The sequence below is a fragment of the Quercus suber genome, unplaced genomic scaffold, assembly GCF_002906115.3.
Source record: "Quercus suber isolate HL8 unplaced genomic scaffold, Cork oak 2.0 scaffold_315, whole genome shotgun sequence".
NCBI lineage: Eukaryota > Viridiplantae > Streptophyta > Magnoliopsida > Fagales > Fagaceae > Quercus > Quercus suber.
In genome coordinates, this window is record NW_027069770.1 from 235,371 (window position 1) to 296,318 (window position 60,948).

Here is a 60,948-nt window from a genome sequence, read left to right on the forward strand (position 1 = left end):
ATTGAATATTCATACCATATAGAAGAAACATAACCCCTAGCCCTAGCAAAGAGTTTAGGTTGCCATTAGAGAAAGGAAAATACAAGGTTTTCTCTGCCAAAATTCGTTCTACCCAGCCTCCCTTCCAAACCTCGCGTAAAAAGTGTCCAAAGAAAATAAAACTTTTACTATTTTAATTTCTCTCCAAGTTTACAGAAGTAACTTGTGAGTTAATTTCAGCCTTCAAAGTTGAGAATTTCGAAAAACTCAAAACTTGAAAGTTGTAGATATTTAAGTCACAGTTCCAACCGATCTAGCCTTGTATCAATTGGATTTTTGAGGAGAGAGATACGCCCAAAATGCTGATCAGTGCTCAAATCAGATTTTTTCTTTTCAGATTCTACCTCTTTGATTTCTTTCCTTATTTGAAACTTCAAATCATGGTAGATGATCCAAGCACTCCAGCTGCACCTCCTTAGACATTTAAGCATGGTCCTTTAGCTCTTTTCTCACAAATTCTTGTAAGCTCATCTTTCTCACATGATTTCTTAAAAGTAGAAAATTACACACAATGAATAGCATCTTATTCAAGAAATTATGTAAAGATAAATAATAGGGACTAATGCAAATCATGGCTTAATTATACAAATTAAGCATAGTAATAAGGAGATAATGCCCACATAAATATATAAAAAGTATACATTTTAAGGCATTATCACTGCTCGGGACGATGTCGATAGTTCAGTGAACCACTCCTTGGCTGCCCCTTTGAGGTTAGTTGGGAAAGAGCGGCATAGTGTTTCGTCAGGGGGCTGTTGGGGACCCAAAGTTGTCTTGAAAGTGTTGATATGATTCGAAGGATCCTTCAATTCGTCAAATGGCTCGAGCTGGGGCAAATGAAATTTTGAGGGTACTGGGCATTCCTAGACCACTAGGGTGAAGGGTGAGTCTGTCTTTTAGACCATTCTATCCAGACTCCAGTTCGTTTTCTCTTTAATAGTGCTTCTCAGCTCGTCTATCTCTTTTCTCATCTCCTTGAAGAGATCTGAGTTTACCCCTTTTGAAGTGCTTGGTTGTTTCCTTTGGCTGTCTCCTTTATCACCTCCGTTGGTCTTCAAGAGATTATCTTCTTGTTGTAGTCGCTGCCTCATCTCTTGGTTCTGCCTGGTAAGTTCTTCCACAGTGGCTGCGAGCATCTAAATTTGTAGGGCTAATGCTACTGGATCTTGGTTAGCGTTGGATTCCACCTATACTTGTAAGTTGAATGGAATAGTACTTTCGAACTAAGTGTAAAAAGCAGTTCCCCACAGATGGTGCCAAACTGATGATGCTCGAATCATCAGTCAAAACTATCATCCAGAGTGGTGTCATCCACAACCAACTTGATCTTGAGAAAATGGATTGGGAAAGGAAGAAGTGTGGGTCACTGGTGTGGTGCCCGCCACAAAGCCTCCGATGCTAAAGTTAGAATGGCTAGAATGAGAAGAGAAGTATTAGAATATTAGTGTGTGTGTGTGCTGGAATTTTTATTTTATTTTATTTTTTTGTACCCATGATCAGGCTTTATGGGTAGGTATATATAAGTGCTTGCTTCTTCCTTCTAGCCGTTGATGTTGCCTTAGCGGTGGTTTCATTTCCATATTAGTAACGCCTCTATAGGGTGTTAATGGTGAGATATATCTCCAACAGTACGGGAGCTCATCATTGTTTTGTAACTCTTCATCAATGATTGGGAACGGAAAGATTCGTCCTCGCCTGGTGGTCACCACTAGTTGGATGAATCTTGGAGTTACTCTTGTCCACTGCTTTCTCTATGGACGAGGATATGATCGAGACTATCAAGAATCATATTCCAAGGCACTTTACAATGTATAATTTCCCAAGAATGTTAGGCCAGTTTCAATCCACTTCAAATGGCAAACACATATTTCGAGGGTTCCTAAAGAATTTTAAATTGGGATCCGTGGACTCACTTTTAAAAAACAAAGCATATTATTAAAAAAGAAAGTGCCTTTCTTCAAAATTAATAAAAGTTTTTAATAATATTAATAGCTAGCTCAAGCAAATGAATACTCTAGACAAAGATAGGTTCATCTAGGGTAACAACTTTGCCAAGTTATGTTAAGTTTCAAATAGGAGTCTAATCTTTATTGGTAAAAGTTTATTTTAACAAGGAGATTGATGTTAACTGCGCTCCTACCAAGTGAAAAAGGGGTTGGATAAATTACCTTTAATTATGTCAATTGGAGATGACCCTACTAATTAGATTCAAATCAATGTTCTTGGGGGGTTTAGTTAAAGAAAAAAGGGACTCCTTTAAAAGTGTAGGGCATGGAAGTTAATAGTGGTTGATAACTAAACACTTTCTTTGCTTTGAGAAAGAGAGAGAGAGATTCACCTTCTTACCTAAATGTTTGGATGACTATAGGTCACTATATGCGAATATTGGGTTTTGATGTAATCATGAATGCTTGGATGGAAGATGTGTCGGAATTTTTAGCTTTAGTGCTTGTTTATAATAACTTATTTGTATTGATTTACTTTGCTTCAAAAAAAATTTGAAAAAAGTACAGTTGTACCTTATTTTGAAAAACTATACATTTTTTATTATAGTGGGAAAATAGAGAGATGTAACAAATAAAATACTTATTTGAGATGCGGTCATTTCTATTAGTGTGCTCATTTGGTATAACTTATTTTTATTGATTTTCTTTGTGTAGGGGTCTTTTCGTTGTGCGTTGGGCTGGGCTGCCTTCTGCGGTAGTAGGCCCAAGTATTCCGAGTAAGGGAGTTGAGACCAGTCTAACTGCAACTCAATTTGGTCCAGCTTGTGTGCAAACGTTGAGTCAAAGTCCAAGGGAAGACGCTGCAAAGTAGGCTTATCCTCTGTTTCTGCCGCAGAATCGCTTTTCTCCAGTTTCTGCCGCAAGATTGACTTTTCTATTTTTGCCACAGAAGAAACTTTTCTCTAGTTTTTGCAGTAAGATTGACGTTTCTGCCGAAGAAGGAACTTTTCTCCAGTTTCTGCCGCAGGATTGACTTTTCAACTATGCAGCAAAACTTTCTACCATGTAGTAAAACAGTCTGCCATGCAATAAAACCTTCTGCTATGTAGTGAAACTGTCTGCTGTGCAATAAAGCTTTCTGCTGTGCAGTAAAGCTTCCTGCCGTAAAGCCTTTTGCTATGTAATAGAGCTGTCTGTTGTGCTTTAAAGCTGTATGTTGTGTGAATGACTACTCTTCATTTTTACTGCAAAAATACTTTTACACTTCCTGCACATAAACAAATCTAAAACCCAAAGAAAATACTCATCAAACAAATGTTAGTTTAAATGGGTTAGTATATTCTCAAATATGTACACATATTCGTAAATAAAGATATATGTATATATATACTTATGGCAGGATGATGATTAGGACTAAATGGCTACTAGCTATTACTTTTGAAGACTTCAAAGAGTGGGTTTGCTAAGAGGGAGGGAAAAGATAGTCTATTGATGCATGCCCTTATTCCTGCCACGTTTTCTCTCTTCTTTTTCTTTCTCTGTGTTCTTTTTTATTTTTTTACTCTTAGTTTCTAACTACTATCTTACCGTGGGTTGTTTTTCTCACTTGGGTCTTTTCCCTTTTTCTGGGTTCCACTCTCTGGGTATTTACTACTCTCTTATCATGGGTTTCCTTCCTTAGGTGCTTTTCCCCCTCCCCTTGGGTGTTTTTCTTCTTCCCCTATTTTTTCCTCTACCTCTCTTCCCTTTTTTCTGCCGTGGTTACCTTCCTTTTATAGCAAACTGATTCAATGGGATTTCTCTCTTTTACCCCTACGGCTTCACCAACTATTTTTGATTTGTTGTGGCATCCTTTCAAGATTACCCACTCACCCATTGGTTGCCCTTGCCATTGCTCAATACATGTTTGCTACACAACAAAATTCTCTTTTGTTTATTCCTGCCGTATACCTCTACCTCTAGGTTCAAAGATCAGGATTGGGCTACCTCACCACCTAACTCTATGGCATGCATCAGATGGTCCCAACCATTTATTACTTCTTTTGGGTAAGATACCATCCCAGTAGGATATATTCCCAAAAGAAGTTATGGCAGGAAATCAAATATAGACCCCATTTCCTCCCACCACCAAACCACGCCCTCTGAATCTCTTTGACTGTGGGCCCACCTCTCTTGTATTGGCTGGGTACAGGTTGGTGGTGCCCTGGCCCTTCTGTTTTTGTCTTTTTTCGTTCCCACGCTGTTCCTACCGTAGCAAATTAGCTCTGTTTTGTCCTGCTGCAAGTCTTTCACACGTTTCTTGTTGTGTTTGTCATTTTCTTTAGTTTGGACTTTTCTTTCCTTCACGTGATTCCTGCTGCTGACACTTCCTGTTGCTCCTTGTTTCCTTTCATTGTTCTTTTTTATATCAGTTTTCATGCCTATCTTTTTTATACAAAAGGATTTTGGCCTTTGTGGGCCAAATAACGTTGACTAGATCAAAAGGGTCTTGGGCCCAATTTATCTTCATTTGCCGAAGCCATCCTGCTAGAGAACTGTATTCTGCGGTAGATTTGTATTCTACTGAAGAATTGTATTTTGTAGTAGATCTGTATTCTATCGCAGTAAAGCCTTCTGCTGAAGAATAGGGATTTGTGTCTTCATCTGCAAAAGCCATTCTGCTAAAGAACTATATTTTGTAGTAAAGCTATATTCTCCGGCAGATTTTTATTTTGCGGTAGATTTGTATTTTGCAGTAGATTTGCATTTTGCCATAGATTGCTTTCACTTGCCCTTCTTTCTTTAGACCTTTCTTGCTCTTCGTTCTTCTTGGTAGGTCTTTGAGCTTTGCTTCTCATTGGGCTTTCTTCCTCATGGGCCTTTGGGTACAGATTTGTAAAAATGGGCATCAACATTCAGCCCCCTGAGCATATGGATTGCTCCTGCAATTCGTATGCAAAAACTCATGCAGTTTTCTTTTGCGGGTTGTTTAACAACTCACATGCGAATGCTTCTCTTCTTTTCTTCGCGTGCCTGCTGTTTCAACATTTACTCTCCTTAGGCAAGTTGTTCTCTTTCTTTCTACAATTTTACGACCCTTTAAGGGTAGCCAAAAAGTTGTTGTTCATGAGGGTGGTGTTAGGTTTGCTGGGCCTCTTTGGGCCTGCTGTATGCTTTCCTTTTGCTCTTCATGACTTATGCCTGCTGGGCCTTTTTGGGCCTGCTATATGCTTTCCTTTTGCCCTTCATGACTTGTGCCTGCTGGGCCTCTTTAGGCCTGCTGTATGCTTTCCTTTTGCTAAATTCCATTAGCCTAGTACTATCATTGGGCTTGTACTATGCAATTTCAAGCTTTCTTGGCTTATTTCATTACTTTCAGGCTCCTTTGTCCCATTTTATTCTTTTGGGCATCCTCGGCCCGTTTCAGTTCTTTACTCCCATGGGCTTTTACTAATTTCATTGGGCTTCCCCAGTCCAATTACTGTATACTCATCCTTGGGGCTCATGGGCTTGCCATCAAATCCTTACTTTTTTTTGTTTGCATTACTTCAGGCCTGCTGTGGTCCATTCTCACTTTTACATATCATATATAGCTCATGGGTTTGGTTTCTCTCTTTCATGGTTCCTTTAAGCCTGTTTGTTTCCTCGAGGCCCATTTGTTTATTTCATGGACCTATGATTCATTATTCCTGCCATTCGGACTTAATGGTTTTCTTCTCACTTTACTAACTCTTTTCTTCCCATATGGTTTTCATTCAAAGGGATTGTTGATGATGATGATGATGTGTGTATCCTTCTCTTCATCATTTCTTCGCTTGTTTCTTGGTTTGCTTCTTAGAAATTCCTTGTGATCTTGGGCTTCTACAATGGTACTTGGTTCTTTATGTCTGCGGCAATTTGTATACTTATTTCTTCACGTTTTTGCAGTAGCACGTACTCATTTCTTTGCTTCTATAGGGATGAATACTCATTTTTGCTTCCGCTGAATATGTAGACACTTTCTGCTGCAATACATGCACTTATTTCTCTGTGTTAATGCACCTCTTACTCTGCTTCTGCTAGAGCATCATCTATACTGTAGGAAGTGAAGGTTATGACAGATTCTGCGGCAGAAAGATGTTGGGCCTTGTGGAAAGGCGAGTTTCTTTCAGTGATGATGTATTTATGGAAGGCCTCCTTATTCGAAGCTGCTACTGACATGGGCAAATGTATTGTTGCAATAGTAGAGGACCTTTTAGCCCCCAAGATCATCAATACTCTTGTACCTTTACTGTTTACATTGCGGACTATTTCTAATTCTGCCATAAATTCTGGTTCTGCTGCAAAATTGATCTTCCTGCAGAAGTGATTAAGTCTGCCACTCATTTTAAGGTGCCTACAAGTGGTGCCACTATAGATATTTTTCCAAGGGGAAATGAGGATACTTTCATGAGAAATCTTCACTTTCTAAACACTTTCTTTGCCATTCTGCCACAGCAACTATTGATTCCTTTCTTTTTTTTTTTTTCTTTTTTTTTTTCTTTAAGAAATTCTTCTTGTCATTCTGCCATAGCTGTTGTTGGTGAGGATATCATTGCCTCTTTGATGGAAAGGCATAAATGTTGTGAACTAAATCTCTTAACTTTGTTGTAGTCTTCTGCAGATCTTATTTCTCCCAATTCTTCTTTCTCATGTTGCTAAGCTTGGTAGTGTCTCTCCAATTCTTGTGGTCTGCCATTGAATGCGTTGCTCGAGAGATGTTTGGACTTCATCGTTGATTTCCACCTTTTGTTCCTATTGTGAGTTCCTTTGTCACTCAGCTTTTCTACAGAGCACTCTCAAAGTTTTAAAGTCTCACGAAGAGCATTTATTTTTTGCTGTAGTGCTTGTTGGTTCACCTTTACATATGTTTCTGTCATATCTTTCTTCATGGTAGGCCAGCAGTAGCCCATTTGCAGCAGGTATCTGTAAAGCTTTTTCTTCCTCTAGTGCTCCCCACACTCTCCTGAGTGTATTTCCTTTATCATTTCTTTTGCTTCTTCAGGGCCTAAACATCTTAAGGGGTCCCCATCACACCCTTTTTTGAAAAGGAACGTATTATGCAAAAAAATATCGTGTTGCCAACCTCTTAAGCTTGTATCTTTCACTGTGTTTTTGCGGTAGGACGTCTTCTGTCAGGTACTGCATGAATGGGCTTCTCTAGTCTTCGCTGATGAACACAGTGTAATTTTCCTCTCTATCTGCCACAAGTTGGTAGGTCCCACACTAGGTTTGGACTTGATCTGCATCTTTACCCATACTTGGCCAATAAAAGTATGCCCTCTGGAGTCTACAACAAAGGCTGGCTTCCCCGCAAGATCTGTAAGTCTTGTCATGTACTTCTTTCAACTTTCTTTGGGCCTCCTCCTAATTGGGTAGTAGAAGACCTATCAAATTTTTATTACCCATTGCTTTCTGACTTCTTTTGCCAAGGCTACTTCTCCTAGGACTTCATCATCTAGTGAGAATTCTTCCTTTCTTGGAAACTATGCCAATAAATCTGCTATAGTCTAGCTTTTCACCGCCCTAGGTGTCCCCATTCTCAAGTCGTATTTTGACAATTGTAACAACCACTGGGATATTCTGCCAGAGAGAATCAGTTGTCACAACAAGGCTTTGATGGCATGAGACTTGGTCATCATCCATACTTCGTAAGCCAAGAAATAATGGCGTAACATTTGTGAAGTATACATAATAGCTAAGCACGCCCTTTCTGCCCTTGGGTAACGAATTTTTGTATCTTTTAGAGTATGGCTAATGTAGTAAATTGGTTACTCTATGCCACCTCCATCTTCTTGGGCAATCAATGCATCTATGGCATACGAGTTAGTAGTTAGGTAAAGTAACAATGGTTTTTTGCAGATTGGGGCTTGCACAGTAGGAAGGTTCATCATGATCTGCTATAGCCTTTTGAAGGCTGCCTGCTGTACTTCTTTCCTCAAAACTTTGCCCCTTCTATCTCAGCATGGAATACCTTGACAGGTAGTGTGGAACACCCTAGCAAGCAGTGTGGAACACCCTGGCAGGCTAGGCCACTAGCTTGGAGCTGGGGTCCACATTCAATGTATGCACTATTAGCTCAAGATCTCATTCTGGCATTTTCACTGTAATCCCACGCAATGACATCTTTGAATTCTTTCAGCAATAGTATCAATTCTAATTTCTCCTTTTCTAAAAGTCTTGAGCTAATTGAGATGGGTCTTGGTTCCTGTGGGTCCGACCCCAGGTTAATTTCCTCCAATTTTTCTTTTGCCATAACCTATATGTACTTTTCTGCTATAACTTCTTTGTTTTTCCCTTCATTACTCTCCTCCTCCAAGCTTTCTTAAACCACGCGACACACCAAGCTTTTGTAGAAGATACATGATGTTGCTGCTTCATATTGATACTTTAAGCACTTTGCGGCAGGCTTTCTAAATTTACTGTAGAATGGGCCTTAGCCCCCCCAGCATGTGAGACAGCTGGACGAGTCTTTAGCTTTTTGAAGAAGACTTCCTAAATTTTGTTGTAGAATGGGACAGCCTTCAATATACTAGAATAAGCCCTTAGCTTTCAACATGAGGCTTCCTGTGTTTACCGTAGAATGAGCTTTAGCCCCTAGTGCGTGAGACAACTAGATGAGTCTTTAGCTTTTTGAAGAAGACTTCCTGAATTTTGTTGCAGAATGAGACAACCCTCAGTATATGAGAATAAGCCTTTATCTTTCAGCAAAAGGCTTCTCGTGTTTGCCGCAGAATGAACTTTAGCCCCCAGCATGTGAGATAACTGGATGAGCTTGATATCACCTTCTCTTGGTGTTGATTCTCCATCATGTGGTTCATGTATTCTTCAGTAAAAACAAATTAGATGCCATGGGTCTACAAGTTGCCATATTGTAGAAATTCTTCGTTGCTAGAGAATTTGGGAAAAAAGTTACTTCCCAAGCATGCTTTGACTTCGTTCCACTGCAAGCACAATTGCTTCCCATGTATTTTCTACTACATATGATTGTGTCTATAGCTCTTCTGCAAATTCTTTCCAAAGACTTGCGATCATGGCTCCTTTGCGGGTTTGATTAAGTGTAGCCTCCATTATGGGCTTTTGCCAAGAACTCACAACCATGGTTCCTTTGCTAGCTTTTAGCTAAGAAGTCATAACCACAACCCTTCTCTGGCTTTCGCTACTAAGACCCATAATTCGTAAGTTTCTTCTTTGCTTGCTTTGAGTATGGGAATATTTAGATGGAGCTTGCTATGTCTCTTGCTTCATGGTTGGCTAGTAATAGCCAAAAGTCAGCGGCTTCTAATATAGAATTTTCCCATGACGTACCCACATCTTTCTAGGACATCATGCTTCTTTATTCTTGTGGCAGAATGCCCTTGCAGCAGAATACCTTCAATAAAAAAACTACATAATAGTATCTAAGAATTTTCCCATTACCCACCTGCCACCTCAGACCCCTTCGCACCAGTGCTTGGGCTGCATGAATACTCCTCCAGGCATAAGATGGCTGTCCACCCAACTTTGCATCCACAAAATCACAACTAGGAAAATACTTGGCTTTATACACACAGTAAAACAGTGAAGATGAGTTTGTCTGTAACCGCCACCCTTGCTTTGCTAAGAAAGCAAGATTAAACGTTTTTAGATCTTTAAACCCCAGCCCGCCTCTCTCCTTAGGTAAGCACATCTTTTCCCAGCTCATCAAAGCTAGCTTCTTTTCATCCTTCACCTGTCCCCACCAGAATTGTCTCACCAGACCTGTCAGTTCATCACACAGCTTATTTGGGAGCCTAAAACAGCTCATGGTGTATGATGGCGCCGCTTGAGCCACTGCCTTGATCAGTACTTCCTTCCCGGCACTAGATAGAAGTTTTTCTTTCCAGCCCGAGACCTTATTTGCTAACCTTTGTTTCAACTGAGCAAATGTATTTCTTTTCGACTTGCCTACCAATGACGGGAGGCCTAGGTAGGCTTTATGTGCTCGAATAACCTGTGCGCCAAACATGGCTTTAATTGATTCCTTCGTGCTCATTTCCGTGTTGGGGCTGAAGAACAACGATGTCTTACTCCGATTCAGTTGCTGGCCAGATGATGTCTCGTAGACTTGCAGTATCCTTTGTATCTCATTACACTCCATTTTAGTGGCTCTTCCAAAGATGAGGCTATTGTCGGCGAAGAATAAGTGTGATATTCTTGGGCCCCTTGTTGAAGTTGCAACACCCCTCAACTTCTTTTCTCAGATGGCTTTGTGTAGTAATGCAGACAGACCTTTGGCAACAATAAGAAACAAGTAGGGTGACAGTGGATCCCCTTGACGCAGTCCACGTGTAGGTGAAATCTGTCCATATGGAACTCCGTTGACCGGTACCGCATATGTTACCGAGGACACATAGCTCATGACCAACCGAATCCATTTATCATGAAAACCAAGCTTCCTCATTACTTGTTGTAGGCATTCCCACTCCACCCGGTCATATGCTTTACTCATGTCTAGTTTCAACGCCATTTCACCTATCTTCCCCTTCCTTTTCCTGTTGACATGGTTCATTAGTTCATGAGCTACCAACACATTGTCCGTGATAAGTCTCTCCACAATGAAAGCACTCTGGCTCTCACCTACAATGTCCTGTAAGACCACCTTTAACCTATTGGCCACTGCCTTGGATGCTAACTTATAAACCACATTACACAAACTTATTGGTCTGTAGTCAGTAACACGTGCTGGGTCCTTGATCTTTGGTATGAGCACAATGTGCGTTTCATGAAATTTAGGAGGTGCTATTCCATGGTTAAGGAAACCAAGAACAATTTGAATAACAATAGAGTTTACAGTAGGCCAAAAATGTTGATAAAATAATGGGGGCATACCGTCGGGTCCCGACGCCTTTATTGGATGCATCTATTTTAATGCTTTCTCTACTTCGTGGGCTTGAAAGTCTTGGATGAGCATGGAGTTCATTCTATCCGTCACCTTAGTATGTAAAACATCAAGCATCTCATTGCTCACCACCTGTTGCGACGACGTGAAGAGCTTCTCAAAATACTCTACAAAAATACTGCCTATCCTCACCTCTTCATCTTGCCAAGCACCATTAGAGTCCATGATTTTTGAGATCATGTTTCTTTGATTTCTATTCGATGCTTTGGTGTGAAAAAAGGATGTATTACGGTCCCCTGACTTCAGCCAGCAATTCCTCGACCTTTGGTGCCTCATGTCCTCCTCTGCCATTAGCATTTTGTTCAATTCCATCTTTGTTCCTTGGATTTCCTCCATGACTGTATTGTTGCTTCTCCTCTCCTCTAGGTATTGAAGCTTTTTCTGTAAAGAGGATATTTGCCTCCTTACATGCCCAAACGTGTTTTTGTTCCAAGCCACTAAGGAAGTGCGGCACTCCTCTATGCAGTTTGAAAACAGCCATTCCGACCCCTCATGTATCCCTCTCTCCCAAGCCATTAATACTATCTCATCACACCTATCATCCCTCAGCCACATAGATTCAAACCTGAAGAGTTTTGGTCGCTGAACATTGCGTCGACCGGTACTGCCTATCTTGAGGACTAGCATGCAATGGTCTGATACCGACGTTGCCCCATGGAGAAGCCTTGTTTGTGGAAAACATAAAGCCCGGTTTGTGGACACAAAAGCTCTGTCAAGCCTCTCCCGAACCCAACCTCGCGATCCCAACCGCCTACTCCACGTAAAATTTGGGCCTATGTATCCCATATCCCTCAGGTTACACCTGTTTACCGCCTCATGAAAGTTTCTCATCTGTCCATCTGGACGTGCACTGCCACCTTCTTTTTCACCGGAGTGCATAATTTCATTGAAGTCCCCCATACATACCCATGGAAGATCACAAGACCTGCTCAGTTGTTCCAGCAGTTTCCATGACTCCTCTCTTTTGCTCGTTTTTGGATTGCCATAGAACCCTATGAACCGCCACTTCTTATTTCCTTGTTCTTCAATTACAATGGCATAAATCTGGTGTGGAGAGTATGTCTGAACGTCCACTTTTGTAGAACTTTTCCATAAAAGTGCCAAGCCACCCCCGCGTCGAACACTCGACACCACCAAACCCTGCTGCCGCTCCAATTTCCTTTTGATACTTGCCATCTCTGATACTTCAAACTTGGTCTCAATTAAAAAGACCAAAATGGGATCTTCCTCCAAAACTCTTCTGGAGAGTGTTAACTGTACAGGGGTTCCCAAGCCCCCGACAGTTCCAACATATCGAACTCATGGCTCCCGGCGGGGCTGTCCAACAGCCGCCGCCGCTCCAAGCTGCTGTGCCATTAGCTTGCTGAGAGTCAAAACCACTCCTTCTACCCTTGACCGTTTCCCGGTCATCCCATTGTCTAGTATTTCGTTCAACAGTGTCCTTACCCTTCTTTTCATTCCCACTCCATCCTCTTCAATCCCCATCACAACCTCCATTTCCATTGCCTCTCCCTGTATGTTGTTGCCACCCTCCTCCTTATTATTTTCCTTGTCCAGTGTAATTTGTTTCTGAGCCAAAACTTTGCTTTTTCTTGTTTTAACTCCTCCTTTGGGCCTTTGCGTACACAAGCCCATAGTGAATATATCACCAGATTTAATGGAACCCCAGTCCGATCCTCCCTTCTTAGGCGCTTGGTTTGTTTGGTCCGAAGACCCCTCACATTGGCCCTTATCACAAATGGGCTTCAAAACCAACCCACTACCATTTGCCTTGTCCATGTTATAGCTGGCATTTGTACCTTCCAGCTGGCTTATCTCCTTCAATGCTTCCTTCTCTCCCGCCACCCTTTTCGTATTTGTTTCCTTTTCTAAAACTTCTCCAAATATTGCATCATCAATCTCCTTTAACTGCTTCTCAAATCCTGGACATTGCGGATTGCACGGAATCCTCATTATCTCGTGCCCTTCTGGCTCGTTGGATGAAGCCACCTTTGCCCTACTTGTTGCCACGTCATCATCCCCATGTGCATTCTGTATGGCAGCCACCGTCGACTCCCTCCCCGTGTTAACCAACTGCCCCATCGTTGTGGACACCCCATCCGCTGCTACCTTATGTTCCTTCCTCCCCTCATTCTTTGATGCAACCACCAGTTGAGGCCGTTGAACCCGCTCTGGCATTGCTCGTAACCATGGTCCATATTGCTTGTCTTCTGCCTTGAGCGATTCTTTACTACGCATCCACTGCATGCAATCTTTTTCATGGTGATCAATCATCCCGCACCAATAATAGAAGATGGGTAATCGTTCATATCTAAAATCCACCCACGACAGTGATGGACCTCCCATTCGAACCAGTCGACCCCTGCAAAATGGCATGGATATATCTATCGACACCCGAATCCGAAGATAATTCCCCAGACAAAAACATTTGTTTTCCACATCCACCTTCTCCACTCTTCCCAAAGACTCACCGATGCGTAGACCGACCTCTTTCATTTGACTCATGGTAGGTAGGCCATGGATTTGGACCCAGAAGGACGCTCTGTTAAATTTCAGTTGGCTCACCACTTCCCCAACTTCTAGTTTGTGTAGTACTAGGAGGTATTTGTCAAAAGACCATGGACTAAGCATGAGAACTCTGTCCAAGTCCTCCTCCTGCTGAAAAAGGAACAAGACCTTATTTTCACCCACATCGCTAACTTCGAAATTCTTCTCTGTCCTCCATATTGTTCGCAAAACCCTCGCCACTGATTCTAAATTCACCCTCCTCTTCGTGCAAAACTTTCCTGCGATGACAAAACCCGCTCCATTCTCTGGTGGACTAAGGTCCACCTCACTCCCTTCCCTTCTTGATAGTCGTAACCCTGCGCAAATATTATTTAAGTAATAATAAAGAAATTATGATATTAAAATTATGATATTATTTAAGGAATAGATTTTGTTATAAAGAAATTATGATATTAAATACCATTTAAATATTATTTAAGTGATAATGAAAATGCTCTATTTAAATATATTGCCTCCAAAAATGTTGAGCCGCCGTTGCCCATTCATAACCAAAGCTTATTTAAATATTCTATATAATCAATCAAAAAGATTTTCCATTACTGATTTAATTAAAATTTCCCAGGTCGCCTAAAGTCTTTTGGGTAGGGTCCGCAATTTGCACGATATACATAAGGTTCAATCTTCACATTCTTATCAATAGCGTTTTCTCTGAGCTCTAAGCGCAGCAAAATCAAACCCTCTGCTTCGTTTCAACAAACTAAATCCCACTGGTTGCAAGCGCGACTTTGAATGGGGCTTTCCCAGATGAGTTTAGCTCCCCCACCTTCACAAACCTATTCCTTTTGTATGTGTGTCTTAATTTTTTTATGCTGGTATGGCATATTAATCACCTCTGTGGTTGGCGGCAATAATGAGAAAGACCGGTTGGCATTGCTCGAGTTCAAAGCTAAGATAACTCAGGACCCTCTCATGGTTATGAGCTCTTGGAATCACAGCATCCACTTCTGCCAATGGGGAGGGGTCACTTGTGGTCACCGACATCAAAGGGTGACTGTGCTGGACTTGCAATCTTCTAAACTGGTAGGCTCCATATCACCACATGTTGGAAATTTAAGCTTTTTAAAGAGTCTAATCCTCCTAAACAACAGCTTTCATAATGAAATCCCTGTAGAAATTGGTCGTTTACACAGATTGCAATTCTTACGATTGGCCAATAACACACTTAGTGGTGAAATTCCTAGCAATTTATCCCGTTGTGCAAACCTCATAGTCTTTCATGTCAGTCACAACCTTTTGGTTGGAGAAATTCCTGCAACGCTTAGCACCTTCTCAAAGCTCCAAATTTTTGCCATTCACAACAATAATTTGACAGGGAGTTTTCCACCTTCTTTAGGAAACTTATCATTTTTAGAAAAGTTTTCTGCAGCTTACAATAACTTGGGTGGGATTATCCCTGATTCTTTTGGACAATTGACCAAACTTTCATTTTTTGGTGTGGCTGTAAATAATTTGGTTGGTATAATTCCCCCCTCAATGTTCAATTTGTCTTCATTAATACTATTTGATGTTGGGGTCAACCAAATCCGAGGGAATCTTCCATGGGGCTTAGGTATCACTCTACCCAATATCGAAATATTTAGCATTGCTGCGAACCAATTGACTGGATCTATCCCTGTTTCAATATCTAATGCCTCAAATCTAGATCAACTTCAATTGACCGAAAATAAACTAAGTGGAAAAGTTCCTTCTTTCGAGAAGCTAAATAGAATTTCGATTTTTAGCATTAGTTCGAACAATCTTGGAAATGGATGGGCAAGTGACTTGAATTTTCTCTGTTCTTTGACGAATACCACCTATTTGACTTTATTGACCATAAATAGCAATAACTTTGGGGGAGAGTTGCCCGAGTGCATCGGAAATTTCTCAACTATTCTTACCAGACTATCTCTATATGAAAATAAAATATCTGGAAAGATTTCTAATCAAATAGGAAATTTGATCGGCATGGAGAGACTCGAAATGTGGAACAACAAAATATCAGGTAATATTCCCTTTGAAATAGGAAAGCTTCAAAAATTACAAGTTTTGGATTTATCTAATAATAATTTCTCTGGGAGTAATCCATCATCTCTTGGAAATTTATCGATTGTGATAAACTTGCGATTACATGCAAATAATCTTCAAGGCAACATCCCTCTAAGTCTAAGCAAATGTCGAAATTTGATAGAGTTGTATCTTAATAATAACAATCTTAGTGGTTCAATATCCCCGAAAGTCATTGGTCTCTCATTCTCCCCAAATTTTCTAGATTTTTCTGCCAACCAATTCACTGGTATCCTTCCCAGTGAAGTAGGAAATTCTATAAATCTAGAATATTTGAATATTTCTCAAAACAAGTTGTTTGGCAAAATTCCAGCAAGTCTTGGTAGTTGTGTAAAGTTGCAAATTTTCTCCATGAGTAGAAACCTCTTCCAAGGGACCATTCCTTCATCTTTGGAATCATTAAGAGGTCTTGAACAATTAGATCTTTCTAACAATAACTTGTCTGGCAACATTCCAAAATTTTTTGAGCACTTTCACTTTTTGCAATTTTTGGATCTATCTTACAACCATTTTGAGGGTGAAGTACCAATAGATGGAGTATTCAAGAACACTAGTGCAACTTTGATTAAGGGGAATGGTAAGCTTTGTGGGGGCATAGCTCAATTTCATCTTCCCCAATGCAAATACAATAAATCCAAGAAGAGGAAGTTATTTTTTTTTTTTTTTTTGGTCATGGCAAGTTTGAATTGATTATGGGAATGTATGATGCCGGGAAAAATTTCGCCCACTACATATACATTCACAATAGATTATACTCTTTTGAGCTTGATGCATACATAATTTTAATCATAGAAGAGAATTAATAAATGGTAGCACATAAAGTTGTAGAAAAAACGACCAAAGGTGTTACATAGAAATGGTAAAGTTGTTATTTACAACTATTTTGTGTTGGCCTTAATTCCATGCCAAATTTGATTGTAATTCTGTTTAATCTTATGTACCCTGTATATTATGTGGGATTTCATTGTATGGGTTGTGTGTGAGAGAGAGTGTGAAGACTCAAGACAACATTGAAGATCAAAGGAGTTTTCGCGGGTAGCTCGCGAGAAGACTTCCTATGAAATGAAGCCATGTGCACAGCACATGACAGGAATGCGAAGAGTCATGACAGCTGGTTTTTGCAAGTATTTCACGGGTAAAGCCTTCCTGCGAGATACCTGTGAAACATTCTGTTTTACTATTTTGGCATATCTGCTCCACTATGTCTTCATCCACACTATATAGACCATCATTACCTACATATTGAGAGGAGTGTTTTTCAGAGAGAAAACTCTAGTGATAACCCTTGAGAGTTAGAGATTGTCATACTCACAATCTTTTACACAATCCATTATGGTTTTCCTCAACTCCTAGCTCTCCATATCCAAATCCTTGAGAGTATGATAGCCTAAGCACTTACCACAACAATCTTGAGTGTAAAGTGAGGTTTTTGTGCTATTGGGAAGCATTGGAAGAAGCCATTTGTTTGGTGGATGCAATCGGGCTGAATTGCGTGACCTAGACAGCTAGAGAAGACAAGGCTTCATCAAGTCAATTGGTCGCAGGAGCTTGGAGGGCTCAAGTACATAGGGTAGACTAGGCTTAGAGGGTTTCTTGTTATTCGTGTACTCCAACTTATTCTCTAGTGGACCGATTTACCGCTTGGAGGGCAGCGGAGAGGTTTTTCGCCGAGTTCTTCAGTTTCCTCTTCGGTAACACATCGCGGTGTTATGCTTAGAGTAGTCACATTGTTAGTTCGCTCGCATTTACTCTATTCCGCACTTAGTTTAAGTTAGAGTAAAATCAACCGAGTCATAATTTTTAATTTGGGGGTCTAAACAGCTCTTGTGTTTTCACACATATTCGAGCATTCAAAAATAAAACTGGATTGATAACGCTTCCTAAGGTGCCTTTATTCCATGCCTAGAAACATTTTGGGATGGGTAAATGCTAATCTAATGTGGTGTTAAGAACTAAGAAGCACCATCATTTTAAATTTTAAATGGGATGAGAAGAAACAAGGAGTGAATTTTATCATGAAGTAGGTCTATTTCCATGAAGATTTGAAGACTTGAATAGCTTTGGGTCTATGGATTCCAACTTTGCATATTAGAACAAAGTTGTATTAAACATGGATCTTCTAATCTAAATTGAGTTGATTGAGTAAATATATTACTCGTACAAAGCATAACAAAATCAAATGGAATGCGTAGCTCTCCATCGTTATCAAACTGGAAACGTGTAATTTATTAGTCTAAAAAATACAAAACCTGTTAATTTAAGTGGAATTAATGGTTTCATTTTAATTTAAACTATAAGGAACAAATATAACAATTGAAAGATTGTAAACTAAATTGCAACCAAACCCAACCACAAAAAGGGTATAATATACCTTATATACAAGTCTATTATATTTGTGGACTACATGCGTGTTTGAAATTTTCATAACAAGCCTAAGGCAACTGTCAACTACTGTATTATTTGTAAAAAAAAAGAAAAAAAAAATAAGAAAAGAAAAAGAAATAGTGTATATCCATCATGAGGACAGAAGGAAAGGACTTATGGTAGAAGACCAGATTTAGATCCCATGCAATACCTAGGTTACTTCGTATTTCTCTCAAGAAAAGTTTTCACCACTCTCACTTTTTCACTTATTCTCACTTATTTTATTTAACGGTTGAGATTGAAAGTTGTTTTTTTCAACTTTTAGTCTCAACCATTGAGAGTAATTGCATCATCTCAATCCCAGAAGACCAGTCCTCGTTATCCATTTTACAGCATGGGCTGTCCTTGGAATATCCGTATGGATAGGACGTAAGTGCTGAAATTTGTGGAGAGCACCAAGCGCCTTGTGAGGAAGCACATGAACCGGTACTACAGTTTCACCCACACGAGCTCTGTTTCGTCGCTGCCAAACTTCAGAGATCGTCATAGCAAATTGTTCAAATGATGACTTATCCTTCGAAACATGTTCAAGTATCTCAAGGAAGCTAGAGCAAGAACCCGTGACAGCCATGAGCCTGCTAAACTGAATGTTCCACATATCCTTTAATTTCGAGCAAGTCAAGAGAGCATGCAACGTGTCCTCTGGTTGTGCCTTGCATTCCGTACAAACATCTTCATTCAGAATTTTTTGACGCACCAAATTAACCTTTGTAGGTAGTGAATTGATCCCAGCTCTCCATAACAAAATCCTAACTCTATTTGGAACCTGTAAACTCCAAATAGCCTTCCAAACATTTGAATTAACTCCATCATTTCTTGTACCAGACATTGCCGTTTCTTCTTGTTCCATCAAAAGCCGATATCCCGACTTAAAAGAATAGCTTCCATCACGGGTGTATTGCCAAAGAAGAAAGTCATCCCGATCAAACAAGCTTAGCGGGATGGCCTTGATAATTTCTGCCTCTTCAGGTAGAAAAAGATTATCAATCTCTGCCACCTTCCAGCACCTCTCACCTTGGTTAATAAGGCTAAAGACCAAGGCATTTTCATGACTTTCAGGGGCCGGGGAGAGGACTTTGCCTAGCCTAGACCCAAGCAACCACGCGTCATGAAAAATCCGCACTTGAGACCCATTCCCAATCCTCCATTTCAGACCACTCTTAATGAGATCTCTTCCCTTCAAAATGCTCCTCCACGCAAAAGACCCTTTATTTTCCTTAGCATCAAAAATTGATCCATGGGGGAAAATTTTTGATTTAAAGAATCTGAAAAATAGGGAGTCTTGATTCTGTAATAGGCGCCAAACTTGCTTGGCCAACATGGCGTCATTAAATTTTTGAAGCTCCCAAAAGCCCATGCCTCCACATGCTTTTGGTCTACATAAATTATTCCATTTTACCCAATGAATGCGCCTCCTAGTACCACGTTGACCCCACCAAAATTTTCTAATCATAATCTCTATCTCATGACAAAGAGTAATGGGTAGTTTAAAGCAGCTCATAGAGTACGCCGGGATTGCTTGTATTACTGCTTTTAGAAGAACTTCCCTACCAGCTTGGGAGAGGAGCTTCTCTTTCCATCCTTGGAGCTTAGACCATATTCGATCCTTGATGTAAGCCAAGCTAGCTCTCTTTCGCCTACCTACAAAGGATGGTAGGCCTAAATATTTTTCATACTGTTTAATCTCAGGTACTCCTAATAACTCTTTAATGGATTCTTGGATCTCACTGGCTGTGTTTTTACTGAAAAACAAAGTGGTTTTCTCCCGTTCAGCTTTTGTCCAGATGCTTCTTCATAATCAGCAAGAAGGTTTTGGATATGTGTACATTCCTGAACCGATGCTCTGTAGAAAAGTAAGCTATCATCTGCAAAAAATAAATGGGTTAATCTGAGACCCTTTCTGCAGATAGAGATACCTCTAATGTCACCAGAAGTAGCAGCTCTAAAAATTAAACCATGAAGACCCTCAGTACAGAGAAGGAAGAGATAGGGGGATAAAGGGTCCCCCTGTCTCAACCCTCTACTAGGGTGTATGGTTTGTGAAGGTTCCCCATTAATCAGAATGGAGTAAGATACAGTAGTAATACACTTCATCATAAGCTCAACCCATCTGCTATGAAAACCCATCTTCGTCAGCAAGCATTCCAAAAAGGACCATTCAACTCGATCGTACGCCTTGCTCATATCAAGTTTAAGGGCCATAAAACCTGTAGAACCACTTTGCTGAGTTTTCATGTAATGCAATGTTTCGAAAGCCATAAGGATATTATCTGTGATCACTCGCCCAGCTTGGAAGGCACTTTGATTCTCAGAAACAATAGATGGCAACAAAGGTTTTAAACGATTAGCTAGAACCTTTGAAATCAATTTGTAAATTACATTGCAAAGACTTATTGGTCTAAACTCAGAGATTTTGTCAGGATTTTTCACTTTGGGAATAAGAGTAACATAAGTGAAATTAAACTCTCTCGGAATGTGACAAGAATTTAAACAATCTAGGACAGCTTTAGAAACATCATCACCAATCAAGTGCCAGAAAGATTGGAAAAAGATCGGGGGCATACCGTCGGGTCTAGGAGCTTTGATTGGTGCCATCTCCTTCAATGCCAAATCAACTTCTTGTTTGGTAAAAGCTTTAGTCAGGTTGATGTTCATCTCCTCAGTAACTAAAGGTTGTATCACCTCCAAAATGCCATGGCCATTGCTTGATCTCTCGTATGTGAACAATCTTGTATAAAACTCAACTACAATTTCAGCCACTTGACCATGCTCTGTGCACCATGAGTTTGTATCATCAAGTAATCCCATTATTCTATTACGCTGAAATCTTTTCGATGCTTTATTATGGAAAAACTGTGTATTACTATCACCACTTTTTAAATGCAATGCTCGCGCCCGTTGCTGCCACATTAAACTCTCTTTGTCTAACAACTCATTTATCTCCATTCTTAGTAGTCTCACTACCTCATAATCAGCCCCTTGAGTTGCTGCAAATTCGGCCTTAGCCAAAAGCTTAGATTTTTCTTCTAATTGCTTTCTCACACTCCCAAAGGAGCGTCTACTCCACTCTGTAAGTTTAACACCACATAACTTAATTCTTTCATGCATCACTGGAGAGTTAGATTGAGGAAGAGGAGACAACCACGCTGACTTAACAGTTTCTCCACATCCACTCTCTTTCAACCACATTTGTTCGAACCGAAAGGGTTTGCAAGGTCTGTGTGCTACTCCTTCAGGGTTAATAACAATGGGATAATGGTCAGAAACGTTGGACCTAATGCATAGTACCCTTGTAGCCGGATTCAAAGCAAACCATGAGTGAGTTGCAAAAGCACGATCAAGCCTTTCCAAAACCATGTGTTCTCCACGTTTACCTCTCCAAGAATATTTATTACCCGTATATCCTAGGTCCATAAACCCACAATCATCAACAACCTCTCTAAAATCTCTCATGGCTGTTTCACTACGTAGTGCTCCACTTAATTTCTCATGTGACATTAACACTTCATTAAAGTCCTTGGCGCACAACCATGGCAGGGAGTATTTTCGAAGAAGGTTGCGGAGTAAATCCCATGTTTCACTTTTCTGACTAGCCTCAGGCATCCCATAAATGCTCGTGAACCTCCATGAATCCTCCTTCCCTTTGTTGACTATAACATCTATATGGTTAAGAGAAGAGGAATCCACATCTATCTGAACTGAGTTCCGCCACAGTAGAGCCAAACCACCTGCCCTTGTCTCTCTTGGAACAACCCATACCTCATCAAAACGTAACTCATCACAAAGTAACTTCAGCCTATCTTCGTCTGCCCATGTCTCGGCCAAAAATACGACAGCAGGATCTTGCGCCCGCATCAACGATGCAAGCTCGTGAACGATGCGTTGGTTCCTAAGCCCCCGCATGTTCCAACATAACCAACTCATTGTGATCGGCGGGGCTGTTGGACAGCCTCCACTGTTGGAAAAAAACGTGACTGAGGGACCTCATCGTTCTATGTTCGACGTTTTGTAGCTGGATGCTCAGAGAAGAAAGCTTCACTTTGGCATTTCCCAAGCTGTGCGCTGTTTGCACTATCTGCAAATGAGTTATTGGGCCGACAGAGCCTGACCCACTTAGCTGCAGTTTCACTTACCAAGCCCGGCTTCACATCAGGTGTTTTATCGATTGGGCTTTTGGAAATTGGCCCAGACGGATTTTTACAACCCATTGAGTCCGTTGTGGCACCCTGTGTAGCATCTTCATTAAGGAAATCCCCATGCAAATCGAAATCCCTGGACGTGTGCTCCGAAATAATGGGATTGACTTTCTCGCAATTAATATCATAATTACTATTATGAATAATAGGCGTTGAAACCGGAGTGTCTGACCTGTCTGGATTCAATTCTACATTAATGTCTTCCGTGGCAGACGCACCTTCCTTTCCTGAGTTATCCTGAAACTGGCATGAATTTTCCGACTGCCCTCTCCAACTTGGCTTCGCGGGTAAACCAGCCCTCTCTTTGATCTTCAGTTTTTGTGCTTCAAAAAATCCAGGCACACAGACAGTATTCTTTTTTGAGGCATAAAAAGGCAAGGCTCTAATACTAGAATCATACCTTTTGTCCTTCGTTTTGAGAGTACCATTGCTCTGGATCCATGCTTCGCAATCCTTATCAGCATGATCCAAGCAACCGCACCAGTAGCATAGATTAGGCAGCCTCTCATATTTAAAGGTTACCCATGATTGGTCACCGTTTTCCAGTGCCACCACCCTTCCACGACAGAGGGGTTGAGTAACATCCACTTGAACCTGTACTATAGGTATAGTTTAAATATAAATTGTAATCCATCTAAATATAATTTAATTTGGAACTTTATAATTTACATATGTTAATGTAACTTCATCATCTCAAACAACTATAGGTATTATATATATACACACACACACAAATAAATCTCTATATAATCATTAATTTATTAACATAAAATATTAAGTTAAATATGTCATTGGAATACATAAGAGTAAATTGAGACTTCAATAGAATATAATTAATAAATTCAAATATAGTTGTCAAGAGTGTTTTGTTCAACTAGTTAACATCTTTTTGTGTTTTCAATGGAGTTATGTAAGGGTTCAAATCAACCCCCCTTCTCTGATTATTGAATTGTCAAAAAAAAAATTCAAATATAAAAATAATGTTGTCTTATTATGAAATTTGTTTTAAGGAGAATAAAAAATGAAAAATCATGTACGTCTATAGGTGTTCTTACTCTAAATAAAACTTAAAACGTTATTTTATGTGTGTTTATATATATCACTCATAGCATTTAGTTTTTTATTTCTATTTTTTTATTTAAGTGGATCTATCTGATTAAGAAAGATCTTTTGTTTGTAGAAGTCAAGATGGCGTATCTTAGGGGAGGGAGGATAAACTTATAAATGTAGTAACATTATAGAACTTTCTTATCAATTAGATGTTATGTACTACTCAATTCATTAACTCATTTTTGGGTAAAATTTTAAAATAAAATAAAAAAGATTGAAAGTTAACTATTTTATAAATCAGATAATTATCATTTTTTAAGTTCTTGATATTTTGTTAGCATGAATAGTGTAAAGTGGTCATGTAATGTTAACAAATTTCATGAAGTTATGTAATATTAACAAAGAGTTAGCGGTCAGAAGAAATTTTGTAACTTGATTGACCACTTGATAATTTCCCTCACCTGTAACTATTAATTATCAACTTGATCCATGCTCGCAGCCAAGCATTCCGGAATTTCTTAGTCATCCTAACATTGGTTCAAACCATTTCTAGTCTTCGTCGTTGTAATGGCATGGCAAGAAAATAAAAATGATGGGACCACGAAGACCTGTCCAACTCGATGTTGCCCCAAGTCTTTGGCCACAGAAAGTCCAACTTTTTTTCGGATTCATTAGGCTTCACTTTCAGTAGCTTCCAAGTTCCAAAAATAATAAGTTCGTCCATTTGGAAAAGGGAAATGATTTACTGGATTGCAAATTGGCAAATTGCTCATGTGGGCCCCTTTCCTTACTTTTTCTGTTTCTTGCCAAGTTTGAATTAATTATGGTAATGTATGATAAAGAGACAAATTTCGCCCATTGCGGTATTCACTCACAACAATAGATTAAACTTATCATCAAGCTAGGGTAATTAAGAGTTGACACCGTATCTCTTGATGTGTCTAGCTAGGGTTTAACCCTACCTCCCATTGAAATATTTTTAAAAAGAAAACAAACAAACAAATTTGTTTTGTTTTTGATAAATAGGGGATTTCAACCTATAACCACTTCTTGAAAATTAATCTTATCATCAAGCTAAAACACCCATTAATTTTTGGTATTAAGTATTAATGGAGATTCGAATCCTAAATTTTTTATTTGATTATAAGAATTTTTAGCAATTGAGCTAACTCGAACTCACAACAAACAAAGAGTTTAGTGGAACTTAATCCATCCTCGTGTTTTAGTCCTTGTTATTAATGGTGCTATCTTTTCTATACCAAAACCTTTCACTTGTGTTTGATTGATCACTATTGCAAGCAAGCCAGGCAATCTTGACTTCTTAGCCATTTGGTCCATTCCAAGTCTAAGTCGTTGTAACTTGTAACTTACGATGGCTAAGCAAAGAAGAATGACGAGACTAGGAAGACCTGTAGATCTCGATGTTGCACCATGTCTGAATCGACAAACTTCACTTGCAGGTTGCAATAGCTTCCAAGTTCCAACAACAATAAATTGGTCCCAATGCATTTGAAAATGGGCAACTCATGACTTGATAGCAAATTGCTCATGTACATCAAAAAAAAAAAAAAAAAAAAAATTTTTTCTGGTGGTCGTGGCAAGTTTGAATTGATTATGGGAATGTATGATGCAGGGACAAATTTTGCCCAATGCATATACATTCACCATAGATTAAACTCTTTCAAGCTTGATGCATGCATAATTTTAACCATAGAAGAGAATTAATAAATGGTATCACATAAAGTTGTAGAAAAAATCCTTAGAGAAGACGACCAAAGGTGTTACATAGAAATCAAACTGGATAACGCTTCCTAAGGTGCATTTATATCATGCCTTGAAACATTTTGGGATGGGTAAATGCTAATCTAATGTGGTGTTAATAAGAACTAAGAAGCACCATCGTTTTAAATTTTAAATGGCATGAGAAGAAACAAGGAGTGAATTTTACCATGAAGCAGGTCTATTTTCATGAAGATTTGAACACTTGAATAGCTTTGGGCCTATGGATTCCAACTTTGCGTATTAGAAATTTAGAACAAAGTTGTATTAAACATGGGCCTTTTAATCTAAATTGAGTTGATTGAGTCAATATATTACTCGTACCAAGCATAACAAAATCGAACGGAATGCGTAGCTCTCCATTGTTATCAAACCTGAAACAAGTAATTTATTTGTCTAAAAAATACAAAATCTGTTAATTTGAGAGGAATTAGTCCTTTCCTTCTGTCCTCATGATGGATATACACTATTTCTTTTTCAATTTCTTTTACAAATAATATAGTAGTTGATAGTTGCCTAAGGCTTGTTATGAAAATTTCAAATATGCGTGTAGTCCACGAATATAATAGACTTATATATAGGGTATATTATCCCCTTTTTGTAGTTGGCTCCGGTCAAAATTTAGTTTACAAACTTTCAATTGTTATATTTGTACCTTATATCCGGTGCAATACCTAGGTTACTCTGTATTTCTCTCACAAAAACTTACTAGCTAGCTACCCATTCATAACCAAAGCTTATTTAAATATTCTATATAATCAATCAAAAAGATTTTCCATTACTGATTTAATTAAAAATTTCCAAGTCCCTAAAGTCTTTTGGGTAGGGTCCGCAATCTGCACGATATACAGAAAGTTCAATCTTCACATTCTTATAAATAGCGTTTTTCTCGGAGCTCTATGCGCAGCAAAATCAAACCCTCTGCTCCGTTTCAACAAATTAAAACCCACTGGTAACAAGCTCGACTCTGAATGGGGCTTTCCCAGTTGAATTCAGCTCCCCCACCTTCACAAACCTCTTCCTTTTGTATGTGTGTCTTAATTTTTTTATGCTGGTTTGGCATATTAATCACCTCTGTGGTTGGCGGCAATAATGAGACAGACCGGTTGGCATTGCTCGAGTTCAAAGCTAAGATAACTCAGGACCCTCTCATGGTTATGAGCTCTTGGAATCACAGCATCCACTTCTGCCAATGGGGAGGGGTCACCTGTGGTCGCCGACATCAAAGGGTCACTGTGCTGGACTTGCAGTCTTCGAAACTGGTAGGCTCCATATCACCACATGTTGGAAATTTAAGCTTTTTAAAGAGTCTAATCCTCCTAAACAACAGCTTTCATAATGAAATCCCTGTAGAAATTGGTCGTTTACGTAGATTGCAATTCTTACGATTGGCCAATAACACACTTAGTGGTGAAATTCCTAGCAATTTATCCCATTGTGCAAACCTCAAAGTCTTTCATGTCAGTCACAACCTTTTGGTTGGAGAAATTCCTGCAACGCTTAGCACCTTCTCAAAGCTCCAATTTTTTGCCATTCACAACAATAATTTGACAGGGAGTTTTCCACCTTCTTTTGGAAACTTATCATTTTTAGAAAAGGTTACTGCAGCTTACAATAACTTGGGTGGGATTATCCCTGATTCTTTTGGACAATTGACCAGACTTTCATTTTTTGCTGTGGGTGTAAATAATTTGGTTGGTATAATTCCCCCCTCAATGTTCAATTTGTCTTCATTAATACTATTTGATGTTGGGGTCAACCAAATCCAAGGGAATCTTCTATGGGGCTTAGGTATCACTCTACCCAATATCGAAATATTTAGCATTGCTGTGAACCAATTGACTGGATCTATCCCTGTTTCAATATCTAATGCCTCAAATCTAGATCAATTTCAATTGACCGAAAATAAACTAAGTGGAAAAGTTCCTTCTTTCGAGAAGCTAAATAGAATTTCGATGTTTAGCATTAGTTCGAACAATCTTGGAAATGGATTGGCAGGTGACTTGAATTTTCTCTGTTCTTTGACAAATACCACCTATTTGACTTTATTGACCATAAATAGCAATAACTTTGGGGGAGAGTTGCCCGAGTGCATCGGAAATTTCTCAACTATTCTTACCATACTATCTCTATATGAAAATAAAATATCTGGAAAGATTTCTAATCAAATAGGAAATTTGATCAACATGGAGAGACTCGAAATGTCGAACAACAAAATATCAGGTAATATTCCCTTTGAAATAGGAAAGCTTCAAAAATTACAAGTTTTGGATTTATCTAATAATAATTTCTCTGGGAGTATTCCATCATCTCTTGGAAATTTAACGATTGTGATAAACTTGCGATTACATGCAAATAATCTTCAAGGCAACATCCCTCTAAGTCTAAGCAAATGTCGAAATTTGATAGAGTTGTATCTTAATAATAACAATCTTAGTGGTTCAATATCCCCGAAAGTCATTGGTCTCTCATTCTCCCCAAATTTTCTAGATTTTTCTGCCAACCAATTCACTGGTATCCTTCCCAGTGAAGTAGGAAATTCTATAAATCTAGAATATTTGAATATTTCTCAAAACAAGTTGTTTGGCAAAATTCCAGCAAGTCTTGGTAGTTGTGTAAAGTTGCAAATTTTCTCCATGAGTAGAAACCTCTTCCAAGGGACCATTCCTTCATCTTTGGAATCATTAAGAGGTCTTGAACAATTAGATCTTTCTAACAATAACTTGTCTGGCAACATTCCAAAATTTTTTGAGCACTTTCACTTTTTGCAATTTTTGGATCTATCTTACAACCATTTTGAGGGTGAAGTACCAATAGATGGAGTATTCAAGAACACTAGTGCAACTTTGATTAAGGGGAATGGTAAGCTTTGTGGGGGCATAGCTCAATTTCATCTTCCCCAATGCAAATACAATAAATCCAAGAAGAGGAAGTTAACCCTTACCTTAAAGTTAATTATTTCTATATTGTCCGGCCTTCTTGGAGTAACTGTAGTTGCATCACTGCTACTTGTTTGTTCTTTAAGAAAGAAAAGAAAAGAAAATACCTCATGTGACTCAGGAAATCTGCTTTTGAATATATCTTACCAAAGTCTCTTAAATGCAACCAATAGGTTCTCTTCTACCAATTTAATTGGTGTGGGTAGCTTTGGATCAGTGTATAAAGGAATTTTAGATCATGATGGACATACAGTTGCTATAAAGGTGCTCAACCTTTTGCGTCATGGAGCTAGCAAAAGTTTCATAGCAGAGTGTCAAGCTCTACGGAATATTAGACACCGAAATCTTGTTAAGGTGCTTACGGCATGTTCTGGAATTGACTATCAAGGTCATGATTTTAAAGCTTTGGTATATGAGTTCATGGAAAATGGCAACCTAGATGAATGGTTGCATCCAACTCCAAAAACGAATGAGACTCTTGAGAAACCAAGGAATTTGAGTCTTCTTCAAAGATTGAATATTGCCATTGATGTTGCCAATGCATTGGATTATCTTCATCATCATTGCCAAACACCAATAGTTCATTGTGACCTTAAGCCTAGCAATGTTCTTCTTGATGATGAAATGATTGGACATGTAGGTGACTTTGGTTTGGCAAGATTGCTTTTTGATACTACCCGAGAATGTTCTATTGATCAATCAAGCTCTATTGGAGTAAGAGGCACAGTTGGTTATGCACCTCCAGGTAAATATGAATTTCATTTTCTAAATTTATTATATTTCCTTTTCCCTTCTCCTTTTTCTATGTTTTAAATCCTGGAAGGAAAAGTTTAATAAGGATGTATTTTATTGAAGATAGAATGTTATATAACAAAATTTCCACTAGCTTAATTCTTATTACGTGCCATTAAAAAGATCTTTTAAGACTGGTAGGTTATGCATCTTTTTCCTTCTTTTTTGGGTAGAAAAGTATCCTCACATTATATATATGTTATTTGCAATTGCTAATTGCAGAGTATGATATGGGAAATGAGGTATCACCATATGGTGATGTCTATAGTTACGGCATATTATTGTTAGAGATGTTCACAGGAAAAAGGCCTACTGATAATATTTTCCAAGATGACTTCAACCTTCATGACTATGTTAAAGCAACTTTGCCAGAACAAGTAATTGAAATTGTAGATCCCATCCTTCATTGGGAAAGAGAAGAGGGAGAGACACAAATGAATGACATCACTAGCAATGAGTATCAAATTCCAAGTCTAAAAATTCAAGAATGCATGATTTTGATACTTGAAATTGGAGTTGCTTGTTCAGTCACATTTCCAAGAGAAAGGATGAATATGGGTGCTGTTATAATTGGGCTACATTCAATTCGAAAAAAACTTCTTGGGACTGATATACCTTCACAAGGGCTTCAAGCCACAGGTAAATTTTGATTCTTTGTAGATGTTATACTTTGATAGCACCCCACTCATCGTGATCTAATCATCTAATATTCTAATTTGATAAAACCACTCCAAATGTCTTAAGGGAATAAAGGGACATTGATTTAACGTTAATGAATATTTTTTTTTAATTCATTTTTATTTTAGGAAAAACGTCATTTAGCATACTGTCAATTTTTTAAATGAAGCTTATTATTCTAACATATTGAAGTTTGTTTTTTTTTTCCTTCATCACAGGCGCACAAGGATGATGACTTACTATCAAGGTTGTCATCATGATTTTCAAAGTTTATCAAATAAAATCATTGGAGCAAATAAAATCTTGTAGCTTCCCTATTGCAGTCATGTATTTTTTTCCTCTTTGTATCAATTATGTAAAATTTTCTTCATTAACGACCCTTTGTTTTAATATACTATTGATTAAGATTTTGTAGCCAAAGCTATTCACAATATAGACTCAATGAATTTACATGCTCAAGAAACTTTACAATGATATATGTGTAGATTCTCTATTTTATTCTCAATTATGATACATATTATTTTGCGCGTGCGTTCTCCAATGTTGAAATAATTGAACGATGCACATAAACTCTCAAATCTCTCTCTCTCTTTTATTGTGTTAACTTTGCTTTTAATCTTACTATTATTCATGTTTTCAATCATTCTTTACCTTTATTTTATTAAGTTCTCAATTTTAGAAAATATGCAAAAATTTTATTTTAATTTACTATCGAAATCTCAACTTTTTATTTAAACCAATTGTGTTTTTATTTTATATTTAGTCACAAATGAATTTTTTACTCTTTTGTCCAACTTTTGATTTTAGTGTTTAAAACGAAAAGAAAAATTAAAAAAGATAAAAATACAAAAAATAGTGCTGCTAGTGAGGCTGAACCCTTTTTCTGCATCAAAAACAGAACAGCTAGGGGGAGAGGATTTTCAAGAACTTTTTTTTCTAATTTCATTCTGTTTCTTGTTTCTGATTTACTTGGCATTGCATTGAGTTTCAGAACATTTTTGAGAGAGAGATTGAACAATATTTTTTAGTGAAAATTGAAACCCATTACCTAACTATGACGAGTTCGTCTCACCTATCCTAAATCTCAAAAATGGGCCTTTAACTAGTCGCGTTTCCTACATAAATGTTTAGACTTTAGGCCCACTTCTATTTTTTTTCCTACCTTGGGCCAAAATTAAATTCATGGGCTGACCCGATCTTAACAAAATAAGCTCTACCTTTTCAAAGCATAATTCCAACACCTCCTTAAAGAATAAAATCCCGTGTTAACGTAATTTTTCATACACATTCACTCACAACTCATTTGGTCTTGGGCCTGTCTATCAATGACAAGGCCTCCTTATGCTTATATGGGCCTAGTCCCATTGGGCCTTCAAACCGACCCGTTCCCCCACAGTAAGTTCAACTTCTTGTGTATTCATATAGGTTTCAGAGTCTGAATAAGATTATGAGGTTATCATTGAAAACACCACGTCGAGGTCGATGTACAACCTAATATATCAATATCTATAGTGTCTGCAAGATCAAATAAAAGAACATGCCCTAATTTCTTGATCTCTGCCGCCATTTCATGTCTCAGTTGCTCCTCTGTGTAGCAGACAGTACTATCATCAAATTCCAATTATTTTTATCCAATAATCACATGCAAGTAAAACGAATAATTCTTTAATTTATTTAATAGAAATTCGAACCCCTCATACTCTATTTGGAAATTGAGAATATCTAAGAAAGAACAATAAAAAAATAAAAACATAAAAATCAGACCGGCTGAATGAGTGAGCAAGTCAAGAAATAAGGTTCCAGAATTGTCTGCGGTGACCAATGCTTGAGCTTTCACCCTGCTTTGGTGACCTACTGAAGAGCCAAGAAATATGCAAACTTGATCGTAAAGTGACCATATTTGATTCCAGCCCACTGGTAGTGTTATTGGGATTTGATTGATGAGAGCCATATCATCCGGAGAGTATTACTGGTGCAGTAGTTCAGTGTCCCATCTTCTTGGTGCTTCAATAGTCAACTTAGAAATTGATTATTTTTGCACATAACAGTCTTGAAACTTCTTGTAAGGAATTGGATATCCTAGTAAGCTTAAGTTTTTGAGCCAAATTGTTTTGGCAAAGGAACAAGTAAAATAAAAAATAAAAAAAGTTGTCACAACTCTCCAAATGATGTCTGCAAAAACTTCATAGGCAATCACCCCTGTAATCGCATTGGAGCAATCTGTGGCATATATTTAAGGACAAGGATTTGCTGCAACCTTGGTTGCAGCAAGTCCTGCATAAAGGTGGATATGGCAATACGTTAAAATGGCACCTGTCTAGTTAGTGTTTCTCACTTCTCTCTCTTAACACTCATCCCTCTCTCTCTCTCTCTCACATGTTCACACATTATGCAGGACTTGCTGCAACCAAGGTATTGTTTATTTTTGCTAACCAAAAAGTAAATTAGTGCTTAGTAATATCTCCTGAAAGCTACATTAACCTCCATTAATCCTTTGTTGAATGATTAGCCTTAGGTTCCACCATCCAAGCTGGGATGCAAGAAAATTTTCCTCAAGCTGTTAGCAGCCACTTCAAAGCATCCTCTTGAACTAAGTACACACAAAAAAAGCGCTCATAAACCCTGGCCAGATTCATTTATCTTGTGGGAGTCCATGTCCAATTCTCTTCATGGAGAACACTAGAGAAACCTTGTAGAATTTCTTTCATTTAAAAAAAAAAAAAAAAAAAAAGGTTATAAACCTATTCATGGAGAACACTAGAGAAACCTTGTAGAATTTCTTTCATTTAAAAAAAAAAAAAAAAAAAAGGTTATAAACCTATAAATCTTAAGAGTTAAGACCCACCTAGTTGTATGAACTATGAAGTATGAACTAAAACAAAGCACAAGTCCACACAAAACAAGTCAACTAGGGAGGGTTGGTGGCAGCAACCCCGTGATTTTTTCCTGTGCCCTTGATAGCAGATTGATCCCCTGCTGATTTGGGGCGTCAAAGAGATGAAAATTTTGTCATCTTTCCATCTTAAAATCAATCACAACTGATTCCCACCAAAAAAAAAAAAAAAACTATCGGCTAAAATACAAATGGCATTCTTTAAGTTTTATTGAAATTTGTTCCTTTTTTAGAATTTTACTTTTATTTAATTAGGTTTTCTAAGTTTCAAATTTAGCCGATTCGAACTCTTTGTACAATTCTATTTTTCTTGACCAGTTCCAGAAGTGTTGGGTTTATGTAGTTGCGGGCTCAACGTTTACGTTATCGGTTAGGCTCTAAAACTTTTGACCGCACGCCAATTTTTGAACTTTTAACTCATTTTGGGTTGGACATAAACATAATCTTGTAAAAATCAAAAGTCAATGCTTTAGGCCTAGCCAGGATCGTATAAACTGAGCTCATTTTGGATGGGGCCCAATCTTATGTTAAACTAAAGACTGTTTCTAGGCCTAGACCAGTTAGGCGAGTTCATGAATTGGGCCAATTGGCCCTTCTCGGCTTTAATATGATTTTGGTCCAAGTAGTGTTGAATGAGAGCTCAGATGTTTGGGAAGCCGGAAGCAATGGATGATTCATTTAGACTGTTATTGATGCAGATTTGAATGATCTGCCAGGTTCATATCCCGCAATAGAAAGCTTGGGAAATAACTCCATTCTCAGAGCATTCACCAGCGTCTTTCATAGGGTTGGGTGTTGGTTCATTCGGATTTCTTACTTCTACAGGCTTAGACCTAGCAGATAGAGTGTCATTATAGTCATACTCAGATGAAAGACGCTAACTCAGATTACCCCATTTATCTATTTTTTCTCTAAGCAAAAAAAAATAATAATAAAAAAATAAAAATGATCTGAAGTATTTTTCATGAAAGTTGGGGGTAGATCTCAAGTTTTTAGATCTTTACTTATACTGTCAATAAACTAGAATGATTAACTGATAAATTAAGTGAATTCTATCATGAAATAAGTCTTTCTCCATATAGCTTTGCGTCCATAGAATATGGATTTCAAGTTTCAACCATGTATATTAGAACAAGTTGTCCCTTTTAATCTAGATTGAGTCAATATATTACTAGACCCAAGCATAAGAGAATTGATCAGAATGCGTAGCTCCTTGTTCCTGTCAAACGAGATGGGGCACTTTATTTGTCCAAAACATACAAAATTTATTAATTCAGTCGGTTAATTTATTTCATTTTAATTTAAACTTTAAGGGAAAAAATTAACAATTGAAAGTTTATAAACAAAATTACGATTGGGTCAAACCAGAAGGGATAAAAAATTGATATATACATGCAAACCTTTTTTTTTTTTTAATAATTTTTTTACTTATATACACAAAGAGAGAGAAAGAGAAAGATAATTTGAGAGAGTAATAAAAAAAATATTTTTTAATAAAATATAGTATAAAAAGATAATCGATATAGATATTTTTAAAAGTTTGTTATATAAAATAAAATTAAAAAAAAAAAAGTAAATTCTTATACAATAAACAAAAGAAAATTTTTACAAATTGATACGAATGCTTTTAAAGTTGAACTACAGAAGACCTTATCCATGATATTCACAATTCACATATTTTATTTGTTTGATACAAATGAAATATCCAACAAAACATCTTTATTAGATTAGACACCCTTCTTCTTCTTCTTCTAAAATAATAACAATAATAATAATAATAAAGGAGAGAAAGAAGAAGATTAGACGCCCCATCACTTCCACCAGCTGACATTCAACAAGGCAAAAGTCTATTTTGGTTGGAATCCTCCAGCCTGGCCAGGGGAGAGAAATCTTGTAGCGATCTTTCAAATAATAATAATACTTTACTTTAGTTTATTTATTTATTTTATATTTAAAGACAATTTTTTGTTTTGTTTTGGAGATTAATTTTTTTTTTTTTGAAGGCACTTCTGTTGTTAATTAGTTCCATTCTCTAAATAATAACAATACTAAGCAAATAAATACTATGATATTTATGTCAACAATAATAATTTTGAAGTCAATGATAATAATTTATACTAGTTTATGATGCAATAAGGATTAAGGATTTTTCATTCTCAAATAAAAAAGGGGAGGGGGGGGGGGGGATAAAGGATTATAGATAAGGGGCAAAAAAAAAATTGTAAGAAGTATAGTATAATATAAAAGGTAATTGAGATGGGAATTAACAATAATCCTTCTCAATATGAAGTTCATTTGGGACTTTACAATTTAATTATGTTAAAGTTACTTCACCATCTCAGTAAATATAGGTATAATAAATGTGTAGATTCCAATTAGCTCAATTAGTAAAGTTTTTTATTGTTGAATAAAAGATTTACGGTTCAATCTTTACCTACACCAAAAATCGATTGATGTCTAATTAAAACTCTCTAAAAAAAATGTATAATATATGTGAAATAAATAAATTTCTATATAAATATTAATATATTACTCTTTTTTTTTTAGAAAGATATTAATATATTACTTGAAGTAATTTATATTAGCAATTATTATCACTCAGACATTAGTAAATAATAAATTGTCTAAGCCTTGTAGCATCTCATCAGATTCAATGCACCACTAAATCTAAGCTTCTCCTCTCTTTTTTCTTTTCTTTTTTTCTTTTTTCTTTTTTTTATGGATGAGATAATTAAGTAATTTTTTAAAATCAAGATATTTGGTAAACATCAAAAATATAAAAAGATAATATAATTTTCGTTGATGCGTCAAAAAAATAATATTAAATAATATTAAGTTATGAAAATTAAAAAGAATTGATGATTAGGAGTCTTTGTATTTCATCCCCTACTTGTTGACATTTTCAATTACTGTAATATTATTATAAAAATATATATATATACACAAACAAACAAAGAAGCCATGTTTTTTATGCCAAAATTCCACACTCGTGATTGACTAGTGAAGGCGAGCCATGTTGCTTGTTCATAGTGACTTTGAGCAATTATATCAGCTTGCATAACATTCCGTCTATTTTACACTTAAAACCTACTTTTTTTATTTTATACCATCACTTTTACAAAATATTCATATCAGTTTATCTATTTTACAAGATATTTTAATAAAATATTCATTCCTCTCAATTTTTTTATTATTTCTTCAACTACCCTCTTTATATACGTGCGCTCTCTCTCTCTCTCTCTCTCTCTCTCTCTCTCTCTCTCTCTCTCTCTACCCATTTTTATCTGATTTGTTGCTCTCTCTCTCTCTCCCCACCCATCTCCATCCATCTCTATACCCGGTCAGATCTCCATAGACAGCTTTGCTCCTCAAACAAGACCCAATCTCCAAACAAGCACTGATCTCCAGCAAGACCCATCTCTTTACCCATCGCTATACCAGCAAGACCCATCTCGATCAAGCTCTGATCAAGCAAGACCCATCTTGGTCAAGCTCCGATCACTAAAGACCCATCTCGGTCAAGCACTGATCAAGACCCACGAGCTCCAGTAAAGCACCGATCAAGACCCATGAGCTACGATCAAGCACCGATCAAGATCCACGAGCTCCGATCAAGCATCGATCTGTCTCTCTATTGGTTTGTTTGTGTATGGGTGTATTTTGTATCTCTGTGTTGATTTGTCTGTGTGGATGTGTTTGTGCGTGAGTGTGTTTGTGTGCATCTGAGGAAAAAAGAATATGAGAAGATGGAGAAGCCACTGAGTTCATTGTGCACGGAAAAGAGAAAGAAAAAGGGGAGCAAACAGTGTGTATTTATACACAAGTTTACACTTACTGATGTAGGTAATTTTTTGCTCAAATTATGTAAAAGTAGCCAATTTTTCCATTTTGCACATTTATACCCAAATTGATGTAATTACTCTTACGGACCGTTCTTAGGCAATCACCCCACAAACAAAGAAGCCACGTTTTTGTCTTTTTTGTTTTGACTTACAGACCGTAAGTTCCGGTGCTAATCAAATAAAAATGACGTGACTACAAAGACCTGTCCAACTCAATGTTGTACAAAGGCTTCAGCTACAAAACACTTCTCAACCTTTTTAGACCCGACATTAATCATTTGGTCCCAGTGTACTTTACATATATATATATATATACACATATGTATTTTATATATATACATATATATAGTTGTTGTTTGATTTTAGTCTTTTAAATTTGGGTTTTTTTGTTGTTATTTAGGCTCATTTTTATTGTTGTCTTTTTTTTGTTTTTTTTTTTTTTTTTTTTTTGGTTTAAAGGGTTAAAAATTATGTTTGGAGACAAAAAATTATTTTTAGAAAAATACTAAATTTACAATATCTTCATAATAAATTTTATACAAAAAGTTATTATTGATAGATAAAAAAAGTAATATTAATATTAACTTTAAATTAAAATTAGTAATAACTTGCTGTATAAAATTATTTTGAAATTATTGTAAATAAGTTGTGGGCATAACATTATACTTATTTTAATTGAACTTAAATTATTATGTTTTTCAAACTAGAGTGTTGAATATTTTTTTAAGAGTGGTCATGATATATTAGTTTAGTTTTTTTTTTTTTTTTGGCAATTATATAGTACAATTCAAGTTCAACAACCCTGAATCCTAACATCAATAATGGGCCACAAGTGCCGTGTAGTCTTTTTCTTACTTAAAGAAATAAAATAAAAATATAAGTCCTGGGTTGGTCTTTCTTCTTCACTCTTCACCTTCTTGTAAATGTGTGTTTCCTGTGAGCGCTAATTAAGCAGCGAAATCAAACCCTCTACTTTGTTTTGATAGACCAACATCCAGTTGAGTACAGCTCCTTCATCCTCTTCTTTTTCCATGCATGCTTTTACCCTTCTCTTGTGGTGTGGCTTGTTTGTCACTTCTTTGGTGGGTGGGAATAATGAGACTGACCGGTTGGCGTTGCTCGAGTTCAAATCCAAGATCACTTTGGACCCTTTTGGGATTATGACATCTTGGAATGACAGCATCCACTTTTGCCGATGGCAAGGGGTTACTTGTGGTCGCCGACATCAGAGGGTCACCAAACTGGACCTGTATTCTTCAAAACTGGTAGGCTCCATATCTCCACATATTGGAAATCTAAGTTTCTTGAGGAATCTAACTCTCTTTAACAACAGCTTTCATTATGAAATCCCTCCACAAATTGGCCGTTTACACAAATTACAATGCATATATTTGGGATATAACACACTTAGTGGCAAAATTCCAAGCAATTTATCTAGTTGTACCAACCTTGAAGAACTTAGTATCGATCATAACCTTCTGACTGGAGAAATTCCTGCAAAGCTTGGCACCTTGCCGAAGCTCCAATCCTTTTTTATAAGTAGAAATAATATGATAGGAGGTATCCCACCTTCTTTTGCAAACTTGACATCTCTATATGCCTTTGTAACTTCTGATAATAACTTGCACGGGACTACCCCTACTTTTTTTGGTCAACTGACCGAACTTGAATATTTTGGTATGGCTGCAAATGGGTTGTTTGGTACAATTCCTCTCTCAATATTCAATCTTTCTTCACTAATAGTATTTGATGTAGCAGACAACCAAATCCAAGGATATCTTCCATCTGAAGTAGGTACCCTACAAAATATCGAACAGTTTACTATTGCCAACAACCAATTTGTTGGGTCTATCCCTATTTCGATATCTAATGCCTCAAATCTAGAGATAGTTGAATTGAATGAGAATAAACTTAGTGGAAAAGTTCAATCTTTGGAAAAGCTAAATAGAATTTCAAAGTTTTCCATTACTCTTAACAATCTTGGAAATGGAAGGGAAAACGACTTGAATTTTCTTTGTTCTTTGACAAATGCCACCTATCTGACTTTTTTGGCTATAAATGTCAATAACTTTGGGGGAGAGGTGCCTAAGTGCATTGGCAATTTTTCAACTACTCTTACTAGATTGCATCTAGACAATAACAAATTATCTGGAAAGATTTCTAGTGAAATAGGAAATTTGATCAATTTGGAGAGACTTGATATGTGGAACAACAACTTATCAGGTAAAATTCCCTCAGAAATCGGAAAGCTTCAGAAGTTACAATTTTTGGGTTTAAATACTAACAATCTCTATGGTTACATTCCATCCTCTCTTGGAAATTTAACTATTTTGACAAACTTGTATTTATACCAGAATAATCTTGAAGGCAACATCCCTCTAAGTCTAAGCAAGTGCCGAAATTTGTTTATTTTAAATCTTGCTAAAAACAACCTCGATGGTTCGATATCCTCACAAGTCATTGGTTTCTCATCCTCACTAATGACCTTAAATTTGTCTGCTAACCAATTTACTGGTGTCCTTCCCACGGAAATTGGAAAATTTAAAAATCTAGAACAAATGGATATTTCTGAAAACATGTTGTTTGGTAAAATTCCAGCAAGCCTTGGCAGCTGTGTAAAGCTGGAATTCATAGCCATTAGAAGAAACCTCTTCCAAGGGATCGTTCCTCAATCTTTGGAATCATTAAGAGGTCTTGAAGTCCTAGATCTTTCAAACAACAATTTGTCTGGCCAAATTCCAAAATTTTTAGAGCACTTTGTCTTCTTACAATTTCTGAATCTATCTTACAACCATTTTGAGGGTGAGGTGCCAATGGAGGGAGTTTTCAAGAACATGAGTGCAATTGCAATTAAGGGAAATGAGAAGCTTTGTGGGGGCATACCTAAGTTTCAACTTCCTAAATGTAAATTTGAGAAATCCAAGAGGAGGAAGTTGACCCTTACCTTGAAGTTAATAATCTTTATATCTTCTGGGCTTCTTGGAGTAACTTTAATTCTTTCACTTCTACTTCTTTATTCTTTAAGAAATAAAAGAAAAGAAAACACATCAAGTGATTCAAGAGATTTGTTTCTAAATATATCTTACCAAAGTATTCTAAATGCAACCAATGAGTTCTCTTCTACCAATCTAATTGGTTTGGGTAGTTTTGGGTCCGTGTACAAAGGAATTCTTGATCAAGGTAAACATATAGTTGCTATCAAGGTGCTCAACCTTTTGCGTCATGGAGCTACCAAAAGTTTTGTAGCTGAGTGTAAGGCTCTACGAAACATTAGGCATCGAAATCTTGTAAAGGTGCTTACATCATGTTCTAGTATTGACTATCAAGGTAATGATTTTAAAGCTGTGGTATACGAGTTCATGGCAAATGGCAACCTAGATGAATGGTTGCATCCAACTTCAAGAATAAATGAGATGCTTGAGGAACCAAGGAGTTTGAGTCTTCTTCAGAGGTTGAATATTTCCATTAATGTTGCTAATGCATTGGATTATCTTCATCACCATTGCCAAACACCAGTCATTCATTGCGACCTTAAGCCTAGCAATGTTCTTCTTGATGATGAAATGATTGGACATGTAGGTGACTTTGGCTTGGCAAGATTGCTTTTTGATGCAACCCAAGATTCTCCTATTAACCATTCAAGCTCTGTTGGAGTAAGAGGAACTGTTGGTTATACTCCTCCAGGTAAAAATCATTATCCTTTATTAAATTTAATTGTTTTTCCTTTTTCCGTATTCTTTTACTTTATTTTAAAACCTAAAAGCGCAAGTTTAAAATGGATGTACTCTAGGTAGAAGATAGAGTGTTACATATAAAAAAATTATTGACTAATCTTTTTTTATTTCCTTTCATATTACATGCCACTAACAAAGCTCCTTTAATACCTATTAGGATATGTATCATTTTTCTTCTTTTTCTAATACAAAACTATGTTCACATTTACATATATATTATGTGTAATTGCAGAGTATGGTATGGGAAATGAGGTGTCAACATATGGTGATGTCTATAGTTTCGGCATATTATTGTTGGAGATTTTCACAGGGAAAAGGCCTACTGATAAAATATTTCAAGAGAGCTTAAATCTTCATGACTTTGTTAAAGCAGCTTTGCCTGAAAGAATACTTGACATTGTAGATCCTATTCTTCTTCAAAAAAGAGAAGTGGGGGAAACAAGGATGAATGACATCACTGGCAATGAAGGTCCCAATGGAATTCCAAAAAGTCAAGAATGCCTGATTTTGATACTTGGAATTGGGGTTGCTTGTTCTGTGGAATTTTCAAGAGAAAGGATGAACACGAGTGCTGTCATTACTGAGCTTAATTCAATTCGACGAAAACTTCTTGGAACTCATATACGCTAACAAATGCTTCTAGTCACAGGTATATTATGCTTGCCTTGGTAGATGTTATAAATTGGTAGCATATCCTCCAACACCACCTGATCTAATTTGATAAGACCACTCCAAATGTTTAAATTGCGATTAGAAAGTCCCATCCTCTTAGGAATATTTTTATTCTAGCAAAGCTGAAAAGATTGGTGCCACTTGAAATTTGATAAGCTCATTATGCTATATTTGGTATCCGAATAAGTCCATTACTCTTCAATAAAACCCAAACACTTGATTTTTTTTTTATATTTTTTAAATAGCTTATTCAAAATTAAAAAGCTTTCTTCAAAGTGAAATGAAGCCTATTTTTAATTTGTTGATTTCTGCCATTGAAGTTGTTGAGATCACAAGAAATTGGCTCACATCTTATTACTCTTGATGAATGTCTCTATTGATGACATAAAGTTAAATTATTGCTAGTTATACTTAATTACTTGACACAAACATTTGAAGGTTACAAAAGTGATGGTCACTCCATGAGTTTAAAACAAAAATCATGGTTTAAGTCTCTTAGAGAAAACTTCATTCACATATACTTAAATTAAGTTCCAGTAGAATTCTATCCCACATAAAAAATATAAAAAATAAAAAATCTAATTATATGGTAACTAATTCTGCAAATGATAAATGGGTTGGGATTTGTTAATCATACTAATGGGCATTCTTGCATCATGAATTTTCTTACTAGTAAAACATAAATGAAAGCTTAATTTACGCATTAAGTCATTAACATGAAATTGATTTGGAGAAAATCTTCTAATTCACTATGTGATAGTTCATATGATCATCAACATGTGCTTTTACTCGCATGACCAGACTAATAATTATTATGTGATTAGTTTTAATAATTTAGTGACTCAAGTGATTTAATACACATATGAATTCCCCACAAAATGGTTTGGAGGAGATTTGTTTTACAAGGTTTGAAGGAAAACTTTGCCCTCAAGTTAATAATAATGTTTTTTAAAATATTCTAAGAAATGTCTCATCCAATGTAATGTATTGAAATTATTATTCTAATATATTGAAATTATCTTTCATCACCACAGGTGCACAAGAATGATGACTTATTATAAAGGTCTTCATCACAATAAGGTAAGCTTCCCCATAGCCATAGCTATCATGTATTTTATTATTATTATTTTTTTTTCCCCTCCTGTATTAAGAATGTTGTAGCCAATGCCATGCACAATATATATTTTGAATGATGAAATTTATTTAAAAGAGAGCTAAGGAAAAAAAAAAAAAAAAAAAAAAAGGGGGGGTTAGGGAGTTGGGACTATCATTGTTGATCAGGGCCCAACAAACAAATTGGGGAGGAGCAGAGATGGAGGTTGACCCGTAAATAGAGCCTACTGTGCCACACATTGGGCTACTAATTTACCAAGTCTTGAAGTTGACCCAAAAACAAAAGAACATGCATCTCTTTAGAGTGGAAAATCATGCTGTTTTTAACTCTTCCATTATCATTTGGGTCTTATTGCTCTTATAGTATTTGTTAAAGAAAAATGATAACAAATGTCCTACTGAACTCTTTTAAGAAAGTTTCTATAGAAAAGAAAAAAAAATTTAATGTTTTAACAATTTTTTTAATTTGCTTAAAAGTGGTATAAATTTTAAAAAAAATAGTTTATTAAAAATTGCCTTAAGGGATGCCCTTAACATGATCATTTGTTAAAAAGTATTTTAAAAAAGTTTTAATATCATTTTCATGAAAAATATGAAAAACTGTATAAAAAAAAAAAGTTTCGGTTAACATTTAATTAATAAAAGTTTTTTAAAATATTTAATTAATAAATGGGGTCGGTTAACATTTCCTTTATCATTTCGACCCACTGTACGTCTGTACATTGTGATGTTGCAAGGCCTTTGAATGGTGTTTTGCTATAGCTGAATTTGTTTTTTCCCAAAAAAAAAAAAAAAACCTTAATTTGTTGTATTTCAAGTTTCAGTAAGTGAGATCTATTTCACACTACTCTCAGACAATAATTAATCTTAAAACTAATCAACCTTTTCTTTTTAATAAAATCGATTGAGTTGGATAAAAGTAATTTGCTACTTTTTTTAGTAGGTTCATTCTCGTGATGTTTCACTTTTACATTTGTGGGCTGAGTCCAAAGCCATAATTGCGGATGGTTAAAGCGGGCCCAATATATGATCCACTCCGATTAAAAGGATTGTGCACATTGGGTGTGCTACATAGGCAATCACTCTCCATAACCTTTATGGGCTGAGTCGAGTTTGGGATTTCTTTTATCAAAAATCAAAGATTAAAATATAAAATTGACTTTCTAAATTTTTTAAGATTTCATTTCAGTCTTTTAATTTTACTTTCGTTTATTTTAGTTCTCTAAATTTCATATTTATTCAATTAAGGTTTTCCATCAAACTTTTGTTAAAATTTTTTTAAAAAAAGAATCTAGAAAATATTTTTCAATCATTATTGAATTTTTTTAATTAAAAAAATTTGAAAAAATAACCACAACATAGAACAAAAATAGATGGAAAATTCTTAATTGAATAAACTTGAAAGTTAGAAGACTAAAATAAACAAAAGCAAAATTAAAGAACTAAAATAAAATATTAAAAAAAAAAAACTTAAAGGGTTAATTTTACATTTTAGCCAAAATCAAAAGAGTAAAACTTATCTGTTATATCATAAATGAACAACCAATAATTCTAAGCGGAAACACCTGGCATTCATTCAGCAAAAAACAAAAGAAACACATGGTATCCTAATTTATAGCCAACTATCCGTGTAAATATTAAGCAATATTTTGGTATGATAAAATCCGTAAAAGAAATAATATACTCATTCTATTATGTTTATCTGTTAAAGGTTGGTTTATACATGAATATGTCATTCTGTGACTTTATTAAAAAAATTAAAATTACACTTATAATTCAAATGAAATAATTTTCGTAACTAGGTAAGCTCAAGTACAAACATGTGAATTATGATATATATTTTGGTTAATAGAGACTTCTAAAATTATCAAATTATAACATTTCTATATATATTATTGTAGGGACCCGATTTGGATTGACCCTGAATGATGGGTTTTCAGCCCAATAAGCCCAAACAATATATTTATAGAGAGTGGGGTGAAAGGTTTAGGTGCTGGCCGTCGATCACCAAGCATGAACTTTCTTATAAAAAAAAAATGCTAAGAGTTTCTTTACCAATAGGGGGATGCTCCTCGGCCTGTGGCCGAGGATGCCTTATTGTTCTCTCTTTTTTCCCCCCCTTTTTACTTTACTAACTTTTCTTTTATAGTTTTCATCTTCCTATCCCCTCCTTCCATCTGTTGATCATCTATTTGCCTTCTTTTCTGGCCGTCCGTCCCATCAGAGACCTTATCGGTACTCAAGTGGTTCATTCTGATCAACGTTATCCTGCCAAGGGGTTACCTCCCCATTAATGCGGCCAGGGGGAGTTAGTTGAATGCATTAAATGTGAGAGTGACAGCTTACTTTGGGGTTAGTCTCTCCCCAAAATCACCTTCGTCAGGCCGAGGATAAGGTGGTCCTCGGTGTGGATTGGGAAAAAAGGCTTTCCCTCACCTTGGCCCTGAATAGCCTGTGCTCCTCGGCCTGGGCCTCGGGCCTGCTACATGATGGGCCGAGGCCATCAGGCCCATGGGCCCCACAATAGCCCCTCAAAACTCTGCTGCACGTTCCCTCGGACGGGGAGGAGGGTTTTGATACCTGCTGGTCCATTGGACGAATTGCCCCGCTTCGGTTTGTACTGATGCTGGCGGCTTTTTGACTGCCCGATGCGCGTTTTTAGCGTTTCAAGACTTAATGGGCGCCCACATTAAATTTTGGCGGCACCACGTTTCCCACTTTCAACGGCATGATCTTTTGCTTTTATGAGCAAGCGGTTACATTTGGGGAACCTAAGGGGGGATATAAATACCTGTTTGAACCGCCTGGTTTCATCATTTTCGCGCTTACAATTATTGATGCATATAGTTTGAATCTGGTTCGACTTGCACACTATCTGAAGAGTATCGTCATATTTCTGTAAGTCTTCTTTTTCTAGCGACCCCAAATTTCCTTGATTTCACTCTTCCTTTTCTCTTTTAGAACTTTTAGTTGTCTTTGGGGAATGGGTAAGTTTAAGAAGTTGGTCGAGTCCGATGAGATGATGAACAAATTCATTGTTGACTATGGAATACCCAATAATGTGAATTTAAAGTACTGTGAAGAGGGAGAGTGGTACCTTAGGAGGAGAGAGGGTGAAGTTGTGATCCCGATAGTTGCTTTCGTAGAAGGAGGGATGAGAATCCCTATGAGGCCGGTGACCCTTAATTACCTTAGGCATTTTCGCCTGGCCCCTACTCAGTGTGCCGTGAATGTATTTAGGATATTAGGGTGTGTAGATACCCTGAATGAGAAAATGGGGCTGAGACTGACTCACCACGATGTGAACTGGTGTTACAACCTTCATCACCTGAGGGGTAAGACATATTATATGAAGACAAGGGACGATAGGGTTCGTCTTATCCAGTGTCTTCCTGATTCCAATAAGGGGTTGAACCAAGATTTCCTCATAGTGTCGGGAGAGTGGCACGACGGCTTTCATTGCCCAACGGTAGAGGGGGAGCCAGGTAGGGCATCCGAAATACAAGATAATCTAGGTCTCAGCATTTTCAAGTTCTATACCTGTATACTCGATTTGGTTGATTAACCATAGGAATTTCGCTTTTCTTTTCGCAGACCCACACGCTTTTGCACGTCATTTCCACCTGGTTAACAAAGCGGATTTGGAAACCGTTCTCAGGTCGGACCTTTTCTTGAACGAACCTGATAACCAAGTCAGAGCTGCTCATAAAATCCTCGGGTGCGACCCAGCTCAGACGTCATTCCCAGTTCCACAGCACGTAATTAGAGCTCGTGACCCTCGGCTTACGCAGATTACCGTGGTGGAGAGCAGTTTTGCTTTTACTGAGGGGTCTTATATACCTGAAGGCATTCCGCTATCAGGTCCCTCCTCATCCCGGCAAGTAACGGTGGCCGAGAAAGGACCATCTAAGAAAGCGAGGGAGGTGGTTGAACTGAGTTCCTCCGAGGACGAATATAGTGTGTTTGACTTAGTTGATCAGTCCGAGGATCCTCCCGGTGACCTAGGAGACCCTCACTTGTCCGAAGCCGATCTTCAGTCCTTAAGAGTTGGTACTCAGGCTGAGATGGGTTTAAAAAGACAGCCCCAAACTAATCTTCTTGACCTGCTTGAAGGCGGTTCCAAGAAGGATGTACCAGGGGAGTCGCAGCCCCGGCCCCCAGCACCTCAGCCTCAGATTCCAACCATGCAAACCAGGTCGTCCTCCGTTCCTACAGTAACAGCCCCTCCTACTGAGTCTCCTGACCCGAAAAGGAAAAGACTTTCTAAGGGTAAGGAGCCAATGGATGGGAGCAAATCTCATTCTTCGCCCGAGGAGGGTAGGACTCGCAGGCCTCCAAAGCAATTGAAGCTCGGTGATCAAAGGAAGAGCAAGAAGACCACCCAGCAGCCCCAGGCTCAAGCATGGCTGCCTGCTGCCATGCTCCATGATCAGCCCCTAATGGATAACGCGTCGATACGAGAGTCTCAAGGAGACGAGGGGGCTCTCGTGGCCGAGGCCCTAGAGAAATCTCTTCTTCTTCCCACTGATATGGCCGAGTTAGAGAAAATGAGTGGGGTAGAGGTTGTCCTCGACCTTAAGAAATATCTAGGCATGGTAGGTCCCTCGGCACCTATTCATTTTACTAAAAATTTTGTCGCTTAGTATTTTTCTTTCTCTTTACAGAGTTGCTTGTTTTTACTGGCAGGCTATCCAGGCCCTTTTCAGGTTGGGCGATGAGGTTGATGACCATAGCCATGCCTTAGCGCAAGAGCGCGACAAATTCTTGGAGGCTGCCAATACTCTTAAGAGATCTGAGGCCGACCTGAAAAAGGCGACCGAGGATCTGGCAGAAATGGCGAAGGCCAGGGATACTGCTGTCTCTGACCTAGCCGTGGTCAGGAAGCAAGCTGAGGATCAAACTAACCGCTTGCAAGATGTTGAGGGTCAATTACAAAAGGCCAAAGAGGACGTTACCTATATGAAGGCAAATTTGACCAAGGCAATCCATGAAAAAGGTGTTGCCGAGTATGCCAGGGACGAGGCTGTGAGAGCCAAAGATGAGGCGGTATTTGCGAAAATAGACGCTGAGCGCTCTATGGAAAAGGCAGAGGAGGATGCTTTCGCAGAAGGGGTGGCTAAGACTGAAGCCACTCTTCGGGCTCAAGTTCCTGCAGTGTGCAGGCATTATTGTTCTCAAACCTGGCATGAAGCCCTCAACCAAGCAGGGGTTGATATTTCATCTGATCTTAGAAGGGAGGACAGGGTATATTTCCCTATTGCCATTCGCGAGGTTGCATCTGCTGCTCCTGAGGAGGGATCCTCGTTACCACCGGTTGAAAGTCACGATAAGACCGCCGAGGATGCACCGTTAACTGATCAACCATCCGAGGAGGTTGAGCCCCAAAGAGCGTTGGGGGACGTTGTAACCGAGGGTCAGGAAATACCTTAAGACGTGGCAAGTCCTCCGGCGGACCTTTCGAAGCCAAGCCCTTAGGCCTTGGCCAAAGCTTTTTGATTTACAAACTGACTTAATTTGCCTACCGAGTTGAGGAGACTAGCATACGACATAGGATAACTTTGTTTATTTTCTCTTTGATCTTCTTTTTCTATCTCATTTTGTTTCTTGCCTCAGTGGCATTGTAAGGGAGTTGTATACTTTCCGTTTGAACTGAATACATAATACTTTGCTTCCATCTGATGATATTTTCCTTTGTTTGCTTTACTATTGTATTCTGCTCAATATTCGTATTCTATTCTGGAGTTAGCCTCATGAAGCCATCTGTTATCCTTCAAATGTAAATCTAAGGATCGTTTTATAGCTTGACTCTAAGTAACGCTTTGGTTTTTCTCGAGATATTTTCTTTATGGGTTCGAGTCCGAGGACCATACAATACCCTAGTTCTGTTTAGTACTCAGATGTAATAGTGTGTGTGGTTTTACCATAGGTTTGGGTCCGAGGACCATACAATACCTTGGTTCTGTCTAGTGTCCAGATATAATGGTGTGTAGTTTTACCATAGGTTTGGGTCCGAGGACCATGCAATACCTTGGTTCTGTCTACCACTTCAATTTTTCTATAAGTATTAGATATAATGGTGTGTGTAGTTTTACCATAGGCTTGGGTCCGAGGACCATGCAATACCTTGGTTCTGTCTACCACTTCAATTTTCCTGTAAGTAGAGGTTTGTCCTCAAATCGCTTTACTGGAGATGATTCCTCTTTGTGTCAGATTATGATCTTTACACGTGGCATTGACCTCGCCTCCAACTCGTGGCCCCATCTTTTTCATTTACGAAACGCCCTTTGTCTGTTCGTATTCCGCGCTTGACGCTCCGGTGTGCGAAACTCGCCTTCATTAATGTCCTCGTAAATTGACACGAGTTCAACCCTCCGTGGCCTCCTTGGAAATTGGCGACTTCATTACTGACCCAGCTGATAATACTCTTTTCGAACTCTGCATGAATTAATTCGCACCAAACCCCCATCCCCTATATAAAGTAAGGAGATGGTTCCTCCACAACCCATGAACCTCTCAACACAAACAGATAAAATACTTTCTTCCAACTTCCCATACCCTTTTAACAACCCCGCCGGAAGTGTTCCCGGGACTCACAAAAACCGGTATGGCCGCAGCCCCCACTGGGCTTTCGGTGCGACAGAGTCTAGGCGTAACCCTGATGGTGCCCTTCGAGGTATCCCAGAGGGATGTTGTTAGAGAACCTAATGTCTTTCCCCGGAGCACACCCCCGACAAGGAAGACGTGCGAATTCACCTCATGGGCGGTGTTAGAGTGTTGCCATCTCCAATGGCCAACACTTGAGAGAGCCGGAGAGAGCCGAGGGAACATCACGGGGGAGGGTATCCCGGAGCCCCTGCATCTGCTCCTCTCTTTGTTCCAGCTCCTCCTAGCCGATGAGGGAGTGGTTGGGGGCCTGAGAGCATGATTGCCCTTCACCTCCTCCGCCGCGTGTCAAGCTCTCCCATTCTTTTGGTGCCAAATAAAAGCACGAGTTGACACTTCCCTCCGGCCAGTTTCTTCTTAGGGCGGCTCCACCTGGGCCTCTGATTGTAATATGTAATTTTTCTATGCATGAAATAATAATATCAAGATCTTTGTTTGTTTGTTTTGTTTTCTCTTTTTTTTTTACTGCCAAATCTTCCATATGCCCTTTTTTTTTTTTTTTTTTTAACTTACTATAAAATGAATACTTAGAACTTAGAACACTTATCTTTTTCAACCTACTGTAAAACGAATACTTAGAACTTAGAACACCTACCTGGTGCGCCGGCCAGCACCCTAATCCTCCCCACAGACGGCGCCAATTGTAGGGACCCGATTTGAATTGACCCTGAATGATGGGTTTTCAGCCTAATAAGCCCAAACAATACATTTATAGAGAGTGGGGTGAAAGGTTTAGGTGCTGGCCGTCGATCACCAAGCATGAACTTTCTTATAAAAAAAAAATGCTAAGAGTTTCTTTACCAATGGGGGGATGCTCCTCGGCCTGTGGCCGAGAATGCCTTATTGTTCTCTCTTTTTTTTCCCCCCCCCCTTTTTACTTTACTAACTTTTCTTTTATAGTTTTCATCTTCCTATTCCCTCATTCCATCTGTTGATCATCTATTTGCCTTCTTTTCTGGCCGTCCGTCCTATCAGAGGCCTTATCGGTACTCAAGTGGTTCACTCTGATCAACGTTATCCTGCCAAGGGGTTACCTCCCCATTAATGCGGCCAGGGGGAGTTAGTTGAATGCATTAAATGTGAGAGTGACAGCTTACTTTGGGGTTAGTCTCTCCCCAAAATCACCTTCGTCAGGCCGAGGATAAGGTGGTCCTCGGTGTGGATTGGGAAAAAAGGCTTTCCCTCACCTTGGCCCTGAATAGCTTGTGCTCCTCGGCCTGGGCCTCGGGCCTGCTACATGATGGGCCGAGGCCATCAGGCCCATGGGCCCCACAATTATTATAACATTTTGTAATTACCTTATATTATATTATTTATACACAAATTTTCATGAAAGTAATAAATTACTTATATTAATAATTAGCTTCTTTTATCATTTTTTTCACTTTTGAGAGGAAATAATAATCATATTTTCCTAATAAAAAAATTATATTTTCTATCTTTCTTTGAGGATGACAATTGGACAAGTTGGGTGGGTTTTGAATCTAAGGGGGTGCTAATTACTGCATTGACAAACAAAACAGCTTTGTAAATTTGAAATTTTACCTATTTTGCTCTCCCGTATGCTCACTATGATGCATGCATGTATATCTTGATCATATTACAGGTAATTACTAATTAAAGCCATAATCATGAAATTTTATTGGAGAAATTACATTTTACCATATACTTTGTATTACAATTTGCACTCTAAATTTTTTGGATGCACATTTTGCACATAAACTATGACCCTTGTTATATTTTGCACCTCGACATTAAATTTGTTGTTAACTTGGATGGAAATTTAAATTGTAGGATGCAAAGTGTAATCACGAGTATAGTTTAGGGTGATAAAGTGTAATTTATTTTTTGTTTTTAAAGTATTGAGAATAAGGACAATTAGGTTTTTAATGGCAAACTTGATGTCGGGGTACAAAGTGTAACAAAGATTATAGTTTAGAGTGCAAAACGTGCATTTAAAATGTTTATGGTGCAAAGTGTAATCAGTAATATAATTTAGAGTGATAAAGTATAATTTCTCCAAAAATTCCAAAGTAACAAAAATTGTGTTCATGATTCAGTGAAATTGGAGGCTCGCAAAATATGGAAAAGATTGCAAGTCCATGCAACTAAAATGCAACAAAATATCGTTTAGGGATGGACAAAATAATACAGTCACAAAACAATAATAAAAATTTCGGATGTCAAAATTCCGCACTCGTCATTGACACAAACAAAGGCTTAATTCAATTCGACGAAAACTTCTTGGAACTCATATACGCAAACAAAGGCTTCTAGTCACAGGTATATTACGCTTGCCTTGGTAGATGTTATAAATTGTTAGCATATCCTCCAACACCACCTGATCTAATTTGATAAGACCACTCCAAATGTTTAAATTGCGATTAGAAACCAAGGTTTTCAAACCCGGACTGTTCATTAAACCGTAAAAAGGAGAGGTTCAAGGTTTTTGAGGTCGAATTGTGATGACGTCATAATTAATCTAATAATTAATTAAAGCCTAAATATAGATATTAAATTTATAAAACTAGCAAAATTGACTAATATATTTATATATGTAAAGAAAATTTAATGATTTTCAAGCATATATTTAATAATTAAATGACAAAGTTAACAAAATAAAATAATAACCATGAAAACATTAAAATTTATGATTAATTTTTGAAGTAAAGTTAAATTATCTTTGAAGGATTTTAATTATAATTTTTTTTTATTCCTTGTAAGAGATGGATAATTTAATTAAGTAGAATAAAATTGTGTTAAGTTGTTTTTATAAAAAAAAAAAAAAAAAAAATGCTAAGAGGTTGGACCGCACGGTTCTCACCGGTTCATGCGGTCCAACCCCAGTTTTAAGGGTTCACGGAATTAACAAAAATTCCGGTTCTTTAGGCTTAAAAAATCGGTTTTCATCCCGATTTCCAATTCTCACGATCCGACCTCCCGGTCCGGTCCGGTTCTGAGAACCATGTTAGAAACTAGAAAGTCCCATCCTCTTAGGAATATTTTTTATTCTAGCAAAGCTGAAAAGATTGGTGCCACTTGAAATTTGATAAGCTCATTATGTTATATTTGGTATCCGAATAAGTCCATTACTCTTCTATAAAACCCAGACACTTGATTTTTTTATATTTTTTTTAAATAGCTTATTCAAAATTAAAAAGCTTTTTCCAAAGTAAAATGAAGCCTATTTTTAACTTATTGATTTCTGCCATTGAAGTTGTTGAGGTCACAAGAAATTGGCTCACATCTTATTATTCTTGATAAATGTCTCTATTGATGACATAAAGTTAAATTATTGCTAGTTATACTTAATTACTTGACACAGACATTTGAAGGTTACAAAAGTGATGGTCACTCCATAAGTTTAAGACAAAAATCGAGGTTTAAGTCTCTAAAAGAAAACTTCATTCACATATACTTAAATTAAATTACAGTAGAATTCTATCCCACATAAAAAAAATTAAATAAAATCTAATTATATGATAACTAATTCTACAAATGATAAATGGGTTGGGATTTGTTAATCATACTAATGGGCATTCTTGCATCATGAATTTTCTTGCTAGTAAAACATAAATGAAAGCTTAATTTACGCATTAAGTCATTAACATGAAATCAATTTGGAGAAAATCTTCCAATTCACTATATGATAGTTCATATGATCATCAACATGTGCTTTTACTTGCATGACCAGATTAATAATTATTATGTGACTAGTTTAAATAATTTAGTGACTCAAGTGATTTAATACAAATATGAATTCCCCACATAATGGTTTGGAGGAGATTTGTTTTACAAGGTTTGAAGGAAAACATTGTCCTCAAGTTAATAATAATGTTCTTTTTAAAAAATATTCTAAGAAATGTCTCATTCAATGTAATGTATTGAAATTATTATTCTAATATATTGAAATTATCTTTCATCACCACAGGTGCACAAGAATGATGACTTATTATAAAGGTCTTCATCACGATAAGGTAAGGGACTGTTTGGATTTGTTGTTTTCATAGCTCTTAACTCTGTTTCCATAACTCATAACTCATAACTCAAAAATGATGGGACCCATGGTTGAGAAGTTCATTTGGATTTTGTTTTCAGTTTTTGTTTCCATCACTCAATTCTCTGATTTTTGAGTGATGAGTTATGAAAACTGAAAACACATTTTAGGTGTTTTCAATTTCCATAATTTTGTTTTCAATGGCATTTTCGTAATTAAACATACAACAAAGGAACCACCAGCCTCAACTTTTGACTCAATCTCCTTTTTTTTTTCTTCTCCACTTTTCTTTCTTTTTTCTCTATTCTTCCGTTTGGTCTTTCTTTCTCTTTTTTCTTCCTTTTCACCTTTCTCATCTCAATTCGTTCTTCTTTTTTTTTCCTTCCTTTTCACCTTTCTCATCTCAGTTTGTTCTTTTTTTTCTTTTCTTTTTTCTTCCTTTTCACCTTTCTCATCTCAGACCCATAAAAAAAAAAAAAAAAAAAAAAAAATTGAAGGATTTTAATTATAATTTTTTTTTATTCCTTGTAAGAGATGGATAATTTAATTAAGTAGAATAAAATTGTGTTAAGTTGTTTTTATTAAAAAAAAAAAAAAAAAAAATGCTAAGAGGTTGGACCGCACGATTCTCACCAATTCGTGCGGTCCAACCCCGGTTTTAGGGGTTCACGGAATTAACAAAAATTCCGGTTCTTTAGGCTTAAAAAACCTGTTTTCATCCCGATTTTCAGTTCTCACGATCCGACCTCCCGGTCCGGTCCGGTTCTGAGAACCATGTTAGAAACTAGAAAGTCCCATCCTCTTAGGAATATTTTTTATTCTAGCAAAGCTGAAAAGATTGGTGCCACTTGAAATTTGATAAGCTCATTATGTTATATTTTGTATCCGAATAAGTCCATTACTCTTCTATAAAACCCAGACACTTGATTTTTTTATATTTTTTTAAATAGCTTATTCAAAATTAAAAAGCTTTTTCCAAAGTAAAATGAAGCCTATTTTTAACTTATTGATTTCTGCCATTGAAGTTGTTGAGGTTACAAGAAATTGGCTCACATCTTATTATTCTTGATAAATGTCTCTATTGATGACATAAAGTTAAATTATTGCTAGTTATACTTAATTACTTGACACAGACATTTGAAGGTTACAAAAGTGATGGTCACTCCATAAGTTTAAGACAAAAATCGAGGTTTAAGTCTCTAAAAGAAAACTTCATTCACATATACTTAAATTAAATTACAGTAGAATTCTATCCCACATAAAAAAATTAAATAAAATCTAATTATATGATAACTAATTCTACAAATGATAAATGGGTTGGGATTTGTTAATCATACTAATGGGCATTCTTGCATCATGAATTTTCTTGCTAGTAAAACATAAATGAAAGCTTAATTTACGCATTAAGTCATTAACATGAAATCGATTTGGAGAAAATCCTCCAATTCACTATGTGATAGTTCATATGATCATCAACATGTGCTTTTACTTGCATGACCAGATTAATAATTATTATGTGACTAGTTTAAATAATTTAGTGACTCAAGTGATTTAATACAAATATGAATTCCCCACATAATGGTTTGGAGGAGATTTGTTTTACAAGGTTTGAAGGAAAACATTGTCCTCAAGTTAATAATAATGTTCTTTTTTAAAAATATTCTAAGAAATGTCTCATTCAATGTAATGTATTGAAATTATTATTCTAATATATTGAAATTATCTTTCATCACCACAGGTGCACAAGAATGATGACTTATTATAAAGGTCTTCATCACGATAAGGTAAGGGACTGTTTGGATTTGTTGTTTTCATAGCTCTTAACTCTGTTTCCATAACTCATAACTCAAAAATGATGGGACCCATGGTTGAGAAGTTCGTTTGGATTTTGTTTTCAGTTTTTGTTTCCATCACTCAATTCTCTGATTTTTGAGTGATGAGTTATGAAAACTGAAAACACATTTTAGGTGTTTTCAATTTTCATAACTTTGTTTTCAATGGCATTTTTGTAATTAAACATACAACAAAGGAACCACCAGCCTCAACTTTTGACTCAATCTCCTTTTTTTTTTTTTTTTTTTCTTTTTTCTTTCTTCTCCACTTTTCTTTCTTCTTTCTCTATTCTTCCGTTTGGTCTTTCTTTCTTTTTTTTCTTCCTTTTCACCTTTCTCATCTCAATTCGTTCTTCTTCTTTTTTCCTTCCTTTTCGCCTTTCTCATCTCAGTTCGTTCTTTTTTTCTTTTCTTTTTTCTTCCTTTTCACCTTTCTCATCTCAGACCCATAAAAAATAAAAAAAAATAAAAAAAAAATCAAGAAACAGGGCTAAAGGGGTGGGTTGCTTGAATCTGTCTGAGTTCAGTGGGTTGCTTGAATCGGTGGGTTGCTTGAATCTGTCTGAGTTAGGTGTTGAAAGACGCTTTGAATTTCGGTCTTGAATCTGTGGGTTGCTTGCCGGTTTGGGTGTGGGTTTTTTCTAGGTTTGGTGAGCGGTGGTGGTGAGCAGTGGAGGGCTTTCATACCACCACAAATCCGAATCTGTTCTGTCTAGCATCTATAGATAATTTGGAACATTTGACTATAATTATTGAATATAATTTTTAAAGTTGGCATACCAAAATTTATGGGTTTTTATTATAGATTATTTGGGCGCAAATTTGCTTCTCACCTAGGCAAAGTCTTTGGAAGAAAATTCACAAGTTGAGCAAGGGAGAGATCTGAAGAGTGCCTCGGTTTTGGCTAGGCTTCTCGGTGTCTGATGGGTTTCAAATGGGCTGGGGTTCTTTGAACAGGACACCTTTTCTTCTGCTATGAAGAAATGAAACTCCAAACGTACCACTTGAGAGATGATGAGGAAGAGAAAAGGTAAAGTGAATGGAGCAAATTTATTTTAGGTTAAGAGAGGTGGATGAGAGGAGTAAAGGAGGTTGTTGGAGTAATGGCTGAGAAGAGAGAAGAAGCACCATTGTGAAGAGTTAGAAAGAAAGAAAGAATAAAAAAATTAGAAAAAATAGAAGGGTTTGACACTCAGCTTAGGTATGGGACTGACAAAAAGGTTGAAATATTTTTAGTGATATGAAGTGAAAACAGTTGCCAAACGGGTATGTTTAGGAAATTGGGGTATTTTGAGTGATGAGTGACGAAATTTGAGTGAGGAGTGATGAGGGAGGGAAAAAAAAAAATCCAAACAGGGCCTAAGCTTCCCCATAGCCATAGCTATCATGTATTTTTTTTTTTTTTTCTTTTGTTTGTTTGTTTGGTTTTTTTTTTTTTTTTTTTTTTTTTTNGGATATTTAAAAAAGGAGAGGGAGTAGAGTAGAGGGAGGGAAAGTAATCCAATTACCTTGTTTGGAAGTTTTTTAAGGAAGGAGGTGGAGGGGTTTGGAGGGGTTTCAACTCCCTCTAACCCCTCATTTTTAATTCCCCAAAATTGGAGAGATTTGGAGAGAGAGTAGAGTAGATAAATTATTGTCCAAGTAAATTCCCTAATTTATTCTTTTTAAATTAATCATAAACCAATGTTGCAAGTTTATTTTCAAATAGGGGTAAATTTGTCTATTTTAATTATTTCCTCTCCTCTCCATCCTAATTTTTAAAACATCCAAACAAAGAGAAGGGCTAACTACTCGCTTTCCCCTTACTAATTTTAAAAACATCCAAACAAGATGGAGGGGAACAATTCCCCTCTACTCTCCTCCCCACTACTCTCCTCCCTTCTACTCCCCTCTACTCTCCTCTCTCTCTAAACTTCCAAACAAGTCATAAGTTATCAAGTCTGGGAGTTGACCCAAAAACAAAAGAACATGCATCTCTTCAAAGTGGAAAATTATGTTGTTTTTAACTCTTCCATTACCATTTGGGTCTTATTGCTCTTAAAGTATTTGTTAAAGGAAAATGTTAACAAATGCTAGTGAACTATTTTTAAAACGTTTTTATAAAAAAATAATAATAATAATAATTAATATTTTGACAGTTTTTTTTTCAATTTACTTAAAGTGGTATAATTTAAAAAAAAAAAAAAAAATTGTTAACAATTGCCCTAAAGGCATCTGTTAACATAACCCTTTGTTAAAAAATATTTTAAGAAATTTTTAATACCGTTTTCATAGAAAAAATAAAAAACTATAAGAAAAAAATCAATTATTTTTTTCATTTCTCATAAATTTTTTTAAAATATATTTAATTAATAAATGGGATCGGTTAACATTTCCTTTATCTCATCAACCCACTGTACGTCTGTACCATTGAGATGTTGGAATTCCTTTGAATAGTGTGCTATGCTAGCGAGTATGGCTCAATTTGTTTTTTCCCCAAAAAAAAAAAACTTAATTTGTTATATTTCAAGTTTCAGTAAGTGAGATCTATTTCACACTACTCTTAAACAATAATTAATCTTAAAACTGATCAACCTTTTCTTTTTAATAAAACTGATTAAATTGGATAAAAGTAATTTGCTACTTTTTTTTTTTAGTAGGTTCATTCTCGTGATGTCGCACTTTTTACATTTGTGGGCTGAGTCCACAGCCATAATTGCGAATAATTAAAGCGGGCCCAATATAAGATCCACTCCGATTAAAAGGATTGTGCACATTGGGTGTGCTACACAGGCCATCACTCTTCATAACCTTTATGGCCTGAGTTGAGGTTGGGATTTCTTTGATAAAAAATCAAAGATTAAAATATAAAATTGATTCTCTAAATTTTTTAAGATTTTATTTCAGCCTTTTAATTTTACTTTCGTTCATTTCAATCCTTTAAATTTCATATTTATTCAATTAAGGCCTTCCATCAAACTTTTGTTAATTTAAAAAAAAAATTGGAACATATTTTTCAATCATTAATTAAAAAAATTTTTAATTAAAAAAATTTGAAGATAAATCTAAAAAATTTGAAAAAATAACCACAACATATAACAAAAATGGATAGAAAAGCCTTAATTGAATAAACTTGAACGTTAGAGGACTAAAATAAACGAAAGCAAAGTTAGAAGACTAGAATAAAATATGAAAAAACTTAGAGGGTCAGTTTTACATTTTAGCCAAAATTAAAAGAGTAAGACTTATCTGTTATATCTTAAATGAACAACCAATAATTCTAAGCAGAAACACATGGCATTCATTCAGCGAAAAAAAGAAACACATGGTATTCTAATTTATAACTAACTATCCATGTAAATATTAAGCGATATTTTGGTATAATAAAATCCGTAAAATAAATAATATACTCATTCTATTGTGTTTTTTTTGTTAAGGGTTGGTTTATACATGAATATGTCATTCTGTGACTTTATTTAAAAAATTAAAATTACACTTATGATTCAAATGAAATAATTTTCGTAACTAGGTAAGCTCAAGTACAAACATGTGAATTATGATATATATATTTTTTGGTTAATAGAGACTTCTAAAATTATCAAATTATAACATTTTGTAATTACCTTATATTATATCATTTATACACAAAATTTTTATGAAAGTAATAAATTACTATATTAATAATTAGCTTCTTTTATCATTTTTTTTTTCACTTTTGAAAGGAAATAATAATCATATTTTCGTAATAAAAAAATTATATTTTCTATCTTTCTTTGAGGATGACAATTGGACAAGTTGGCTGGGTTTTGAATCTTTTGGGGGGGGGGGGGGTAATTACTTCATTGACAAACAAAACAACTTTTGTAAATTTGAAATTTTACCTATTTTGCCCTCCTGTATGCTCACTACGATGCATGCATGCATGCATGTCTTCATTATATTACAGGTAATTACTAATTAAAGCCATAATCATGAAATTATTTTGGAGAAATTAAATTTTACCATTCTAAATTATACTCCATATTAGAGCATTCACATCAGTATGTGTATTTTACACATCTATTTTTACACTAAAAACCTACTTTTTCTATTTTACACATTCACTTTTACAAAACACCCACATCAGTTCATTTATTTTACAAGATTTTTTAATAAAATATTCATTCTTCCCAATTTTTTTATTATTTCTCTCAACTTCCTATACATACGCGTTCTCTCTCTTTATCTCACTCTCTCAACCCATTTTTCTGATCTGTTGCTATCTCTCTCTACTCATCTCTCTCTTTATCTCCATCTCAGATCTCCATAGCTTCACTTCTCAAACAACAAGACCCAATCTCCAAACAAAACCGGTCAGATCTCCACAGCTTCACTCCTCAAACAACAAGACCCAAACAAGCACCGATCAGATCTCCAAGCACCGATCAGCTTCACTCCTTAAGCACCGATCGGTCAAATCTCCAGCAAGCACCGATCGGTCATCTCTCTCTTTATCTCCATCTCTATACCGGTCAGATCTCCATAGACAGCTTCACTTCTCAAACAAGACCCAATCTCCAAAAAAAACCCAATCTCCAAACAAAACCCAACTCTATACCCAATCAGATCTCCAGCAAGCACCGGTCAGATCTCCGAGCACTGATCTCCAGCAAGCACCGATCTCTAGCAAGACCCACTCCCTCTCGATCAAGCACCGATCTCCAGCAAGACTCACTCCCTCTCGGTCAAGCATCGATCAAGCAACTGTAGCGTGGGTTTGTCTGTGTTCTTTATGTGTGGGTGTGTTTGTGTTTGTGTGCATCTGAGGAGAAGAAGATGAGGAGTTGAGGTAGTTGTGCACGGAGAGAAGAGAGAAAAAAATTGGTGTGAATTTATATTAATAAAATAATAAATACATGAGCTACAGTAACCGTGTATATATACACGGTTACTGTAGCTCATGGATAAATATAGATGATTATACCAGACTTTGGAAGTACTGATGTGGAGCAATTTTGAGACAAAATGTGTAAAAATGGTAGTTTTTTCTATTATACATGAGTTTCCATCCACTGATGTGAATGCTCTTACAATTTGCACTCTAAACTTTTCGGATGCATGTTTTGCACCATAAACTATGATCCTTGTTATACTTTGCATCTTGACATTAAATTTGTTGTTAACTTGGATGAAAATTCAAATTTTAGGGTGCAAAATGTAATCATGAGCATAATTTAAGGTGATAAAGTATAATTTATTTTTTGTTTTTAAAGCATTGAGAATAAGGGCAATTAGGTTTTTAATGACAAACTTGATGTTGGGGTGTAAAGTGTAACAAAGATAATAGTTTAGAGTGCAAAACGTGCATTCAAAATATTTATGGCGTAGAGTGTGATCAGGAATATAGTTTAAAGAGGTAAAGTATAATTTCTCCAAAAATTCCAAAGTAACAAAAATTGAGTGTTCATGTTTCAGTGAAATTGGAGGCTCGCAAAATATGGCAAAGATTGCAAGTCCATGCAACTAAAATGCAGTAAAAATATCTTTTAGGGATGGACAACAATCAACATAATAGTCACAAAACTATAATAAAAATTTCCGATGTCAAAATTCCGCACTCGTCATTGACAACTGCAAGCCAACCAATTCTGACTTCTAGTCTTTGGCCACAGAAAACTTATCCTGTTCTGATTTGATAAACTTTACTTGCAATGGCTTCCATCAATAATAAAATGGTGTGCATTTGAAATTTGGTGGAGTCAGTGTGAGTCCATGAAGATGAGTGTCAAATGGAAGAAAATGCGGCGCAATCTACATCTACTTAAGGCAGCACAGTGGCCCTGTTTCAACCAAAGTATTTGAAACTAACATTATTTAAATAACTTTTCATATTCAATCAAGAAGATTTTTCATTAACGGGTCCAGTGACGGTTACATTCGTTGATTACAATTTCCCAAAGTCCTCACCTTCTTGTCTTTTGGGTTGGGTCCGAACTACATGCAGAAAGTTGGTTCTGCTTCAATCTTCAACAATTCTTTTATAAATGTGCTTTTCCTTACGAGCACTAAGCAACAAAATCAAACCCTCTCTGTATTGTTTCTACATACCATATTGGATATGGGGCTTTATCATTCTCTTGTGCTGTGGCTTCTCAGTCACGTCTGTGGTTGGCGGTAATAATCAGATGGACCGGTTGGCGTTGCTTCAGTTCAAAGACAAGATCATTCATGATCCTTTCGGGGTCTGGTTTTTTGCTATTTAATACAATAATCTAACAGGAAGTATCCCACCTTCTTTTGGAAATCTATCATTTCTAGAAGTGTTTTCTTTGACTTCTAATAACATGGGTGGAACTATCCCGGACTCTTTTAGCAAATTAACCAAGCTTTTTTATTTTAATGTGCAAACAAATAGGCTGTCTGGTACAATTCCTCCCTCCATCTTCAATTTGTCTTCAATAATAGAATTTCATATAGGCGGCAACCAAATCCAAGGGCATCTTCCGTCGGACATAGGTATCACTCTACCAAATATCTATTTCTTTTCCATTTACCAAAACCAATTCATTGGATCTATCTCCGTGTCAATATCGAATGCCTCAAATCTAGGTTTTCTTGATTTGAATGCAAATAAACTAAATGGAAAAATTCCTTCCTTGGAGAAACTAAATAGAATGTCATTTTTTGTCATTAACTTTAACAATTTTGCCCTTCTCAAAAAAAAAAAACTTTAACAATTTTGGAAATGGAGGGACAAATGACCTGAATTTTCTTTGTTCTTTGACAAATTCCACCTATCTGTTTCTATTGGCTATCTATAAATGCCAATAACTTTGGGGGAGAGTTGCCCAAGTGCATTGGCAATTTATTAAC

At 36.8% G+C, this 60,948-nt stretch overlaps 3 protein-coding genes across 4 annotated transcripts; all 3 read left to right on the plus strand.

Moving 5' to 3' along the window:
- Window positions 1-14,379: 14,379 nt before the first annotated feature.
- LOC136071457 (LRR receptor-like serine/threonine-protein kinase EFR) lies at window positions 14,380-17,230 on the plus strand. The gene is made up of 2 exons (XM_065782781.1): window positions 14,380-16,090; window positions 17,139-17,230. The coding sequence occupies exons 1-2, from the start codon at window positions 14,380-14,382 to the stop codon at window positions 17,228-17,230; spliced, it is 1,803 nt and encodes a 600-aa protein (XP_065638853.1).
- An 8,366-nt stretch (window positions 17,231-25,596) lies between these two features.
- On the plus strand, window positions 25,597-29,912 carry LOC112018267 (probable LRR receptor-like serine/threonine-protein kinase At3g47570). Its single transcript, XM_024050784.2, has 3 exons — window positions 25,597-28,646; window positions 28,916-29,332; window positions 29,590-29,912. Exons 1-3 carry the CDS (start codon window positions 25,934-25,936, stop codon window positions 29,601-29,603), a joined length of 3,144 nt encoding a protein of 1,047 aa, XP_023906552.2. The 5' UTR covers window positions 25,597-25,933; the 3' UTR covers window positions 29,604-29,912.
- A 7,050-nt stretch (window positions 29,913-36,962) lies between these two features.
- On the plus strand, window positions 36,963-52,346 carry LOC112018259 (probable LRR receptor-like serine/threonine-protein kinase At3g47570). Of its 2 annotated transcripts, XR_010632748.1 has the most exons (4): window positions 36,963-39,790; window positions 40,073-40,489; window positions 41,547-41,592; window positions 52,220-52,346. XR_010632748.1 is itself a non-coding variant. In XM_065782778.1 (3 exons), exons 1-2 carry the CDS (start codon window positions 37,138-37,140, stop codon window positions 40,468-40,470), a joined length of 3,051 nt encoding a protein of 1,016 aa, XP_065638850.1. In that variant the 5' UTR covers window positions 36,964-37,137; the 3' UTR covers window positions 40,471-40,489; window positions 41,547-41,710. The 2 variants fall into 2 exon arrangements, 1 of the variants encoding a protein (XP_065638850.1); XM_065782778.1 differs by lacking the exon at window positions 52,220-52,346 and having other exon boundaries at window positions 36,964-39,790; window positions 41,547-41,710.
- Window positions 52,347-60,948: the final 8,602 nt, after the last annotated feature.

What these genes read in the sequence shown, in the direction of transcription:
- LOC136071457 (XM_065782781.1), top strand. Translation starts at nt 14,380, where the DNA reads ATGGTTATGAGCTCTTGGAATCACAGCATCCACTTCTGCCAATGGGGA. An exon ending in AACTTTGATTAAGGGGAATG is followed by an intron (nt 16,091 to 17,138) that starts GTAAGCTTTGTG and finishes CTTATTCTCTAG; the next exon opens with TGGACCGATTTACCGCTTGG.
- LOC112018267 (XM_024050784.2), top strand. Translation starts at nt 25,934, where the DNA reads ATGGGGCTTTCCCAGTTGAATTCAGCTCCCCCACCTTCACAAACCTCT. An exon ending in AGTTGGTTATGCACCTCCAG is followed by an intron (nt 28,647 to 28,915) that starts GTAAATATGAAT and finishes TGCTAATTGCAG; the next exon opens with AGTATGATATGGGAAATGAG.
- LOC112018259 (XM_065782778.1), top strand. Translation starts at nt 37,138, where the DNA reads ATGCATGCTTTTACCCTTCTCTTGTGGTGTGGCTTGTTTGTCACTTCT. An exon ending in TGTTGGTTATACTCCTCCAG is followed by an intron (nt 39,791 to 40,072) that starts GTAAAAATCATT and finishes GTGTAATTGCAG; the next exon opens with AGTATGGTATGGGAAATGAG.